Below are 72,089 nucleotides of genomic sequence, written 5' to 3'. Positions count from 1 at the left end.
CCTGCGCCAGAGGTCTTCTGAGGCGGCTACATGGGTTGCAACATCAAGTTTTTATTCCCAGGTGATGATGTAAGTGTTGAGGGAAGAGTGAAAATAATCTTATTCAATTTACATAATGTGTTGACTTTGGAACTGATACCATTCTGCTTGAAGGAACGCGGAACCTTTTCATTGGCAGCTCTCTCGCTCAACACATTTTAGTGATTAATGCACTCAAACCGACTTGAAACATCTGTCCTACTTTCTCATCTAACTGCCTTTTGGCACTGCAGTTGGCTAAGCCACGCAATTTGGGTTTCTGGTTCTTGGTTGGTCTTCAAACCACTCCAGGTAATGGCACTTTGGCTTTTGTGATGCTGCCACAAGCTCAAAAGAGCTATTGAAAATTCTGGCACCACATTACAACAGTATCTCTCTACTATTTAATCATACCCTTCTAGTGGCCTGGAGAGCTCACTGTAAGGGGAAACAAATTGCTTACTGATAGCATTGGGTAAAGTGATGCCAGGCTGTTTTGTTGCTGTCTGACTTGTGGCCCGGCAACCCTGTCCAACCCCTGGAGTAAAGTGACATCAGTGACCACAAAGCTCCCGTTTGCACATGAGCAGTGAGGGGGGATAAACAGAGGATCTGTTTGGAAAGGCTCTGTGGCGCTCACTCTCACCTCAAAAACCAGAGTGTTGACTGCTCTCATATTCCCAGTGCATCTTGCACTCTCAAGAAAAAGTATTCAGGAGTGGTGGAGGAAAGCCTGATATTGAGTATGAAAGAGAGAGTGGAAGAAAATGAGACAGTAGGGACTCCAGCTAGGAGGGGAGACGGGTCGAAAAAGGGGAGGGTGAGAGAGGGAACGGCAGAGTGAGGGAGAAAGAGAGGGGAATGGCCTTTGTTAATCCCTTTACATCTGGCTTCTATTAGGATGTGGGGGCCGCTAAAATAATGTTTTTCACCCTACAAGCCTTTCTGTGCTATAAATTACCCACCAGCCACTGTGCCTTCCTGACTGAAACTCTTTCAGTGAGCCAGTTTTCATTTCTCAGGCAGTCGAGTCAGCTCCTCCCCCTTTCTTTTTCTTGCTCTTGTCCTCTCTGCTTTCTCCATTTCAAAACTCCCTCGCTGGTGCAGTAAAATCAGGCCTTTCTTCCTGTCAGCCTTTCACACTTCCTGTCTGTACTCTGGTTTTTATAACTTGGTCAATCTGACTACATTTGGATGTATCCCTCTCCACCCGCACAAGTCATCATTGTGTCTTATACACTGGCAAATGTGACAAAGTAAGGCCGTGTTTAGACCCATAATGCTAAGTCAAAAAATGCAGCCTCCTGTCCATTTCAATGCTGCCAAAGAGTTCTGGGGGAAAAAAGCAAAAAAAGTATCCTGGCTTAGCCCTATCTGTGACCTCAGCACCTCAGTACTCCATGATTTGGTCACATAGCCTCTCTCAACCAAAACGTTTTCCAGTAACAATTGAAAACACATTCTTCTCACTCACATTCTCTTCTTCTTTACTGGATATATGTTAAACCCACTGCATTAACCCATGGCAGGTTGGAGCAGTGGATGTAGTGTCCAATTTAAAAAATACTTTTCACCTACGGTTTGTGTTGGGAACAAAATGTGAGTATGAGTTCATGATGGGGCTGATCTTAGCTCAACTTTTGCAGCAGAGGTGTCATTTGGTAAATCAAATGCACATACTATACAGAATATCTCATAGCTTGTACTGTGTAGTGTTTTTTTATTTCTGCCATCATAACTTCTCACAGTTGTAAAATTGCTTCGAGCAGATCCCAAACTGCTGACATCTGAAAAGCCTTCAAACAGGATCTCCTGGTTTCTATTGTATTATATTGTATTTTCATTCTGAACACGACCTAAAGGCCAGATCTGTGGCCCCCTTCAGTCTCTCAGTGGTGAGACAGTCAGCCAGGACTGATCTGTCAGAGGTTCATCACCACCAGGGGTTAAGCAGAGTTCAATGTGTAGAGGTGCATAAAAGTAGTGGCCTTGCATGTATAAAGCTGGAGACATGAGGTCTATAGGGTGGTGAGAGGGCTGGGACAGGGCCTCGTGGAGGAGGAGGGAGGAAGGCTGGTGGAAGGGGTGAAGGGCGGCAGGTCAGTGCCTCTTCACTAGTAACACCAATTAGATAAATAAGAGCTGACAGCCTAGAGGATGAAAGAGAGAGGATTGACTAATGCGCAAATTCAAGTGGTAACGATGAACTGGCCGAACCTGATTTTATAGCCATTAGGCACCTGTTTTTGGAGGGCAGCTGGTCCTGCCAGGAGGCCGAGGCTTCCCCAGGTGATCCCCGATGCCCGGTCACATCTGCTCTGAAACCAGAGCCATACAGGCTATAGTGCCCTCATTCTTTGATGACAGTCGGATCACTAGCAAGATGCTTTTAGAGATCAATTCAAGTACAGTGAACCAGAAATCCAGCACATTGCTGGTCACTTATACTCAGTCTCTTTACTTATGATGATTTAATCAGTGGACCTTCACCAAGTGAGATTCACCTGAGTGTGGAGGATTTCTAGTTTCTTCTCAGTTCATAGAGATCAAATCGATATTAGACCTGAAAGAGCCCGCAGCCTTCCCCTCTGCACCATGAGAGAACAACAATTACCACATCACCCTCTGAAACTGGCACTTCACATTTACTCTGTAAGCATATCCAATAGAAAAACTCTGTGATATTCAGGAGGAGAGAAATGGAGGTATTGTATATCTATTGAGCATGATTTATGTGCTATAATGTGTCAGTGTTTGGCAGAGTAACTCAACTTTTAATTGTCTGAAGTCATCGTGAGAAACAACAGGATCATATGAATCTGGAGAAGGGAATGTACGGACATATTTCACCACCGCGTAATTCTAGCCGGTCACGGCCTATCATCTGGATGGAGTGGATGTCATCCCTGTGCGGGTACCCATTGTGTCAACAGGCCCTTTGCCACATACTTCGATGTGCCCCCTGTCTCTTCTGTCTGTCTCTCCATTACTCCATCCCATAATTACCTTCTGCACTTCACTCAGTGAACCCAATCCTTCCTTTGCCTGTGTGCCAATTCCTCAGATGTTTGAGAGAGCCATGTCATTAGCCTGCTGAGATGGGCTGACCAGAGGATTGACTGTCTGGACCCTTCTTACAGAGTTCACTCCCACAGTCTGTGTCTGTTTTGATAAATAAAATGTAACGCTGGCCTCCAAAATAACTCTGCTCATCTTAAAGACTTAATATGCATGAGTTACATTTCTTTGGTGTGATAATCCCATATTGGAAAACTGCTGCTGCTATGTCTATCTGCTTGCATGACGCCTGTGGATCCTCAGGCTGTCAGAGTTTATCTCAGCTTAGAGCGAGAATGTGCAGATAAGAAATGAGTAACGTGACAGATAGTGATAATTTGAGCTCTGAGGCTGCAAATGAGAGCTGTCTCGCCAGGCGAGGCCCTCGAATTCCAGCATGGGAATATCCCAATTTATCCTGTGAAAGGTTAGGAAAGAAAGGACACAAAAAAATCTTTCAAAGACCAATGTAGATGTATGTCAGCCATACTCAGGATACTAAAACCCACATCATTTTTCTGTCATGATCCATGGGATTATTTGTGTGGAGGTGGGGTGTGTGGGGGGATCTGAACAGGAGAGGCTATTCCTCCACGCAGGGGTCTAAAATATCAAAGCCAGAAGGCTGTGGGGAGGATGGAGAGGGTGGATGCAGCAGGAGGGTTTCAGGATGGCGGGGGTTGGCTTTTGTTCCAACCCCTCCACCAGGATCCCCTGAAAAGATCACCGAGCAGGCCGATTCGTCACAGCTCCAAACTCTTCCCTCTGATTGGTGTCGGCGGGCAAGCAGATGTTGGCGCTGCAGCAGGGGGTTTGGATGATTCCAGCTCCTCGCTCTCACATTGCGGGACTGTCTCACAACACCAGCAGCTCTCATGCACAACCTGCTGAAGCAGGGGCCCAAAGTCACCACTCGCTTCGGTGACTCACAAAGACAGTTCGCACACTTAGCACTGTTCACTTCTGCCTCCTTTCATCAAAGATGAACAAAAATGCTTCGCCCTAAACTATGTTTGCTTCTGAAATGTATTATGGATGTTAACTGACCGTGTAGGAATCCACTTCAGTGTGCTATTGACAAACTAAGCATCTTGTCATGGGGTCACAGCTTTACTCCTCCTTGAGAATAGATTACAGAATGCACATGGAGCTACTGCTCTTGATGTGATCTGTGTTAATTTTTTGCAAAATCGACATTTATGTTATTTTAATAACTTCTATGCACCGTTTTATGTGTATCCATATACTGTTTGCAGCTGGAAGAACATAGTTTCAGAATTCACATGTTCCTCTTAATTGCAAAACATTTTTTGCTAATAGACATATTACTGCTTTAGACATTGAAGAGGTTAATTGGTCAGAACTTCTGATTTTATTTATATGAGATTTGTCTTTCTATAACGCTTCTGTAAGGTCATTTAAACAGAAAATAAAGAGTTAAAGCTACTAGTACTCAAATAAAAAATTAATGTGACGGATGTCCCATATAAGGTGCTGGTTGTGTGCAGGACAAGTCACTGTTGAAGAACTTAAGTCTCACCCTACATTTACATTATCTAAAGAAATTAGATGTAATGCCCGTTGTTCACATTAAAAATGCTTTAATGTACAAATTAAGAATAACAGAGTTCAAGATTAACTTCTTTCACCAAAAATGATGTTCACTATGTTAATAGTCTTTTCAGTCTTCATTTTCCTTTCATTTCATTTATTTCGGTTTGGTCATTTACAGATCATTCAATCAAATCATTCAAAACATAAACACTATAGATGACCAGGTGCAGGCAGAAGCTAAAGCTTATTGTGCCTGCCCTTAGCTTTAGATTCATAAATGCAACTCATTAATGACAACATCTGTTCGTAAAATTAACAGTAACACATTAGTGGACCATTGTCCACACCAGAAACAAGCCTATTTAATTAATTTTCATTCTAATAAATATTTTTCCAATGTTATTCTCTTGTAGATATTTTTAAACTGAAAAATAGACATGGCTTGTTTTAACTCATTACAGCAACTATTCCACAATTTAACTCCTTTATTTGATAAACAGTGTTCTCTTAATGTAGAATGTACTTGTGGTTTATTGTCTTGTTCACGTACTACTTGCTTTTTCACTAACAGAGCTAACTGACCAAGATAAAAAGATAAAACGAAAAGATCTCTTAAAGCTAATAAAGCCCCCACCCCAAGTGAACAAATTAGTGTGATTAGTGTAGGGATTAGTTGTCTGTGTGTCATTTGAGTGATCCTGTTTCCCGTCTCGGTAGCTCTGTAGCTCTTTATCCCTATCTTTAGCTCCTCTGCTACAGCAGATAAGAGTACAGAGCGTACATAGCAGTCTTGTTATGCAGAGTCTACCCAACCGAAGCCTCAGCTTGGAAAGGCAATGATTTTTGCAGTTTGGGCAGGAATTGTAATTGCTCTGCTTTGCATCAACAGACTGATGCTTGCTGAAGGGTCTGGGCCCCATACAAGCCCTTTCTGGCAGAGTTAAAGAGGCAGATATGCTATCTGGAAAAATCTGCAGGATCCGGAGCTGAAAACAGTTCCCATACTGTCTCTCCCCGGCTTGGCTAAAGCTGCAAAGTAAATGGCCGTTTGGACCGTCTTCTGGTTTTCCCTTTCTCTTCCTGACATGTGTTTTTATACACAACAACAAACACAAATAGATTAAAATGAAGAAAACAAGAAATGGAGACAAATAAGCAACAAACAGAGGAACTCATTTTGTGATATAGTGACCTGGAACAAGTCGAGAACAAACTTTAATCATCAATTGTAGGTTAAATGTCTAATGTCTAATACATTTCCACAAGACACTTTTCATTTCTAACTCCTAATTTCTAATAAAGGATACACAGATTTAGTTTCTGGTTTCATCTTGCTGGGATCTGCATTTATAGTTCTGGGAGGGGGTCATAAGTAAATGTGTACATGTGTATGTGCACGTTGTTCACACACAACACACATCAGAACATTTGCAAAGCCAACTGGGGCTGTTAAAATGAACATCTCAAGAGATTTATGGGTCAATTTACAGCGTTGCATTTTCTGAAACAGAAACAAAACAGATGTAAGGCTATCATGATGGCAATGGTTTTATTGAGAATAAGGCCCCTCAAGCTGAAAACCTTTCAGCCTGAGCCTGGACAACTGCCACCAAAAATGAAGAGCAGCAGCGCAGTTTGGCAGGACATTTCTCCTGACTACAGTAGGAGTGTCCATCAGAAATATACAGCAACGTCCCTTTGGCCCTTGGAGCTGGGGCCGATGTGTTTAAAGTTGATTTAAGATTCTTCCATTTGTTTCCAGTGTTATTTCTCAGTATGGCATATTTGCTGCTCTACTTACTTGGATGAAAATGTTGCATGTTTTTGATTTCCCTGCAGTTCTGAAATATGCAGAGACAAGCAGCTAATGCTGAGTGAGTTAAAGCAGGAGGTGCACACAGGAAGGAATTTCTGATTGATTGAAATAATGAACAGTTCAGTTTTTCACCGTTTAAGTCAAAGGGTCAAAGGGCAATGCTTCTCCAAGAACAGACAGGAGTTGTCTTATCTGCTAAAAATCTGCCTGCTGTGGCTCTGTTGCGTGTGCGAGTTTGCTCTCTTTGAAGCTTGGCGCTCCCGTAGGTATAGCATGGCGTGACTTGAGCCGAACAGGGTGAGGAGACCTATGAGGGGAGATGTTCTGGTTGTGGTTATCGGTGCGCTATGCTGGCATCCAGGCAGCCCAGCATGTTGGAAAGATAACAGGCCTTCAGGAGGGAGAGTGGGGGAGAGAGAGTCAGACCGTACACCTTTTAATACAAAGTGACCAGGCCTCTACCCAGGTTGTGGACAATTGAAGTCTGAGCCAGTAATGCACATCTGTGCCTTATTTTATTGCTGTTCAATTTTGCGTCGGTATGCGCAGAGGCCAACAAACAAAGCACAGTTCCACCTTGTTCCCATATCCCTGACTGAAACTTCCCTGCCTCCCCCCCTTCTGCCTTCCTCTTTCCCCCGTGTGGAGACCCATTTGGACACACATAGGCAGGCATTACAGAGAATGCAAAGGTACAGATCTTATATTGAAATAGCATTCCAGCGTATCCCCCACAGGGTAGATGACAGGGTTTTACTTAAAAGAAAAAAGGCATGCAGGGGGAGACTTCAAGTCTGAAGAGGATATTAGAAAAATACATTGAAAAAAGTCCCCTCCGGCAATTTTTTTTTCACTTTCAGGAACAATTTTGTACCTTTCCTTCAGAGGGAAAAGTGTGTTCAGTTGAGAGGGGGCAGGAGGAAGGGAGGGATGCTGTTTTTTGTGTAGGTCTGAAGTGCAAAGGACGTAATGAAAACCAACTGGCAGGCCGTCACTATCTATCTATTCTGGTGCAAGAGTGCATTGACATGGAGAGGAAAAACAGGCCCTCTCCTAATCCAGTCAGGCCTGTACTTCTCTTTTTCTTTCCTCCTTCCCCCTCTCTCCTTCTATTTCATTTTCAAGATATAAAACAGTTCTCAAACTGCATTGATATTTCCACAAAACAAGAGAACAACTTACAAGCAGTATTATGATGTGAGCTGATCTAAGAACCTCAACAACAGCATCAACTAAATGTTGCTTGTTTTATTTTAAACATCAAAAGCAGGACATTTTCTGCTTTTTATCAGAATTAACACAAATAACCCCCCAGAAAGATTTCAGATGTGTTGAATCTTATCTTTTGATCTTTTATTTTGCTGTGAAATATGAAACACTGATTATCAAAAATGGAGAAAGACATCCAAATCCGAAAAGGTTGTCCTACAGCGGGCGATAACACTCTGAAGAGAGCTCTTTCACACCCACGCTGCCTCCTAATCCACACCGTGCCACCCAAACCACCAAGCCCAATATTAGCTTTCCTGCAGCTGGCCAGTCCAGGCAACGAACATGAGTGTGTTTGTTTGATTGCGTGTTTAGTGTTCCCGAGCTATGAAAGGCATGTGGCTCTGTCTATGGACATTTGTACTCTGATGAAGATTTACTACTTTAGATAAGGGAATCAATTAATTATTCTTTTTCATTATTCATTGATTGTTTAATCAATCATTTAGCCTTTAAAATATCAAAAAGCAGTGAAAAATGTTCATCACAAACCAAAGCTGAAATCATCAAATTGTTTTGTCTGAACAGCCGTCCAAATCACAAATATATTCAATTTACAATTATATAAAACAGAAAAATGCAACAAACACTAGAGAAGCTGGAAGAAGAAAAGGCATTTTTTCTTAAAGAATACTTATACTATTAATCTATTATGAAAGATATTGCTGATATCTTTCTCTAAATTTGTCAATTAATGAACCAATCATCATCATCACTACTTTAGACTAGTAAAAATACAAACCTAGAAAACCAAGTGAATTGCATTAGCGTGGCTATGACTTCAGTTTTCATCGTGGCAGCGTTAGAGCTATTCACTGTATAACTCAGTCTAGACGTTTTATAGTGAACACCATCTTTGGTATGAATATGAATATAAGAGGATTTATTTGTCAGGCTGATGAATAGAGAGTCTGATAATCTCTTGTGCATTAGCAAATGTCTATCACAGTCTTCCAAACAAAGCCAAAATCCTATGAAAACAACTGAGCCAATGTGGTTCACTGTGACATTTAAAAGCATAAACACTGTACAAACTCTAATGAATCAGACATGATGATAAAATCTGCTTGAGTAAAGTGAGCTTGAGTGAAACTGATGAAAATGTGATTATAAATACATCAGACAAGGTCATTTTATGCAGTCAAAAGAGGCACTGTGGTGCCTATTGTTGCTGTGAAACATTTATGACCGCTGTTAACGTTTGTTAACACTCCATCTACCTTTTTTCTCATCATCAGTCATTGGTAAAGTCCGACAGGCTCCTCTCATTAACCACCCTAGGCTGACAGGTAGAGAGAGCCTTTCCTTCCTTCTACATTTATTATTACCTACTTTAATGAGCACTTAGGACCATCACCTCAACTCTGTGATTTATAGCATATTTAGCAGAGATCAGAGGCACGGGCCTGTTGCGCGCTTATGAAGCCGACAGCCTTTTCTGACACCCTAGGCTGGCCTGGGCACTAGGGAAGACACAGCTGGGCCCAACATGGCAAGAAGTGTGAACTCCCCGGGCTTAATGAGCTGATGGGAGAGGCGAATTACAGAGGGGGTCAGAGGTGATGGGACCGGGGCCTCAGAGCCTGGTATTAATATCCATGAGCCAGATTAAAACAGAAGAGATTAACTTCCATCAATGTGAAGACCCAGAGAATTCCTTAAATCCAAAATGCTCATTATGGGACAAGTTGACCTGTGTGTGTGTGTGTGTCTGCCTCTACAGCGCATGTAATACAGCAACATAAAAAAGAATGACCTATGCAGGATACTGATGTGCTTTGTATCAACTGGGATTGTTGTTGTTAATAAATCAATTCACCCCAAAATAAAAACTCAGTCACTAGCCTCTCACCTTTATGTCCAAACAGCATAAACATTTTCCAAAAAGCAAATGCATTTTTCTAAACAAACAAACATGCAGCATAATCAAGTCCAAAAGATTAGTATTTATCTCATTATCTCCTAAATTTTCAAACAGACCATACAGTAGCAAGCAAGTCTTTCATTAGAGTAAATATATGTGTGCAACCACAGCATAATCAGTAAGTAGTAGTAGTAATTCAGTGCAGTTGCGTATAAAATGTTTGTATTATGCAGCACAAGCCGTTTGGAGAGATTGAATAAACACATTTTTTTGTTTAATTTTAAACAACTTTAAATGGATCTCGTTTTTTTAGTTAGGAAGTTGGGAAGTGGGCAGAATTTGTTCAATGAGGGATGATTTGGGTGTTTGGGCCAATGAACCTTAGTGGAATTTCGACACACATGGGGTCAAAAAATTATTACTGGAGTTGATGGCCCCAGTGACACGTTTCTTAACTCTTCTCTATATACTCTTCATTTACCCAGGATCAAGATAGTCATCGAGATTGTGAATCTCACAGGTGAGACCTGAAAAGACAACAGCATCAAATATATAGTTACATAGAAAGAACCGAACAACATCACACAAAAATGTTAATGATAAAAAATAAAAAAACAAGAAAAAATAATGGAGCTATGATCATTTTCTTAAAAACAGGCCCACGGATAAGACTCCTCTGCTTAAAAGAAGTGACAGTTCCCAAAAACATTTTGCACATTTTAGTGGCATTTTAGATGTAGATCCTAAACATACATTTTTTTTTTTTTTTTGCTTTGTTCAGTGCAATATTAGGCACTTTGAAAAGAAAAGTATCTTTTAACCTCAGACCATTTTGACGTCCAGAGACTGGAGCCTATAAAGCACAGGAAGCTGCTTTAAAATCAGTAATGACCTGAACATTTTAGATAAGATTTATCAAAAATAATTGCCATAAAATGGGTGGAGGGGTAGGAGGCAGGTGGTCAAACCAGTGATGTCACAATGGGGAAAATAATTCTTTCAGGGTTGGTCAGGGTTGTGTTAGCCATGCTCCTCTTGTGACCTGACCCTGTGAGTAGATCTACCCATGAACACACTGGTGTCAGTATCAGATGTCCCTCAGTTAGTGCTCTGCTGATTCCTACTCCCCTTAACCTTAACCAGTCCAGTATTACAGAGGTGAACATGAGCTGCCTGGTTGTTCCCTGTTGTGCCATCAATCCAGCCTGAGAGCTAGAGATTTCACCTGGCCTGTCTCTCTTTCAACCAATTTGTCCCGGCTGCTCAGTTTTCCTTCATAGCTGACACTCAAAACAAAACAAAATATATCCTCTTGTCTTCTTTCTTGTGTTCTCTTATTCTGTCTATAAATCTTCACACACCTTCTCTTCACTGGATCACCTGATTGTTTTTTGTTTGCCACTCACATGTTTATGGGCTGCTTACTTTTGATCTGTCAGATTCAAAGGCCCATCCTATATTTTTTGACCTTACAGTAAACATAAACTGCTATATAGTAACAGACTTAAATAATTAGTTTGAAAAAATAATCTTGACATGATACTGTATAGCCTACAGTTTGTTTCATAATAACTGAGTTTAAAAGTCATTCAATTTTAGTGACAGCAGCTTCCAAAGCTGCAGTTTGTATGTTGGTAGTCATGACCCTTTGTTTAATTAAGTTCAACAGAATAATTCAAAGGAAAACAAATATGACATGTTCTCCAAGGTTGTTTCAGATGTGACCCATATAACTGCACTTCATATAACATTGTTGACCATCAGGGGGTTTAGAAACCGTTACAAGTAACGCAAATGAGTAAAAAAGTAGTTTTAACATTCCTTTTTACAACAGGAATTTTACTCTTTACTCGTGCACCTCTGTCATATTTTAATAAGCTGGACAAATGCAAACATTAAAAAAAAAAACAGTCGAATACCTTATGCCACTTGTTGCCGTGTTGGAAAGCAGCTCAACTCAACTCAACTCAATTTCACGAGACGGCCGAAATCCTTTCATTTTCCTTTAACGGTGTATTTAAAGCATATTTAGTCTATGCAGAACAAATGTGCTACACACCATAACATCTAAGCCAGATGACCACTGGATTAATTCTGATATATTAACAGATTCCTCTCATTGCACAGAGCATGGCTTTCTTTTGATGGAAATTTGTTTATTTCTGTTCTCTCATTGACATTGGTTGCTATTTGTTTTATAATTATGCTGGGTGGTGAATTCATTAAATAGAATGTTGCAGTGAAACGGATTTTGCCATTCACTCAGTAGTTGTTATTTATTCAGGAACAATCATTTTTGAGAAGCATATAGGTAGAGAGCAAATTGGATGGATAAAAAAGTCTGTTTGGCTTTAGCAACACACAGGTCTCCCTCTACAGTGGGCTTACCCTTCATACAACATTGAGCTTTTCCCATGTTATTGACACAATAATTCTTTGTTGTAAATAATATGCTTTTTGTACATATGAGCCATTGAAGCAGGGAAACCATAGGCAGCACCCTTCATCAAAGCAAGGTTCATTTCCATGTCAAGATTAAGGCAACCATACTATTCTAGGTAGCTAGCAAATAGGCATATGATATTTTAAAGTAATTTTATCAATTTCTTCATGTGGATTAAAAAAGGTTAAATAATTGTATTAAACAGGACTAGCTAGATAAGAAATAATCAACATGCAATGTGCATTCCCTAGAAATAACCATTTTGGACAGTCGCTATTTCTAATCTGATGCACAGTGGATGGAACACTTATTATTCCAATAACAGACTTGAGACTTGGCTTTAAATTTCAAAGCTGTTGACTGGCTAATCTGACAGTCTGCAGCATTAAAAAAAAACAAAATTTTTCAAGCGTGGACACACCAAATTTCGTTTCTCCATTTAACTGCACTCCATTTCATTTTGAGTATACAACTCTGCAGTGACCTCAGCTCATCAGGGCACAGATGCAGAATGAGGGAGGAAGTCCAGCAAACTCATGCTGGGCAAGGGCATTAACTGCTGAAGCACACAGGCTATGAAATATATGTCTCTTTAGAGAAAGCTTTTTATTCGCCTTTAACAGGGCTGTAAACTGCCTTTCAGTGGCCTGATGATAGGGAGACCACAGGCACAGTGACCAGCTACAAGAGTCCTAAAACTGACTTACACCTTTCAGTGTCTGTCCACAACGCTAGATGAAATGGGATACAGGAAGTAGATATGAATTCCACTTAAGGGTCAAGGGGACTTTTGTCCAGCAAGCCTAATTTGAAACAGGAGCCTTTTACAGACAGCTCTATCTGGCTCCCACTTGTACTGTCTTTCTAGATGTCCCCAGGGAGCTACGATTTATGGAGCAGAGAGGGGAGCACAGCCTGGGGGATACAGCAGATTGTTCACGGATCTAGCTTGTTTCTCTGGCATGAGGGGGAGAAAAAGGAGGAGACGGGCAGAGCTGGGTGAGATAGCATGACTTACAGAAGAAAAGCAAACAGAGATCATTAGGAAGATATCAGTGTCTAAACTTCTCATCTGCCCAAGATTTCCCCACAGCTCATCCTGTTTCGGGGGAAAGTCACTCCTCTGGGGTTTGATTGAACCTGACAAATCTCTTGTGTCTTGTCACTGATTAGATAGTGATCATCATCACGATGTGGTTGGAGAGACAAAACATGCATCCATACGGCAACATATAAAAACAAACCCTCGTACAATATATCAGAACACATACATAGACAAACATGCACACACGGTTTTTGTGTTTACTTTTGGTACATTTTCCTGAGGCTCCACAGTGATTATCTGGTGATTTTCTGCAGTGATTGTGCGCTGCACGGCCCCTGGTGGGGGCTGTGCGGCTCCACATCTGAAAAAGCGGAAAAGAGATAGATGGTATCTTCCTGGATGGTGTGTTTGACCAGTGCGACGCACTATCACACCCTGACATCCTGTCCTTGGCCTCAATTCTGTTTGTCAAACTCTAATCTCTGTATCCTCGCTCAAATCCCTGAAAACAAACAAGGAAGACGGTATGGTGAAATATTCTCTACAGGATTGTACGTTAACACTTGAGGCCTCTGCTGATTTTAAAGCGCTCTGTTCCTGGATTGTTTTAGCACCTGTGGGAATAACATTAACTTCCAAATGCCATTATGAGATAAGTTTAAACATCCAAACATTTTGGGCATGCTCTCTCCTCGAGTTTGACAAATGAGCTCTATAAAAGCTGCGTTCAGGAATGTATGCTGACAGCTTCATGGCCTTGTCCAAAACAGAGCTGGCATGATGGATGGTGTCTTTCTTGTCAATGACAGCTGGTACATGTTTGTGTATTTGCGCAATGACATCTATCTATATGTATGTGTGTGTGTGTGTGTGTGTGTGTGTAGATGAGGGATATTGCTAGAGATTCCTTTTCTGTGCCACACTGAACTTGTCTCTGACTTCATCTCAACAGATTTCTGATGCATTCCCAAGAGCTGAGCGCATATGTTTTGTAGTAAACCACTGTAAACAATTTGTTTTTATTATCTACATCCCGATGAAGACCAAATGAAGTTTAAGCTATATGTTTTTAAGCACCAATATGTCTGACTAAATCAATGCTTTCTCTTAAGAATGTTATTACAATAGTTTTCCATCTCCACCTTAAAGGGTGAGTTCACCTTTTTAATCTATATACAATATTCAAATGTCAATATGAACTTTACTATGTAAATGGTGGTGGTAATTGATCCCTGTCCGCATTGGCCACAATGAAATCTCTTCCTTAAGAGATTTCATTGTAAGTGAAATAAACGATGGGGGACAAAATCCACAGTCCATGTTTTGTGTAAAAATGTATTCCAATGTTCAGTTGAAGCTAATATGAGGTTAGAGTGTTTTTTGACATAGAATTTCTTCTTTGTGTTTCTGTGGACAGTGTTTGCTCGCTGAGAGGGACAATAACACAAAGATAATATTTTGTTTGAAGATACCCACTATTTTTCTTTGATTCCTGAGGTCCCATATTAAATTTTTGGTGAACTTCGGAATGCATTATTGCACAGAATGAGGACGTTGGGTTTTGTCCCACATTACTTTCATTAAAACTGTCTCAACAGGGAATCTCTTTGTGGCCGGCATGGACGGGAGAAACAAAAATCAGTATGTGAGTGTTGTTTTAAAAAGAGAACCTATCCTCCAAGGTTCTGTGGATTTATTGCATGTGAAAATGATTGAGCTCTGGCTTCTATTACTTTTAATTACTCTGTTTAAAAACTGGGAGAATAAAAACTTTCTTAAATTCTCACACCTGAAATGGATGTAAACACCCTCAAATTAAAGCTTTCCTAGTCCCCACTTTTATATTTCTCACTCATGTCCCACTTAGGTCATAAGAGTGCCCTGAATCCTTGCACTATAATGGCAATAAGAGGAGCACCACATGTACAGCTCGCATAACAAAACAATGAAGAGAGCTGATTGAAAAGTCAGTACAGAAGTTACTTGGCAGAGAAAAAACAACATGAATGCTGAATGTGGAATTTGAGCTTAGTTTGTGTGTGTGGAAGTTATATGACCAGACAGGGTGCGAGTGAAAGAGAGTGTGGTGACCTGTAACAGCTCCATGACTCCAGACTGGGGCTTTAAAATCCACACGCCCGGGTCCTTGATTGAACCCACAGCAGACCTCACTACAGTATAGACAAGGCAGCCCCAGTGGGAAACTGATTGTTTATTTAACTACTGTTTTATGGAATACCTAGTGACAGGAAGTCCTTAAAACAGCAGCAGTTACTATTTATATAGTCCCTTTTTGGAGTAAACACACTGACTTGCCCCTCCTCCCTCCAGCAGACACCCTGCCGTTGAGGAATGCGCCCATTCACAAGCTGGTGGCCATCTTGGAAGCTTGCCTCTCACTTCCTGTTTCCATGGATACACTCCAGTGCTACGGGAGATGATAAGCACTAACAGTCGCGGGTCCTAATCCTTTTCATCTAGCTCATTTTCTACATCACTTCATGCCATTCAGAATGAGCTGCAAAAGCCAGTTAGCCGCAACAAGCGTCACATCTTTACGCACATAATCCCTGGATTCACAGACAGAAGCAAATATACACAAAGAAAAGAAATACAGATACATTTGTTTTATTTTCTTTTTAGTCTAACAGCCGGAAAACATTCAGTCTAAAGCAACACTGATTTGCATGCAGACTACATTTGAGAGCTGAGGTTATGCATGAGTCTGGTATACACATGTTTGTGTGCAGCAATGGGGCAGCTGTATTCTGATCTGCTCCTCCGGCGCTGCACCATAAATCACAAGGTCACCATGAGCCTATGGGACCAGAGGAAACATCAGCGTTAAACAGGAATTATCTTTCACTTCAGTCTCTTCCTGCTCCACTACTCCCAAGATACCCACTACAACTGAATCCTGAATGCTTTATCACGGCAGCTTCACATCAGTGCTGATGCGGTTGTCGGGGATGACACCGGAACAGTTGTACAATTTGGGAATCCATTATAAACCGGAGCTTATATCATATGTCATATGGTGCGAGGAGTGCATAGTGGCAGAATAGTTTTCATAGCTTGCGGCAGGTGGGAGTACGCGAAAAATGTATGCATACATGCAAAGAAATTGTTACATATATTCAAATTCTCTAATTATGAGCCACAGATACGAAAATCACTAACTATGGTTTAAAAAAAAATCATACTTTTTGTGAAAATATATCAGTATTGTGTTTATCTTTGTATATCGATTGTTAATTGGATATTTCCGTGTATTTAATCTCATTTAGCTCTGGGTGCACTCAGCTGGAACTTGTGTATATGCTTACCTGACACATCTGAACATTTCTGAACTTTGGAGTTTTTTCATTTTTGTATCTGCCTTATAAGATTCATTAATTAAATATGTCAAAGGAATCTATGTTTGTTTTCTGTGTTTTGTAACTTATTAAAAGTCACTAGAACAACTAAAACCTTGTGTTAAACAAGTTTGTCTTTGCTCTCTCCTTGGTTTGTTTTGTTCCATCCCTGTAGGAAAATCAGTAGCTGTGTTTATGTGAATGAATATATATTGTTGAGCTGTGGACAACCTAGGCAAAACAGTGACAGTGTGAAACTGGAGTTTAGACAGTTTTATGACTTGTACAGTTCTCACAGAGGCACAATATCAGACTGGAGAAAGCTTTAAAGATGGTCAGAGGATGTACAGGGTCACTGCACTGTCAAGAGGGACACTCAGGATTCTTCTACATGGTAAAGCCCAGGGAGACGTGTGAATAAGTGAGATGTTACAGACTGATGAAATTCCCAGAGAGCCTACGATGGATAATGTGATCCCACTACAGTGATGCAGAAACCAGATGGAGAGGGGTGCCTTCAAAATATCTCTTTTTTTTTACCATGAACGCACACACAACCACAGGCACATACCCGAACATACAGAAAGACACAATGTACACACACACACACACACACACACACACATACACTCATTGCACACACCTGTCTAAGTAATGAGATATACAACCCTCCAAGGGGAAATCCATTTAGTCTATGTTGTAAAATATTGTGATTTTTCTCACTCTTGTATATATTCCTTCCCTTGCACAAAGTTTTCCATATAAAAAATCGCAAATAAATGTCCTTCTTTTAGCGCCTTACAAAACAAAGCACACTTTTCTGTAAGTGTCCTACTCCATGCCAAAGCACTCTGGGAAAAAAAAAAAGGTAACACATGCTTATTTATGGCATTTTACCCTCTGAATTTTACCCACAACATCTGCTTTCAAGTAAATTAAGGAAAGTTGGATGTCACATCTGAAGCCTAACAATCCACATACGCTGCCTGGCTCAAACAGAGGGATGGTACTACTGTAATCTGAAAGTGCCTTTAAATAGCAGTAAGAATCAGGTGTCCCTCAGGCCCCTGCTGACAGTCAACACTACCCAGGGCTGCTTTGCAGGTCATAAACACTCTGTTGACAGTGGTCAGAGGCTTATTATCCTCAGAGCAAAGGACAGCAAGCTGGGTGTACCAACTCCAAACAACCCCAGCCTGTGGATTTAGAACACAAAGCCCTTTTTAGCAGGTCTTCTGCCAATTCCCCTTGTTTAAGCACAATCAAGCGTCACATAAGGAAAGACAGTATTTTAATGTATAAAGTGTAAACTGCCGTTGTTCTACAGCCTCTGCATGATCATTAACAAGTAATATTGTGTTGGCTAAATGTATTGTAATCTATTGATAATTGATCAGGGCTGATATGACTAAGAAAACTGTAGGCCAGAGGTCACTGCTGCTTTGTGCACTTAGTGTTTTTGCTGCTTCTGCTCTCAGTGAGCAGCTCGTTGAAGCTGCTGTGGCTCAACACTGTGGAGCTGGCAGCTCCACACAGATAAGTGAGCATATACCCCAGGGGGCCAGAGACAGCCGAACCCTCAGTGGATGAGAAGTGTCTGTGCTGTCAGCTTTGGTTCCCAGCGTGGCCTCTCCTCATCGGTCGCCCCTCCCGCCCCCCACCCCGGCGCTTTGTGTGTGGACCCTGCACCCTGTGGACTCGCCACTCTCTGGCCTTTCACATGCGACTGTGTCCAATCACCCCACTCACCCCCCTCTGAACCCAGAGCCTCTGTCTCCATCTCCAACCAGTTCCTGACCCTGAGAGAGAGAGTGACAGTGAGTTAGAAGGAGCGAGAGAGAGAAATCACTGAGTTGAAAAAAATGAATTACTTGTATTAAAGAAGATCATAGCAAAAGTTACCTCTATTGTCAAATGAGACATACTTTATAAGCGTTTAGGACTTGTTACTGTTATTAATGGTTAATAAGCTATTTATTAGCCTATTGAGGCAGTGGTAGCAGCGTGTCTGGTCAATGTCCTCCTCCACTACCAGGCCTGCAGTTATACATTTTAATGAATCATTAATAAAGGGTTATTCCGCCACAATAATCCATCAAGTCTGCAGTTTTACCATTACTGTTAGACCAAGAAAGGGTCCAACCATTTTGTTACATTAAATATAACTATATTAGCCCATATTTTAATGTATTTTGGGCTGGACAACTGTCCATTCTTTCTGCATGATGAATTAAAGAGTCAGATTTAAGTGAAACAGATTTTTTATAATCTGAGAATATAAATGCTTAACATATAAATGGTTTATTATTATCTACAAGCAATAATAAAATATGTATTGCATTAGTGAAAACCCTTTGAAGAGAGTAGAAACAAAGTAAAAAGAAAATCAATACTTCACCATAACAACAATAACAAAAAAAGAAGAAAAAAAGACAGCAGGTCTGTCCAACTCCTGCGGGTGAAAACAGAGTTGAGACATCCGTCCTTCATCAGTCCCTTCCCCACCACCTCTGTGTTGTTTTTCCCTCTCTTCCTGTGTCAGACGTTTGCTGGTTTGTTGGCTTTGGCCCTGACCGCCTGAAGGCCCGCACCGGGTCGACCCAGCCTCGGGAGGATTGGATCACACCTTCCATAGGAGTCAGCTGTCAGATGGTGAGCTGCACCTGCTGTCTGAAGCAGGGTGGGCCTGCCGCCGCCGCCGCCGCCGCCACCACCACCGCCCAGCCAATGCTAGAGCACATAATTACTGCCTCAAAGATGATTACACTGTTTACTCATGCCCATACGCACAACAGATGACTGTTTCACACTCACAGCTCCCTTTCCCCCGCCTCTCTGTGAAGGCGTTTCACCTAGTGATGAGGAAGTCGCTGCAGCCAACCAACAGTCAGCCCATCCAACTAACAGGTTGGATGCCAGAAATGACCTTAGCTATTAGCTGTTCAAACATCCCCCTCCCACATAACTTTAATTCAATTCAATGGGCCCAGTGAGAGCTGGTTTAATCTACAAGGCACAGTGTACTCCACCAAAAAAAAGAATGCCTTTATGATTTTGAGGCATTGTTGGGTTTGAGGTTGTGCAGTAGATGTAACTATCACAGTTCTAAACAGAGAGTTAGATTTACTTACTGTTAATTAAGCTTTAATTATAAACAATATAAACTTATGTGGACACTTGACTGTTTTTATTCTGGTCTTGTTAATAAAAAAGTCAGTAAACAGACTGTGCAGTTAGAGAAATTAAATCATCCATGTCAAAAATGATTGAAGAAGTAAAGCTATGTAAACAGTTACATTCATACATGTAGTGGATGGTAAAATCTAAACTCAGTTTAATTCAAGTCAACCCATGTCAGTCTGACAGAAGTTTTCATGACACGAATACAGTTAATTTGCAGATCATTTATAAAACCTTGTTATTTTATCCCTCCTCCTTATTATGGCTGCTAAAACATTCAGCAAATGAATACTGTACTTGTAAAATATTTATTTATTGCATTGGCCAGATTCACAAAAAACAATACATCTATAGTGCTTTTGGTTAGTTTTCACTGATGTCATGTAGTTTAGAGAGGCACTGATTGACCGTCATTAAAGTGCTTATTGTCCTAGTATTAAACAAAGGGAAGAGTGTGTTCAGGTGGGTTTACCTTTATGTCCTGGTAACAATAAGACACAGAGTGTGCGCAGAGGAGGAAGAAGGAAGTCCCCCCCCCTAGTAGATTGTAAAACTTGTTAATACACAGTCTATATGGGTAACACCCCCTCCTCCCTCTCTCCCTCCCCTCTGCAGGAGCTGCATTGAGCTGTGGGGCAGGGACATTCTTGGTTTGACGACCAGCCTCGCTGCTGCCGTGATTTGCTGAGCAATTCGACACTAGCTTCAAAGATGCGTGTGTGGAGGAGGCAGCGGTAGACTGAGAGACGGAGACAGAGAAACTGGGGGAGAAGTTACAATAACGGGTTAGACAGACAGAAATAGTGTGTGAGCGCACAAAGACGGGACGTAACGCTTTTAATCTGACACGCGGACTCCAAACTTCCCCAAGGGAAAACTCTCCACTACCTCAACTCGAGTGTAGACCAGGGGGAGTTGTCGCACCTTGGCCCCGAAGCCTGCGCTGCTCTGAGGGTCTGAAAACTCTTCTTCCCCTTCACCTCCGGCTGTTTTCATGTTCCTCCAGTCGTCTCGCACTTTGAGCCCGTGTCTAATGGAGGGCCCCGTACGGATTTGCCTCCAGAAGAATGCGTTTTGCTGCTAACTCACCCGACGACTCGCAGCTTTTGCCCTCCTGCAAGAGAGGTAAGGACGGACTGAGGGGAGGCAAAGAGGGGAGTCCCGGGCCGGCTGGCTGGGAGCGAGTTGGGGGAGGCTTCGTTGTGCCCAACAGGCCAGCTGGGCTTCCCTGGAAATAGCAAAAGAAGAAGTAATGTTCAGAAGAAGCTGAGAGCTCCAAGGTGCCTCTTTAATCTGTTCCCCAAACATTACAGTGTTTTCTTAACTTTGTATTGTGGTGAAAGTGGAGCCCAGCGGCACGGCGTGGCCGTTGGCTACATTATGCTCGTCTGTGTGGCAGTCTGGGAAACTGGGGCGCCCGTGTGCAGAGGTTAATGTTATGAAAGTGTGCACACCCAGCAATAGAATTAGTATTGCTATCTTAAATCTTTATGCATTCTGACATAGCTAATCTCTGTTGTCTCTGAGGTGAATGAAACACAAAAAGGCATTCATATTTGGCAGCGACACCTAACATCTCAGTTGAAAACAGATGGCCTGTGGCTTCTATTACTGCTTTGAAAGATGAAAGAACATTTGAGAAATGGCAAATATGCCCCTCCATTGACACATTAGTTTCACAGTCATTAATGGTGAAAATGGGCTGGGGATAAGTGAAACTTTGTTCTAAAGTTATACTTTTAGTTTGGATCTGCTTTAGGAGACAACTCTGCCACATTTACCAATGTGCAGAAACATGGTGGCTTAGACTAATATTTGAAGTTGTGTTTTTTTCTCTCTCTCCAAATACAGAGAGCCTTTATTGTTTTAGATGAATCCCCTGAGGGTGTCATAAATGTTGGTTTGGTAAATGCATGTTAGTATTGCTCTAAAATTTGGCAAGTGCACAGATTGCTGTGCAAAGCACACAAAAGCAACTGTACCTGCCTGCTTCAATAAAGGTGTCATTGTTTACTGATTGGGAATGTGCTTCTTACTGATTTTTGATAAGGGATAATTTATGAGTTTAGTTACACAAATGAATAAAACATTAAAGGCAAAGGGGAATCTTTAAAAACACTGGAAAGTGAAACGATACAGATGTGTGAACGTAGTCTAGTGGTTTGACTTCCTTTCAGCATCTCACTGTTCTGTCAATGTGGAAAATATTTCTAAAACAAGAAAAAGAAATTTTGTCTTAAAAAAGCCCTCATTAGCTGAGTTTATTCTACTCGAGTCTCTCTGTGTTGTGATCTGCAACGCTACACTTCAGGAAGTTTGAGGATGACAACACAAAATGTTACAGTTTTTGAGTCCTTTTTGAATTTTAACATTTATCCACGTTGTTAACATTACATAACTTTACAACAGATAAGTGAAGTTAGTTTTGTATTGTGTTGTTTTTTGTAAAGTACTTTATAAATGCAGATATAAATGTAACCTGCACTATAAATGTTGAGGATTTTAAAAATACTGTCTATGATAATCCAAGCTAATTAAAACCCTAATCCAAAAGGTTTGCTCGAGTCTTTCAAAGCGCAAGTAAAAAGGATGACACAGTAAATGTTATAGTTATGATGTTCCTCACTTTTTCCCCCTCAAGTAATTTCCTCTGTCTGCTGTTCACCCCTATCACCAGATATGCTCAGGGACTTTTGTTACATAGGGGTAATTCTCAGAAACTGAACACTTAAAAGTTATCGAGAACAAAGTCTCAAATCCCTCTCGAATGCATGACATCCAGTCAGTGGGACACACATGGCTGCTCCCAGATAAAACACTTTCAAGTTCAAACAGTTGCTCGTGCATTGTCGCGTTGGTGGGGAACAAGAAGACACTTCCGAAGCTTTGCAAATCCTTTCAGTGCTCCCCAATATTGGGTGAGCTTTTGACATGGGCAAAGAGAGATTTGCTCTTTTGTGTTGAGGCTTGGACACTGACAGCGTTCATGTTAAAGGAGAAATCCTCCCTTAGGTTCTGATATTGAGTCTGCTCCAGGAGGTTTTTTTAGTAAGGTGTTTAGTAGTTTTTTCTGTGACCACTTACCTTCAACCTGCCTTGTTTTAACTTAATTCACTCCTTGATTTCCGACATTTCCTTGAATACCTTTTCTCCTTGCTCTAACAATTACTGCATTGGCTGCATTGCACTAAATTCAGTCTGTGGAGAAATTGGCTGTCCTTTTGTTGCTGAAAATATTTTGACTTGGCATCATGGTATTGAACAACAAAATAGACCCGGAAATCCAAGTTACAGTAACAATAGCTTGTAGATTCTGAGCTGAACATAAGTACCAGTGGAGTATTTTTAGTATAACGGACCATGTTGTTATTGTGGGGATTTTTCCCCACAGTAACAACATATTGGGAATATGATTGAATCAGACAAGAGCTGAGCCTCAGACTCATTTCATTTGAGAATCAGTGTGTTTTTGTGACTCGTAGGGAAATTAATAAACCATTAGTGGCCCTGCTTTTATCAGACAGACCCGAACAAAGTACAACTATGCCATTAACTGAGTTTGAATAATGTCAGAGCCATCAGGCTGCACGCTAATGATAAACACATGTTGCTGTAGGAGAACTATGTTAAGTGGGCAATTTGAATGTAAGCATGTGTAATGATACCAGCCCCTGCTCTCATAATGGCTCTCTTGATTTTTCTGATGCAGTATTAAAATCACACAACCACACTCCAACAATGACTAATGATTGTTGAACACAGTAGTAGCAGTTGAGGTAATGCTTGGTTTCCATAGTAACACTGAGGTTTTATTAAATATTAAACCAGGAAGTGAGGTTGTATATAGCTTGAGAAACTTTTTGTTAGTACTGATACTATTAGTCAGTTAGTTAATTGACAGACAATAAATCAACAAATATTTCTGATGAGTGAGTAATCCTTCAAGTCATTAATAAAACCTGCCTAATGCCTAAAACTTCAAAAATGTGAGGATTTTCCACTGTTTTCTCAGAATGAACAAAAATAAATGAATCATAAAAATAGTCGACAGATGGAAATAATTGTTAATTACAGCCCTGCTTTTAGGCTTTAAAGAATTTCAGTGATGGACAAATGAGTGAATGTCTATCGGAGGTGAGTGCGGTGGGAGAGGGTGTGTCTAAATGGGTGACTCAAGTATATTTTGGGCACCTCCCACATTCTCCTGTTTTGTAGGCCATACACATTTGAGGCTAGGCTGCAAACCTCAACCCTGGCCCTAAAGCAAATGGAAGCAAATTTAAAACCTAAATCACGGTGTGGTTTGGTTGTTTATTTGGTTTCACGTTGTGATCTGTTATTTTACAGCTCCAAAGAATCAACCTTCGGCTGAAAAAAATGTTTTGAGTCACAAAACAGGAGAAAAATCATTATTTTGAGTAACTGCCTTATTTTTCATCATCATCACAATATTTTGACAGCTAGAATTAAGTCTTGCTAATTTTCAAAATCCCTAATGGCTAAACCAGTTCAGTTTCTCAGTATACTAAAGTAGAATATAGTGGACTGTTGTAAGGTTGACGTTTGACCTTTCAAGCGACTATTCCCAAACTAAAACCTGGCTTGTTTTGAACTCCTGACATAGCCCTTCTTTTACTGTCATTGCTCAGGGATTGAGTCATACTGCAGCCTTTTCCCCCGTCAAGGAGAGACCCAGAGCTCAGGCCCCATTAGATGGACAGTGGAGAGTTTTGGGCAGGATGCCAAAGAGCCCCCATGTTCAAGGAGCCAGGGGGTGCTGATTGACAACACCCAGCAGCCATGAGCAGGGGGCTGATGGGATAGATGGGGCAGGTCAGAGAAAGAGTTTGAGTTCTTATGACTGCTGGGTTGGTGAGTGCACCCTGCAGCTGCAGTGCTAACAAAAAAAGACTTTACTTTCTACCCTCTGTTTCCCTCCCTAAATTTATTCTAGGAACAAGCTGTGAGTGGAATTGGATAAATTGAAGCCGTGTTGAAGTAGCCATGAAGGCAAACGCAGTAGCTGAAGGTGTCACTTGTGTTTATATGAAGCTGTCATTAGTAGCACTTATTATCTGCACTGAGCTCACACTCATTATTTTAACTACGCAACACATGTGTCTCTTAGTGGGACCCCTTCCCCATTTCTTCCATGTCCCCCTACTCTGACAGATGATCCAAACAGCCCAGCGGTGACTCGCTTTACTATGCAAGCATGTTACTCCAGCAGGTTACAGATAGGCTGCATGCTTCCTCCCGTACAACTCTTCAGAAATGTCAAAGGTGAGCTGACTGTAGCCCGATGTATACACCAGCTTTCAACAGATGGTCGTATTGAGTTTCTAAAAATTCAGAACCTTGAAGGACCTGAAACTGGATAATGACTTTCGAGAGATTTTAGAAATGAAATGAGAAACATCAGGGCCTAATTGTTAAGACAAACAAACAGTCTTTGGAGCAGCAGAAACAGATGTTCCAGCCAGCCACCGAAATGCAGCGGGATGAAACCGTACAGGCTGGAGATGGGCAGGGGTTGAGGAGGTCTGCTTCTTCTCTGAAGATGGTTTGTTTTCTGTTAATGTAATGGAAATTTAGGCCTCAACTAAATATATATGATAAGGTAATGTAAACCAGTACCACACACAGAGCTTTGAGAAAAAACACACTGTCCAGACGGGTACAGGTAGAAAATACAGACTAAGCAGATTGTGTGACACAGAAGGTCACACTTTGATAGGGAATGAGATTTTTACTGTTTTTTTAGGAAAGAAAATTTAACTGTAGGCTTGGATCAGGTCTTAAACGTGTTGGTATACTTGATGAATGGACTAAAAGACTACTTTGTTGGTCCTGAGCGGTTTGAAGTACACTGCAAGTTGTTTTTAGCCTTACAGTTTGAAGTTTGTACTTGCTTTTTATTATAATGCACGTAATCATTCGAGGGATTGCTTTTTGGCTTGTGTAGCTATAATATATGCGCCTTTTAACATGATGCAGAACACTGCATGTGTGAGGAAGAACAAAAAGTTCCTCAGGATGGTTTTGACGTGGCATTTCACACAATACTCGCCTCTTGCCAAAAACAACAATTTTCCTCATAATTGTCAAGTAAATACACGATGAGACCCATTGTTCCACAGCCATGTCTTCTGTAGTTTTCTTAATGATTCCTCAGCCCTGGGGAAGATTTCAGGGAGTGAACTTTTGAACCAGACCCTTGCTGACAGCTCTCACAGCAAGTATTTCAGAACATGCGAGGGGATTTTTTCCTGTGTCTTCCTGTTTGCAAGATTCATTTCTTTTTCCCTTCCTGAAACTGACCCCACTAAATATGCCTGACTTAGTCCGTCGTCTCAGTGCGGGCCCCAAGAGTTAGAGTCTTCTCTTCTTGAAACTGTGAGCAACCACAGCTTTCTATTTCAAATGTTGAACCAATAAGTCACATCTGACATGGGTTTTCTGCGAACCAGAATGTGTGCACTGTTGAAAAGCCAGCGCAAGGATCAGCAAGACTATATTAAGGCAAAACTAGTGGCTGGCACTCCCCTCTGGCTGACAAACAGGCTACTTGTTTGAAGGGCTGTTTTTCTCCCAGATCAGAGTGTGAGGCAGTGTGGGTACTGCTGCTGCCTGCTTCTGGGCCTGTGGTTGGGGGTGCCATTTTGGGCCTTCCCTGCTCCAAGATCTAACCCCCTATAGGGAGCACTGGAACCCCTTATTTATAAAAGATATTCAAAAGTGAGTGTAGGAATTTAAGTCAGAAGGATAAAACATATGGTTGGTTCAGCCTTCTGCATTGTTCTGGAAATGGTTTGAGATTGTAACAGATACTGTGAGGTTTTACTAACTTAAATCAAGTAAAATAAATCATTGTCATCTCTTTGTGGTGCTCTCACACAGTAGCAAACACACACAAACCTACAAAAAGAATGCACTGAGTTAGCATGTGCCATGGTTTCTGTATTATTGCTATGTTTTGCTGTTGTCAGGAGGTTGTATTTCTCTTGGCGCCATCAGAGCACTATGTCATCTGCCAAAAGCTCTTCTCACCTCCAGCACTGCAGCAATGAGCAGCCTGGACCCTAAATATGTTGGAGAGGTTTTTACAATTTGACCAAGAGCCAGAAGTGGAAACTCAGATGATCTGTGTGTTGATATATCACCACCAAATTTGTTTTGTGATCACTCGATTGCCGCACAACAAGCGTAGAGTGTTACAAGGCAAGATGGATAAACATTTAGACAAACTAAATAAAGCGTTTACACACTCTGTTTGAGACTGTATATTTATCTTTGGTCTTCAAACTTGTACGTACAAGGAGGCTGGTGTGTTTGTTTGGGTTTTTACAAGAGATTTGTGGAATTGGTGAAGACTGAATTTTTTTCTGACGGCTGGCTGTGGAGTTCAGGGTTTTGCAGACGCTTTCTGTCCCCCCATGAATACAATAAAACAGCCATCGCTCCATTATATTTAGTTAATTTTTCATTCTGAGAAATGAAAACACTCTGTGTGGACTTTCTTTCTCACGCCTCTCAATTGACAAACAAAGAAGGGGCAAGTACCTGAAAGCAACCACAGCAAGTTGAGTTTTATTTGTGCTTGGTGTTAAATACTGACTCAGCAATCATCTATTTGGACACCATTTTTATTTTGTTGCACATGCTCAAATTACATTATTCCATATAGGTTATAGTTTGAAAGTACTTTTGGTCGGCAGCCAGGGACCGGTCAGGAAGAGACTGAACAGAAACTGTTGTCTGTGTCTTTGCTGCTTGTTGCCAGAGAGACACAGCCTGTGATGGAATCCAGGAGAGTTGGGGAGGGATGAGAGACTGCACCGAGGGGAGAAAGGGTGGGGACAGCTGGATCAGATCACAGTATGCCCATAGTTCACAGCCCACGCAACACCGTGTTAAAAACACAGATAGTGTCTCAACTCCCCCAGAGAAGGTGGACATTTTCAAGGCATTTGGCAAACTTGATCATTTTTTCTTCCGCTGCATCAACGTGTTTTCCCATCATCTCTCTAATCAAGGCTGATATTGAGGAATGTGAATGTGGAATCTGTGGCCTCATCCTCTGTGCCACGGCTGCACAATCCCAGCTCCCCTCTCGCCTGGCGTAATGAATCAGAGTCTTGGCACATGTTGGAGATCAGTGTTATAACACACCCTGCGGGCAAAACGGCCTTCTTGTGCATTCCTCCTTTCCATCAGAATTACCTTCTCGTCTGAGCAGACGTTCCCCTGTGGGCTGAAAGGCCTGTGAAATCAGCCGGAAGGGCCCAGAGAGCTCCGACAATGGGAAAGGGTTGTTAGTTACATGCGCTTTGCTAAAGGTCTTGAGGTGGCCTTGTATGGTGGCAATACCCGGGGATCTGTTTCCAGTGTCCGAGGCCGCTATTGAGTTTCGCCCCTGTGGTTAATCCTGCTGTTCAGGACCTTGGGAAACAACCGTACCTCCTCACCCTCCTGTCCCTCCCCCTCACAGATTCCCAGGAAAAACAAGACATTGCAGAACAATCTCCAATTAAGATGGGTCTTACATACTGTACCATTCAGTCCCCACTTTCTCTCCCTCTCTGTCTCAGTCTTTTTGCCTCCCTCCCTTTCTCTCCCCTCTCTGCTTGTGTTCTCGGCCAACAAGCCTGGGGGTAGAATTAGCGCTGTCTCCCAGGTCCCTGCCCTGGCACTTTGGGAGGGTCGGGCTTTGGTGAACGGAGATGTTGGGGGAAGGGGGGAGTGGATGTGTGTGTCCTTGGTAAACAGGGCTTTGTGGGATGTGACTGTCTGATCCCCAGGGGCCTCTCCTTTCATTCCTCCTCTTGTCTGATCCCACACCATGGCAGTGTTGTCAGTGCTGTGGCATCGCTGGGTTATGGGACTCCTGCAGGCGCACGCACAGTGTCTGTCCTTGAAGATGTATCTCATTTGCTTTCTGTAGTCACACTCGCTGCACTCACTTTAATGATTTATTGAGGAGACTTGCATTCACTTTCAGGTGTCAGGTTCAGAAAGGGCAGTCATTTTGTATTATTGATTGATTTTTTTTTTCTCCTTACTTCTCATTGTAAAACAGAAAACACCTCTTCTTTCCCCCTAATTCCCATATTTGATTCCAAATCATGTCTCTCTTTCACTCTCTTTCTTTAGCTCACTCCCCTTCTCTAAGTCTGTCCCACTTTTAATAACGTCTCAGTCTTTAATCAGACAGAGTTAGGCCATACCAGAGGCCCAGTGTTTCCACTCATTAGTTTCCTCTGTGGCCCTGGGCTGCCTCAGTGGGCTCACCCAGACCAATAGATGAAGCCCATAATGGTCCCCTAGAGTCTCTTCTCTCTGTAGGTTCTTCCCAAGTTTCTGGGCTGAGCTGAATGTAGTTAGACTGAATCATCAGTCAGTTTTGGCAGACATGGATGTGCGCTCAGCCATTATCTGTACGTCTCTATCTCTGAGCCAAATAAAGAGGGAGGAGAAATTAGTTGGGGCTTGGCAACTATACACCTCCCAGTGAATGTTTCACCTCTTTATACCCCCATCTCCTTTTACTCCTCTCCCAGAGAGCTTTTCTTTCTATTTTCTCTTCTATACTTTTCCCCCATTGCCTCTCATCTTCTTGTTTTGAATTTATCTGCCATCTCCTGTGTGTGTGTGTGTGTGTGTGTGTGTCCGTCGCTCTCTCTCTGTGTGGAGCTGAGGAATGTGTGTGCTACAGATCCTCTGTCCATGAGATGTGGGGCGAGTGCAGACAGGTTTGGGGTATAGCATGTGAATCAGCTTCAGTGCACAGGTCAAATTAGACCATCATACCGGAAAAGTCTCTTACTTACTCTTTCTGTTACACCGCACTGCTCCCTTTCTCTGAGCTTCATTCAGTTCCTTGCATTGCTTACAATTCTCTCTTTTTTGAAGGTAAACCTTTCTGATTTGCTGGATTTGTACAACTCTGGTATTGATTGCTAAGCAGTCATGAATGGCCCCTGTTATAAAATCGGCATTGGAACTGCCTCATGTTTTCTGTTGGCTTTTATTTGGCTGTGCTGTTTTGTGAAGTGGAGAAACTAGGGCCCTGCCGCAGTCAACAGCACCAGTTGTGACCTGTTCTTCCTCTTCCCTCCAGGTCTTTGATGCTCCACTGCGTTGCTTTTGTCCCTGTTTACCCAATATGACAGGGATATGGGCCAGCCCCACATGTGGGCAGATGGGGCTTTAAGTAGTTCTTGCAGAAAGGAGGCCAAAAAGAAGTGCAGGTGCAACCCCCCCCAGAACTCAAGCCCCTTTCCCTTCCCTGAGGGCAACCTGTCAATGTGTTTATTTTCTTCTGTGTCATCACCAGGGATCCCTCTTGTCCTACAAGGGGATATATGGTGCTATTCCTGTGTATGAGTTTTGTATTACTCCCAAGATGGATAAATAAAGGTGCTGTCTCTCAACAGTATATCTCAACTCTGGAAGGGAAGAGAGTTACAAAGACCGAATGAGGGACACAAGCTGTCTAAGAAGACTGTTTTTTCTCGCTTTCACACACTTAAGCCAAGTGTCAGTCAGACATTTCCCAAGCATACATGGGTTAACCCCCACACCCAAAAAATAGGAACTTTTCCACTTGAACTCACTGACACTACCCTCATTTATTTTCATAAACTGTCCGTGTCTCTATATCAGATTTCTTCTGAGCAGGACGTCTCTTCAATTTATAGCTGGTTGATCCCGCTCTAGAATGGCCATGCATCTACAACATAAGTGCAAAACCAGGGGGTAACATAAAATCAGATTTGGGATAGGAGGAGGGAATCTGGAACACAGTATTTTTTTCCTTTAAGTAGTATAGACTGGGGTTTTATGAAGGAGAGCAGAGGAGTGAGGGAGTGGGCTGGCTGCAGATCAACATTAGACCAGAGGAGACAGCTCTCAGGCCGATCGGACTTCACTTGACAGGGACTTCCTCTTTGTCAAAGGGCCACTCCAGCTTTTGTCTGTTGGTCTGCTCAGGAGGAAGCAGGACTTGCCCTTCCATGCAGCCAGTGCTGCCAGCATCATGACGGCTCACCGTGATGAGGGATACAAGATATGCTCACAGTGTCTGTCTCCATTGAGGCGGCTTCATGGTGGCGGATGTCAGAGGAAAGCCAAACAGATAAGAAGCAGGAATGATGCCCCTGTGTTTCCTTGTTGCGCCAGATCGATGGGCCAGATAGGCAGCTGTATGTGTTTACACAAGAGCACCCAGTCGGAGCTGTAATGTCCAACTGCTACACCCACTGGGAGGAAGTAACTAGTTAAAATAAGAGAGAGTAAGAAAGGTATACAGAGAGAGAGACTTACAGAATCAGCTCTGGTTTCCCATCATACCGTGTGCCAATGTGTCTGTGCTTCGCTGTGCATTTTTATAGCGCTGTTGTTATTATTGTAATTATATATCATTATTCTGGCAGAGAGAGAAAGATAGTTTCCAGTGGTGACATGGGAGCAGTGTGCAGGGCCTGTTGCAACTCGTGAGATGGAGAAATGCTAGCCTGCAAGATGTGGGTTTGATCTGCCTGAATAAGCATGCACACGCTTAAACTGGAGCCTGAGATGCAGAGCATACACCACATACATAATGTAGCATGTTCAGTCATAAAGTCAAAATTACAGATTGTTGTTAATTGCTGTAGCAATTCAGTCAGAATCAAGCTGACACAATTGAGCAGCAACATGACAGTTATTTTGTGTAGAATGGTTAGGTGTGTGTGTGTTTGTGTGTATGAGTAAAAGAGAGAGAGGTGACCTCTGGGGGCTGGCCCAGGGCCACCAGACACCCGCTGGTTCACCCTCTCTCTCTGCTCTTACCTGACCTTCGACCTCAGGGTGAGAAGGGGGCGTGAGCCAGGAGCTGGGAGAGTTTATTATTTCCTGCTTCTTCTCTCCTCCTCTCATTATGCCCTTTGAGGCTACATCCATCAGTACATGCAAGCATTTTAGCACAGTTTCAGAAATAATATCTGTCCATACTAAAACGCCTGAAAACGCATATCGCATGACCATTCACTGCCAGTGTAAATAGGAGGAAGATTGTCTACTCTGGTATTGGTTGCTTAGTTGCAGGAAATACTACAAATGAAGAACAGCAACAGAAAATGCCCTAGTGTGGGGACGCTAGGCATAAACATTGGATAGAATGAAGGTTATATATTTTGTAACCAGAGACAGAGAGATGGCAAGTTGAAGAGAGTGAGAATGAGTACATGAACAAAGCATCAGTGACTTATTGGTTAGATTATAAAGGAACAAACATCCCTGTAACATCATTCACAACTAGTACGGAAACAATTAGACATTAGTTTTAATAGTTTTTGATTTATTAATGGTTCAGGTCACATATCAAGCTAAAATGGGTTCATCTAAGAAACTGTGATTGGCAATTTTCACCATTTCTTTAAGGGAAAGTAATCAGTAGGTTAATTAATAATGAATATAAACCTTCATCCTACACAAAACTGTTAGTGTTACTGTCCCTGGGACCAACTTGTCATTTACGAGCCATGCTGTAGCCTTGAGAGGAGGCTAAATGAATTGAGTGTCGAGCAGATGAAACAATGTTTAGGTTAGAGAATGAGGGTTAGAAACCTGTTCAGCTTCACTGAACCCACCCAGACATCATCTTTTTAATTTGACCTCTTCAGCCCCGGTCGGCCCTTCTACTAACGTCTGCAAGCCACCAAAGCGCTAGTGTGAATATCACAGCTGGACGGCCATTGTCCCTTCGGCCTCAGGCTCAAACCCTGGTTACCAACCAGGAACCTGGGATCAAAGCTTGCCCGGATTACTCTTAGAAAAAGGAGGAGGTGGTGCCGGAGTCGGAGGGGGTCGGGTTGAAAAGGATAGAGGAATGCTCCTAATTACGTGCCCTCCAGTGTGTCTGGGCCTGCACTTCAGGCTACAGTAAACCTATGAGGAAGCAACACAGTGTGACAAGAAAGTGATATTAAGAGTGAGGCAACAGTCTCCCAACAGCCACTCCATTAGTGGGAGATCTCAGCTGCCCAGTGGGGGAGAGAGGCAGGGGGGCAAAGAGGCTGGACATTCCAGCCTCCGTGGAGACACTGAAGTGGGTGAGAAGAGAGGTCAGAGGAGAGGGTGGGAGGTGGAGATCAAGGAGTGTGTAAAGAGGATGTGTCGTGAAGATTAGAAGGATTGCCATACAGGATTCATCTGGAACCTAATAGATTTTTTCCCCGCTCAGATCCACCTCTGAAATCCTCCTCCAGCTTGTTTTGTCATTTACTTCTGTCACTTCTTTTGTTCATGCGGATTCTGTCATGTTTCCATGCAGAGCTCTGGTTTGACGTGTTTCTCCACTCTTCTGTATGTTGCAGGTTCGATCAACAGACAATTGTGTGGGTGCTGGGCAACACGGCTGCTGGCAGGGGTCAAAGTGCACCATGGACAGTGGCCTAAGGGTCCTCCTGTCCACTGTGCTGTGTCTCAGCCAGTCCCTGCTTATCAGCTGCTCATGTAAGTTGTTGTCCGACTCTCAGCTAAACACGGATGGATGTGGTGAAAACCCACTAACCATTATTTTTATATTAAGAGTGGAGAAAATGATCTTAGCAGCTTTCATGGGTACATTCATCAGTTTCTAGCAGCACCATGGCAGCTGTTTTTAGCAAAAACCTACAGCACGCTACCTGCCCAGAAGCAAACAGCAGACAGAATAGCTGGTTAAGAAAGTGGTAATAATAGTAGCTAAAGAGACAAATATTTTTCTTGGAAGACAACAATGACTCCAATTAAAGCTAATGTGGCGCTTTGCCAAAAATAAATTATTGCAAATAGTAATAATTTGTGACATTTAAACTCTTTTTAGTTCTAAACATCTGGTGTTGGGCAGGTCTATCCTGTCTTAAATTAGAATCCTAAATAAGCACATAGTATGATAACCATCACAGCAGTGAAAACAGGGGTTGGTGCCTCCTAAACGTCAAACCACCTATAACAAAATTTGTGATTCAAAATTCTGAACCTGTTTTTATCTGCTCCTGTCTCCTCACCAGCTCAATATCCCTCTTTCCGCTCTGAGCCTGCCTCCTTGGTTCAGAGTCGAGGCTCAGTTGCTCGGCTGCACTGCTTAGTAAGTCCCCCTTCAGCTGTGGTTTCCTGGCGCTTCGGAGACCGACCACTGGACCAGGACACCCTGCCTGGTGTGGAGTTCAAAGAGGGCTCCCTCACCATCTCCTCCCTTAAGCCCAGCCATGTTGGCGTCTATCAGTGTGTGGCACACTTAGACCACGGGCCGGCTATCGCTAGCCGCTACGCACGTGTGGCCATAGCAGGTACGGATACAGAGAATTACCCTTCAGTGCATACTTCCACTAACTTCAAAGCAGAGGGGCAAAGAAAGAGAGGAAGCTGCCTTGAGAAAAGGAAGGCCATTTTGTGAGTGTTGAACACTTTAAAAGAATGCCTGTCCTCGGCTGCCTGCTGCTGAGTGCGGAGGGGAAGGAAGCAGTAGGACTTTTTATTCGGGCACCCTTCCAGATGCCTCTTGACCAACATCCTTAATGAGAGTTGGGCTTTCCTGTGTGGTGTGTTATGTTCCTGCTGGGATGCTGCTTGGACACTACTCTAAGGGGTTGACCCTGATCTGGAACTGTTATCAGGCATGAATAGAATCACTCACTGCAAAAATAAACAAACCCAGTGATCCAACACAAACAGCTCAACTCAAGTAGCGCCATTTGCCTTTGTTCTTGACCTTTCTGATACTCAGCACATATTAAATGTCCAATATTCTGCACATAAAGTGAGTTTAACTGAAGGAGTCTTCTTTTTCTCTGTCACTGCAGAAATAACAGACTATGAAGGTGGCCGGCGGCGGTCATTATCAGCACAGGAAGGCAGCACTGTTCTTATCGAGTGTCCTCTACCGCGCAGCATCCCTCCAGCGCTTCCTAGACTAAGAGTACGAGGGGAGTGGATAGAAGTGTCAACAGGTTTGTTTGAAATCAGCAAATAAATCTTTCCTTTTTGGATTCTGAAAATAAACTGTGAGACATTACGATACTACATCAGTTTCTTAATTTTTCCCCACAGTGTCTGGCAAAAACATACATTTACATTTTGTTAATTTATCTATAAAGGTTTTTTTTTATTTGAATTTCCAGAAATTTTACTACTTCACAACATCTATTCTGTTGTACCTCTACAATCTCCACTATCTTGATACTGAAGAAGTTGTCTGTGCTATTACTGGAACTGCTGTTTCTTCTCTTTTCAGATGACTATTTAGTGCTTCCGTCTGGAAACGTCCAGATTATCTCTGTTTCATCCCAGCACCAGGGCATGTATAAATGTGGTGCGTTAAACCCCGTTACTGGGGAAACCGTCATGCAGCCTCATGGTACTAAGCTATCAGTGAAACGTAAGTCTAATTACATTTCATTTAAGATTCAGAATGTTTGTATATCTTAACTGTAATTTTTATTTTTATTTTATTGTCTACTGATATGGTTCATTTGTTTGTTTAGATTCAGACTCCTCCCGCCCAGTGAGAATAGTTTACCCCACCACCCCAGTGACTGTTGTGGTGCAGCAGTCACAGCTGCTGACGTTGGAGTGTATCGTGTCTGGTAGTCCTGCACCAGCAGCCAAATGGTTTAAGAATGGTAAAGAGCTCAAACAAGGGGCTTCTCACCAACGACAGCACAACAATCTAGCCTTTGTTTCGGCGACGAGGAGTGATGAAGGGAGTTATACCTGTGCTGCTGAGACTGAGCAGGGGACTGTGATCAGCGCTAACTATACTGTGAATGTTCTTGGTAAGAAAAGGTCAAGAAGGGATGTTGGGGGTTTGGGGACTGTTTGCAGCAGTCCTTGTGGAGATGTTAATCTTTCTGCCTCTCCTCCACAGAGCCTGTGTCTATCACAGAGGGCATGACCAACCAGCTCGTCTCTCTTGGCTCCTCCACTCGTTTTACCTGCGTAACGAAAGGAAACCCTTCACCAAACATCACCTGGCTGTTCAACGCTGAGCCCATCACCTCATCACCACGCTTTCAGATCTATAGATCCTCACTTGTTATTACAGATGTGACACCACAGGATGAGGGCTTGTTTCAGTGTCTGCTGGACAACGGGATTGGCTCGGCACAGTCATGTGGAATGCTTACAACGCAATCGGGTATATATCAGCTATCTCAAACTAATTTGTTACTTGGCTTTAATATGGAGCTTTCTCAACTCCGCTTGTATTAGTAATAAATACATACTTTTAACCCAGAGAGTGCTTACAAAAGGCAGACAACAAATAATGAAATTTCCAAGACATCTTTTTTTGTTTCTTTTGGGGTTAGTGGTTATTTTTATTGTTGAGTGATTTGCCAAAAATGTGTTTTTTATCAGTCTATAAAATGTCAGAAAATAGTGAATGTGTGTGACTGTTCACTGAGCCAAATGTCACATCAAATAACCTGTTTTATCTGACCAACAGTCAAAACCCCAAAGATATTCAAATGACAATGGTTTAAATCAAGGGTGTCTTCACATTTGAGCTGCTAGATCCAGAACCGTTTGCTTGATAAATGAAAACAGATGATTAGAATTGCTGTTGATTAATTTTCAGTTAATCAAGTGATTCAACCTTACTGTTCCCAAACTTCCCCTTTAATTTCCCTTTCATAACACTCAAAACAAGCTAAAACTGTATCCAGTGCTACACTGCCACTGTACTAACCTAACAACACCCTCGTGTTGTTAGGTTAAGACACTGGAGGGTTAGCAGAGCTCAAGAGTTTACAGATACAAAAGGGAGCAGTTTGAGAAATGCACATAATTGTAAATTGTTACAGCAATTTTTGCTCGTGTTCGAAAGGGTTAAGGCATCTTACCAGGCAGGATTTCTGTGGGCCTGCACATACAGTATCTGCAGGGAGTCCTTGCTCTTTGAGTGTGAATGTGTGTGTTTTTTGAGGGCTGGTAGGAGAGGCTAAGCCAAGGCCGCCCTCCTCCTGAGCCTTGAACTGAGTTTGAGCGTGAGAGTGAGCTTTGTGCACGCCGTCGGGGATAAGCCCCCGGACGCTGGAATGTAAGGAGTAGCCGTGAAGGGTTATGACGAGGACCAGACCACCCAGCTGTCAACATCATACACAACTGCCTTTTATTTATTAACACATCACAGCCCTCCCCTTCCTCCACCTCTCTCCCCCAAGCCTCCCCTCTTCTCCCTCCCCAGCCGCTATACGCCAGGGACCCATTCCTCAGCTCGCCTCTATATCTGCAGAATGATTAATACAGCTATATGCTGTACATAGGGAGTACAAACCAGGCTGGATCAGCCGAGTTCACTATCAGTCGAGTTCCTTGCCAAACATTTGCTCCCCTTCCACAGAACACAGGAAGAAAAATTTGATTTAATATCTTTGCTGCAGACCACATTTCTACACAAAAACATAATGGGGAGTTGATAAGCAGAATATACCCAGCAAAGGTAAACACTGAGATCAGTTATATTTTAGGTACCAAGCACAGGAGCTTATCAAATGCCCTTTGCATTCAAAGTAAAATGTGTCATTGATGTGTATTGTAATTCATCACACAGAGCAATCTGTTTGCTTTTTAGTTTCCATCACTATGACAACCCATGCTTTTATCCGTTAAGTGGGATGTACCACCGGGGGGATGTGGTGTCCTTATTCTGTCATGTGATTGGCTGTTTCCTCCCTGCTATTCCCATCCACACCCACAGTGCTCCCCGGCTCCTAAATGACAATGCCAGCAGCCCCGCTGTGGCCACAACAAAATGTGCTGAAATGATTATTTGATCACCTGATTAACAGAAAATTATGATAATCCATTTTTATGTTATTTAATTTAAAAAAATACATCATCTTGACATCTAAACCTTCTCTGCTGGTAATCCTTCATGAATTACTGTCACATTTAGTCCCAGGTGTGTCCTTTTTCTGGGACGGACTTGGCAGCGAATCTCTGTCCAGGTGTAGTAGCACTTACTCAAGTTATATCACTCTTCTCCATCAGATTGGTGAAGACACCGTGGCCTTAATTGCCTCCTTCTGCATCAGTGTGTTGGGAGGCAGGGAGGGAGGGAACGAGCAGGAGAGTGTGTAGGACTGGATGTAGTGCTGGGTTCTGATTCTCTCCGGTATTTTAATGGTTGGCGTGTGGAATGTGTGGCAGCTGGCTGCAGTCCCAGGATCAGGTCTAATGTTACCAGCTCTAGGCCTGTTTGTTTTACAAAGTGAACTGGTGCCGCCCACAAAACAGCCTGAAAGTGGACCCAGGACTTTAACCTCCTTATTCACTTGTTTAGGTTTTAATATTCAATTATGGCGTTCTTTGACCTCAGTGGTGTGGCTCAGAGTCGAGCGGTTCCTGCTCTTTCAGGCTGTGCTCAGTGTCCTCCAAATGTCTGTGAAAAATTCCACCTAGCCTCTGCCAAACTGGTGTCAGCCATAATAAGACTCACAGATTGCATGATTTGTCCAGGTGGACCGCTCTGGCTTTGGCGATTTAATGAAAAAAACAAACAAGACAGGGTTATGTAGCATGGTAGAGATCCAGAGTTTTTGTTATTTTACGTAGATTAAAAGACTTGTTCCAAGTGTAAAACTTTCCAGCCCTGGTTGGACTCTCTGGACACGTAGGTCTCCTCTGTTCGTCACTGAGTATCATTGTTGCCATTGCTTCAGTTTTTATTACATTGTGCTTCTTCCAGTGACAGGTGGAAACCACTTGTAAGTACATTGGCAAATAAAAATACATCAATGCATTCTGTTATCTTATACTAATAACAGTATGTTAATTAGACACTTTTTATCTTGCAGAAGGTAGTTTAGTTTAGTTTTAAGTCTTATTTCAGAAATCAAATCTGTCTGTCAATCTTCATGAAGATGTTTAAATCTGGAGAAGGCAGCGGTCGTCTTATTGCATGTGTTCAGTCGCACAGACTTCACTAGGTAAAAAACTTGGTAGCCTATTTACTTAGTTACAAGTCGCGGTAGATATTTTACGCACGGACCAGGTAAAGCACCAGTGAACAGACAGGGTGCAGATGTTGGTTTCAGCAACGGGTGGAAAAATACGCAAAAAAAAACGAGGTCGGTGTCTTTTAGGCGACTTTATAAAACATAACCTACTGCTGATGGAGAAAGTGGAGCGAGGGGGAGAGAGGCGGGGCAAGTGTGTTTACCTGAGGTAGGCACGATGCAGGCTCAGCATCGTGATGTCTGTCAACCATGGCGTCATCTATTTGCCCAACCCTAGTTTCATCAAGACAAAAGACATTTGTATAAAAAAATATATTTAAATTTTCGTCAAAACGAGACAAATAATTCAATTTTAAACTACAATCTTTATCAGAAGCTATAAAAAAGGAAGAAGGGTGAAATCTGAAAACTGTTCCCATGTAAGGAGGAATAACGTTAAACAAGGAATTTTGTTTTCATCCCAGCTTTGTTATAAGTCAAATTGAACTGTGATCTGATTGTTACAAACGCAGTTATACTTTAATAACCTTTGATTCCTCTCTCTGACAGGTCTACAGCCAGGCTCCACTGCCGGTGTGCTACTGGAGGCGACGCCATCGCTCTACCCAATGCAGAGCGACGAGGGCCATGAGCGTTTCCTGACCGAAGATGAAGGCGACACAATCAACCTGCCGGCTGACAGGAGTGCTGACCGTCCTATTCCAGAGGCGCCGATCATCATCAGCCCGCCTCAGACTCATAAGCCTGATGTGTATGACCTGGAGTGGAGGGCAGGACGTGATGCAGGGAGTCCAATCAACGCCTATTTTGTCAAATACCGTAAGGTGGGGGAAAAATTATTGTCTTGCCATTGGCTTTTCCCTTTCCTTTACTGTGTCATATATCTTTTTTGTGTGTGCATACAATAGGTTTGCAAAGCAAAAAAGTCCCCCTCAAAGGAAGTTACCATCTGTTTCAGCTATGGAGTGATGCATCTCTAAAGTGAGCTAAAATAGAGCTGTCAACACACAGGGTTAAAAGAGGTGCTGCAGCAATGTGCAGTATGACAAAAATATTATGTTTTTAAAAAATAAAACATGTTAACCTATTCTGGTACAGCCCCAGAATAAAATTATGAACCTGAAAATGAGCACAATATGACCACTTTAAAGACAGATTTTAGTTTTACCACAAACACATGACCTTTCCTTAGGAGTGTGACAATGGGTGAATGTAATGTGTACATTAAATAAAGAAGGTAGAGCCAGGACCTCAAATGACTGAAAGGTTGGTCATTTTCCTGTGTTTGCTTCAGTAATAAGCTCACTCTGACTATAAAACTGCAGCGATACTAGTTAAGACTTTGTTGGCAGCAGGTTTTACTGGAGCTGGAAATTGTGACATAAATCTCACAGGGATTGTTTCTGAGGCCGTTCCCTGTCGTTAGTCAGGCTCGGAAAGAGACTGAACTACAGAGGATTCTAGACAGACGATGATTTTGTTTTTCTCTCTGTCATTTTTAGTCATGTGTTTGTGTTTGTCTGTGTGTGTGGCCGTCTGTGTGTGTCAGGTTGATGAAATGGGAACGGTGGTTGGGAGTTGGCATACAGTTCGTGTCCCTGGCAGTGAGAAGACCCTGCGGCTGTCAGAGCTGGAGTCCTCCAGTCTCTATGAGGTGCTGATGGTGGCTCGAAATTCAGCTGGCGAGGGCCAGGCAGCCATGCTCACCTTCCGCACCGGCAAGGGTCAGTCGAAGCTTCTGCAGCTGTTATTACCAGTTTATATTCAATTCCTGTGTATTAGGCTGTTCAGTGTTTCTTTTCGTATGCCTGGGTATAACTGACCACTGGAAGACACCACTTTACACCCTTTTCCGATACATTTTCAGCAGCCTGAAACGTCAACGGTATTTTGAGGTTTGGATGTCAGCCCCTTTTGCGTTAAAGAGCATCTGGCTGTTTACAGAAATTCAGGGAGAAATTTACTGGAGAAGAGGCAGGAACATGCACCTCTTTCTCTATCGATAGCAGTCTCATGAGAGCAGGGGTGCTGTAGCTTTTTTTTAAACCTTCAGAGCAAACCTATGTAATCACATTATGCTTCTGATTTATAAAAGGGAAAGCATAGTAAAGTTTTCAACCAAGCTGACTTTTGGCTCAAGCACCTAGAGAATGAAATTAGTTTTTGTGTGGACTGAGGAGGATTAATAACTGAAGTAGAAGCAGATGATACAGGCTGAGGATAAGTGATGACACCAAAACAAAAAAATGATGACACTTCCTTACTGAATAATTACTAGATGATTGAACATTAATTATATACTGCCACATTCTGTATCTGAGGGTGGATTATTCCTTTTAAATGACTACTTCGACCACATTGGCCACTTATAACCCCACGTACAATCATAATGATCAGGATCATAATCATAGTGAATAAACATATTTTGGTGTGTTTTTGAGACAAATCAAAAAAGAACAACCGCAAATGTTCCAAAAACAAACAATAATGCTATACCAAAATGTTGACAAAATGTTCCCTGGTCAGAAATATGTAAAATACTGCCAAAACCCACACATATGATTGTATCCCAAGGGTGGTTCTTTTACAAAGAAATGCCAACCAGTCTTTTATGTCCACATGCAGCTCCAACTCACCAGAACAAAACCACCTCCTTAAAAAATATTTGACTTATCCTCAACAAGGTCTGTGATTTTTGTTGTTGTCCTAATTGTAAAAATTATTTTAACTGTTCAGTTATATTTTCTGTAAAATGAATCCTCCTGCATGATGCTTGTTTCAAAACCTTGTCCACACTGACAGAAATACAATTCTGGTGGTGGTTTTTTGTCTACCATAAAAAAAAAGTCAGAATCAGCCTTTAAGAGAGCCATGAAATGTATATAAATAAAAACCTCAAATACCCAGAAGCCATAACAAGGACATGACCTCAGTATCTTTAGTGATAGCTACGGCACTGTTTAGAAATATATAAACTACAAAAATGTGTTTCTTTATCTTTACTTAAAAAGTGCTAAATAGGAGACACACTCCAAGTAACAACACAGCTAAGTGTAACTGCAGAGTTATCAAGTGGAAACCTGAAACCCACCCTGATAAAACCAGAACAGCTCCGGAAATCAGGAGGAAAACTTAGATTACAGAGCCAACATCCGGAGTTGTTCCATGTGCTTTTGGTGGAACTGATAGCCCTGAAGACCTGTTGGGCCTTGTTTTTCTTATTCCCAGATTTTCTTTTTCCTCTCTCAGAGAAGAGCACCACCTCCAACAAGAATCCGTCCAAGCCTCCCGTCATCTCTGTGCCCCCCAAAGCTCCAGAGGACAAAACCCCCAACACACACTTTGGTGTCGTCATACACGACAGAGGTAGGTGTAGACACAATCGACTGCCTGCAAAAGTCCTGTTTTGCTGCTGTAGCAGTGTGCAAAGAATGATTGTGGGGTGTTTTTCTGAGGAAGTTATGGGAATTTCTGTCGGATAATTATTGTAGAGTTCATGACCGGACTGTGTTGAATAGATTTCAGAGCGTAATGTTTAGATGTGGTGTTTCCATCTGTCTTGGAGTACAAACAGTGAAACGATAGTTGACACCCTGTAATGACTCTTTGGGTGAAAGATGCTGTAAGCAGAAAGCTGTGAGATTGCACACGGCTTTAGTGTTAGGTCTGAGTGTGTGTATATGTGTGTGTGCATGTTTTACTCGCATTACAAGCAGGCCTGCGTTGCTCAAACTCACTGGTCTTTTCAATAACCCTCTTTTCTCTCTCTCTCACTGTCTCCTGCCCTCTCTAACTTTGTGGCTAAGAGCCCAGGCAGTAAGTACACATTACTCCACGGCATGCCGCTTCACTGTGATGTGTGTTCTTTTCTATTTTTTTTTTTCTCTGTGAACTTGTTCCATCTTTATATGAGTTGGGATGCAGTGATGACGGTTGCCAGTTCTCTCTGTGTGTTTTTAATTGGATTCACAGAAGTTTGCGACTCATAGGTTATTCCTTATTTGTTTCTGTCCCAGTTCCCGAGGCCCCTGATCGCCCCACAATCTCCATGGCGACTGAAAGTTCAGTGTATGTCACCTGGATCCCGAGAGCCAATGGCGGTTCTCCAATCACAGCTTTCCGTGTCGAGTACAGACGCGGCCGAAGCGCAGAGTGGGTTGTGGCTGCGGATAATATCTCGCCTCTCAAGCTATCTGTGGAAGTTCGCAATCTGGAGCCTGGTGAGCTTTCACATAGTACACTTTATACACAGTAAACGTTTCTCTACAGTCCACTGAAGCACGACGTGATTCCTCTGCCCAGATAAGGGTTTCTTGATCCTCCCCCTACTAAGAAAAATTGGGAAAAACACATGTTTTATGACTAGTTTCCTTATCTTTCTGATCTTTATTTTATTTAATTTTATTTTTGCTAGATTTTGATGTTATGATGATGTATGTTAATGTTACCTGTTTCACTGCCGCACACAAGAGTGACTTATCCAGGCAGCTGATATTTGACTATTTAAGATTATTTAGTAGTGTTTAAAGCATGAAATCATTCTTTTGGGATGCAATGATAATGTATTTTTTGCAGCTCGGTTATTACTGTATTACAATATTTGTATGTAAGTAGATAACCTACTGAATAAACCTCTAATAGAATATAATGAGACAGTAATAAAGAGGTATCAACATCATTTCATTTAATAAAGACAATATTTCTGCTCAGCACCGCTGTACTGTAACATTGCCCCTATCATTGTATTTCTTTCTCAGGTTCCACCTGCAAGTTTCGCGTTGTAGCCATAAACATGTACGGCGAGAGTCCTCACAGCATTCCCTCGAAGCTGTACCAGGTGCCACAAGCCAGCCTGCAGATCGCAGACCGTCCTGTGGTTGGACCTCACATCTCATCCACAGACGCCATCAGTGACACACAGATCATGCTGCGCTGGACTGTGAGTACACCACTGACATACAACATCCATAAGACAGGTGGAGAAATACGTTTTTAGATCTCTTCCTTAATTGAATTTAAGCCTCATGTCCCCAAGTTTTGAATGCCAAGTATACATCTCTGGAGAAGAAGTATAAACTAGCATAAAGTACCTCAAAATGGTAGTATTAAGGACAGTACTTAAATAAACATACGTTTACTGTTGGCCACAACATAAGACCAGCCGGTCACAGAATAACTTGAGCGATGTGTCTTTTCCAGCTGGCTCATCTGCGTTTGAGCTGCTTGTGGTTCTTGAGACTCAGTCCTAGCTTTAATTGAGCAGCTGTGCTGATTAGAGCTACAGAGATTAAGAGGCCCTGTCCGTCTACGTTTTGATTCTGCATTGTTCAAAGCTCCTCCTCCTTGGGCTACAGATGGACATTGATTGTTCTCCACATTTACTTAACCTCAGACAGTCCCATAATTTCCTGAACTTCAGACAGACAGTGCAATCACAATCTTGCTTGCAATCCTGTACATCTGCTGATAACAATCCTTGCCATTAGTTGCTGGAAAATTTCCCTTTCCTTTGTATAATAATTGCCCACCAGATTGCTGTAGTCTAACGTAGTCTTTTTTCCATCCCCATCCAGTATAGTCCCTCGAGTAACAACAACACTCCAATCCAAGGCTTCTACATATACTACCGTCCCACAGACAGTGACAATGACAGCGACTACAAAAGGGATGTAGTCGAAGGTAAGTGGAAATGCTGGTTTTAATGTTTGTGTGTCTGTGTTTCCACTGCAGACTGGGTGTAGCTGGTGTAGATTGTTTGTTGACAGCCCCGTCCCGGATGTGAAACTCATGCTCTGCAGATGAAGTGGGAGTTGCGAGGGTAATGGATACCCGGTGTCAAGAGTGGGGTGTAGTGAAGAGGGGCATTTCTGCTGTTTGATTTATAGGGAGTGCTGTTCCTGGGCAGTAGGGCTTTCTGAAATCTGTTTTTAATAAATGGTTGCCAGAAATATGAGCCCAGTCAGAGGAGAGGGGCTCAGGTTGCTCAGTGGAGCCTGGTACAGGAAGGGAAGGAGGGACGTCCTTTCACTCCGCCCAACTCTTTAACATCGAAAACATCTAATTTTCCATAAACTCCACAATGTCATGGATTTGAAGGTCAAAAGATGATGAATAAATCTCTATTGGGCATAATTCAGTCAAAAAGTGTTTTTAGATATCTAGGTTACATATAACTGTTTCCATAGCAATTCAATGACTGTATTTCAATGTATAGTTATGACCTGCTTCCACTTCATATTTAAATAATAGAAATACTTTTGAAAATACAGTAATATGTACCTAGACAACGTGTCAAAGCTACTTTTAAGTTTCACTTTAACAGCCCAGCATCATAAAAGACACTATGGCAGACACAAGACATAGACCTTTTTACCAGGACTGAAGCATACTAAAGCACATGACTTGACAATTGTTTAAATGAAGTCTGGTAGTTTTTTTTTTTACCTGCATATCACGAAATATGTGCTTATTTTATCTTTTGAAAATGTTAGTGCCAACATAATCGTTTTTTGGATACCAGTCTTTGAGGAATATAAACATGACTCCCATTTTTGATTTATGTATAAATTAAACGTCTTAACAAAATTAGCCATGTAAGATCTTCCCTAAATAAGACAAAACTAATAATCTGACAAACCATTCGATGCCAACTTTCAGTAACTCAGCAATTTGACTCTCGTTGCTAGGGTCACATTTTGATTGGCACTTACTAAATACTGTGGTTCCTCATATAATCTTTGTGTCTTGTTTCAAATATGCAGTTCAAAATATGTAATAGATCACAGGCTGGTGTTTATTTGTGTATTAATCTTCTGCTTCTGTATTGAACACAGAGTAGATTTAGCTTTAGCAGCAACTTTCTTTTATTGCCCCCTCAAAACTGTTCAAATCTACCTTGTAGGACATGTGCACTTTGTTAAACAAAACATAGCAAGAATAGCAACTTATTTCAGCCTTGTTTGTTGGAAATGTAGCATTTCCATGTGAAAGATTGTGGTCTCATCTGTGATTACAGAGCACGTAGTAGTGTGTGATAGTGTTTGGTAGTGAGCCTGTGGCGTGTGTGTGTGTATGTGTGTGAGTGAATACTGGAGGCAGGCCAGGACAAACATGAAGCTGCCATATATGGAGCTTGTCCAGAGTAAAGCAACTGTCTGGGCCCTCGTGGGACTGACGGAGTAAGAGAGAAGGGTGGGGGTGTTGAAGCAAAGAGAAAGAGGGGGGTGAATGAGAGCGAGAGCATGAAAGAACATGACCTCCATGTAAGTGTGAGACATGAAGAGAAGAAGGAGAAGGAGGGAATACAAATAGTGATTTTACACAGGATTTGGAGCGATGCGAGTCAACACCAGCTCATACAGGAAGTGATTTCTCACCTTTGTCCGCCTTTTTTCCTCCTCCCTCTCTCCACCCTCCTCAGGTGTAAAACACTGGCACATGATTGGACATCTCCAGCCTGAGACCTCCTATGATATTAAGATGCAGTGCTTTAATGATGGGGGAGAGAGTGAATACAGCAACGTCATGATTTGTGAGACCAGAGGTAAGAAAACACACAACTGTGCCACACAAGAAGTGACTCATGCATCAACCAAACCTCCACTTTATCAGAAGTCCAGGCATGTTTCTGCGAAGGCTGTAACTTTAATGACTGGTATGATCGTCATAATTACACAACATAAATGTACTGAGTTTTATGAGACCAACAACAATGGTTTGCATTTTATAGTTTGGTACTGTGTTATTTTTCTTTGTTGCTGGCGGGTAAAAAGCTGTTCCTCATGCCCCCTCCTTCTTCTCTGCTGCAGCACGTCAGTCCCCGGGGTCACCCAGTCAGTACCCCATCACCCCACCTGGCCCCCTTCCACAGGAGCCACCCAGCCCACCTGGAGGACTGCTGTACCTCATTGTCGGCTGTGTTTTGGGAGTGATGGTGCTTATTCTGCTGGCTTTTATCGCCATGTGTCTGTGGAGGAATCGCCAGCAGAACAACATGCACAGTGAGTTTGGAAACAAAGTAAATCCAGAGCTAGCATAAAAAAGTATAGTTGTTGCCTACACTGTGAGATTTTGGATAATGTGTTTAAAAACGTATCATATGGCATCTATTGTGTTCACTCCGAGTTTTTCTGTAGTTAATTTTAAATGAGCTTGCAGCACATATACAAAGAGTTAACTGCATTTTAGTTTCTCATATTTAAAGACAGTTGGCCCCAAGACAGCTTGTGCAACATATTCCAAGTGTTCATAGTTCAAATATATATAGATCCCACAGCGCTTGCAAAAATGTTTGCCATTGTGGACTCTTAACCAGACCTTTTGGATCTGTAAATATTTGGGGTTTTGTAGATTAAAGATGTTGGCCAAGGCTAATATTGAGTCACAGGTTCTTACTTTCTCTGTGATAATTCACTGGACTTCACCAACATCAGGGCGAATTGAACAATAGAGTTGATATTTTTTAATGCAGATGGCCATATGTTAACAGAGGTTCAGCGCTGAAACAAAGTTAAAAAAATTTTGAGAACTTGTTTTGGCAAATACAAAGTTTTGTACAAATCCTGTCTCTTATTGTACAAAAAAATCCCAGTGAATGGGGGTTTAATGTTGTGTTAACACAAGCTGCTGTACAAGAACATTGCCATGGTAAAAGAAAAGTTGCAAAATTATGAAGAAATAAACACTAAAATATATCTGATAAAGATCAATTAAAAAAGACTAAGAAGAATCTGAAAGCTTCGGTGCCACATTTCACTGCTTCATACACTTAATAATTAATACATGTTTGTGAAGAATTGTTCCTTTTACTGGACTAGATCAGACTTTTAAACTGGTCTCTACCTCTGTCCTAATCTGTCTGTCCCTCCATAACCTCCTCACTCTCTCTGTCTCTCTGCTGTAGAGTATGACCCTCCCGGCTACCTGTACCAGCCAGCAGAGATGAATGGCCACGTTCATGACTACACTACATTGCCTGGCTCCAACCGCATTAATGGGGGCGTCCACGGGGGCTACGGGCACAGTGGCCCTATGTTACCCCAAGGGTGTCATCACCTCCACCACAAACTACCCAATGGCTTGGCACTGCTCAATGGTTCCAGCAGCCTGTTCTCACCTGGCCACCCACACGGCCACGATGGCACACTGCCCCACAGCACTCGGGACTGCGAGCACTCGCACTCGCACCCTCACCACCACCATAACGTGAGTGCTGCACATAGTACTCCAAACATAGAGACTGGACACCTTATTAATATCCATGATATACAAGTATCAAATGAAGTGTGGCATTTTACATCAGCAGGTGCAAATACAGTTTGGTTTGGCTAAATGCAGTGTCTGTATTCTATTTGTATTGTCAGGGTGGAGGCATGTACACAGCTCTTCCCCAAACAGACTCGTCAGATTGTATGAGCTGTCAAAACCTCTGCAACAATAACAGGTAAGGGAAGAAGTCTTTTTAATCTAATTTTGCTTTGTGTATCTTTTACTATATTTTGCTTTCACAGAAATCTGGGAATTAATTGGTATAGGAAATTTGTAGGAAAATCCTGGCAAGAATTGGATCTGTCAAAGTAGAATTTGTGAGACAACCCATAGACATTCTATAGTTTAAAGATTTGTACTTTTTTAAGGGCTTATTTAAATGTATTCTGGTGCATAATCCACAACTTCAATTTCTATTACCGGAAATATTTCTGAGCTGTGTATGTCACAAGCACACCTCATTCACTCTAAACTGCAGTGATTAGTGTCAGCAACAGAAAGCACAGCAACTTCTAGGTGTGTGGGAACATAAAATCCGGGTGAAACTCCTAAAGCAATCTGCATTGTTTGTTGAAAATTGGAAAAATCTGAAAAAGAGGAGCCTTATGGACATCACAAAGAAATGCACATTGCTCATATTTCATAAGGTGCAAAAGCTTTGCACACACACACACACATACATTTCCCCTGCTGCTAGTCCTGTTTATGTACTTAAGGGTCCCCAGCATCACAGTTTACCCTGTGTGCACCCAGGCAGCAGACCTAATGAGCCCTGTGTTTATTTACCTCTGGCTGCTGGGAAAAGAGGGGGCGTGGTCACAATCCAATTCTAGCGCAAGTAGAGAGAAGCATGGTGAAGTTCGCTGCGTGAAACTGTCTGCATTTGGGAACTTCACCCGAGAGCAAAACCACAATGTGTCACAGTTATTTAGAGGCATTGAGAGTTAACTGTTAAAAAACTCATTTTGCAGCTGTGCCAGAGTGTTTCAGTTGTGTTAGAGCTCTCATTGTTTTGCACATTGTTAGGAGTATTAGCACAAAGGTTTTTTGTGTCTGGCGGAGAGGAAGAACCAGAGCTGTATGTGAATCACCGCTGAGAGTTGTCAGTGGGTGAGCACTCAGTAACACACTGGCACCTTATAAACGAATGTGTCCCACTTTTCTTTCCATCTCCCTCTGTCTCTGAGCAGATGTTACAACAAGACCAATGGCACTTACTCCAGTGGCACTTTGCCTCTAATGCATCGTGTGGCGCCGTGCCAGCAGGACGGGTTGGAGATGATGCCTCTGGGCCAGGTTTCGTCGCAGTGCCACGGCCCCAACAACCAGATGCTCTCTGGTGACCAGGGGGCCGATGCAGGGTACCAGCCAGATGAGCACAAGGAGTCCTCGCCCTCACAGCATTCCTGCTGTCTGGTCGAGAACAATGAAAACTGTCAAGCAGACAACACTGGTGAGACACATTTTTATACAAAATGGCCACAAAATCTTTCCAAGTACTGGGTCTTTTTCCTCCTCCACCACTTTTTTTCTTGCTCTTCTGTCCTTTTGGTGTTTTCTCACTTCTTTGTTATTCAGCACCAGTGGATGTAGAAAAAGCATTAGATTCTACCTGCATCCTACCACATAACATGAATCAATTGATAAAAGTGAGTTTTAATTGCTAGAGATGCCTGCAACTTGTCATGTTCTTTTCAGCCCTGGTTATGCATTTGAATTTCCTATTTATTTCAGAAAATCTATAATTTCAGGTAATGTTTGGATAATCTTCTAATCAAAACACCAATTAGTTGAATTAGGTTATAGAATAAGACTATAAATAAATACATCAATTTTAGGCAGGCATGACCTTATCCCCTTCAGCATTGCATACAATCAACTGTGATACTATTTAGTATGATTTACTTTCTAATGTTTGTATGGTAGTCGTGCCTCTTAATGGTGGCTTGTGGCCGGTGAAGTATTTCATGATAAATGTAGTGTATGAATAATGCAGAATAACAAAATTAAAAACAGACTGACTAATGGATTCTGCACAAACCTATATAAATACACTAGTTATCAACCACAAGCTCATTGTAATTTTAAGCTCAGACAGTTATATGAATAGTTTGATATTTTAGGAAATACGCTTACTTGCTTTCTTGCCAAGAGTCAGATAAAGATTGATACCACTCATATCTGTTCAGTAAGTATAAGCTTCTCTGTGCTAAGCTATGCTAACCGCCTCCTGGCTATAGCTTGATATTTACCATACAGAGTGGTATCAATCTTTTCATCTAACTCTTGGCAAGAAGGTGATTAAGCATATATCTCAAGATGTCAAACTATGGCTTTAAGACATTAAAGTTAAAGACAAATTTCTGGGGATTAAATGAAAACATTTACTTCCACTCATTCATGGTTCATCGAACTCACAAAACGAACTCATACAGTTCTTGCTCCTAATGCCTTAATAGTAAGTTTTTATATCATTACCAATCCTGATGTTGTATGCAGACAAACTATGCAGCATAGCCACAAATTACACTGTGGGCCTCTCCAGAATCTGTTCTTGTCTTCTTTAATATGCAGTATAAACAAAACACTCTTCTTTCTCTGTCTCTGTGCAGCTGAGGGGGAGCTGGAGTGCGTGGACATGGAGGGGCCTGTGGTGTGCTGGGAGAGTCTTGGCCTGCCAGACTTTGACTGTGACGAAAAGCCTGGGTGGATCTCCAGCAGCAGCCTGGCAGGAGAGCTGATCCAGCCCAGCCCACAGGAGGTCTGAATGCAGCCCACACACAAATGCATTCTCCTGCAGTGTGGAGGGTTTAGAGCCTGGACAAGAGACAGTGGTGGAAATATCACTACACACCAGGAAGGAAGAGGTTAAGCAATGCTATAGTCAGAGACACTGCATGTTACGGTGGCAAGGACACAAAACCTTCGATGGACTGAACTGAGATGAATGACTTGGGAAAAGAGAGAGACTACAAGAGACTGAGAGCAAAGCCAGATGGAGAGAAAGACAAAGAGCAAAGGAAACATTGCTCAAAGACAGAAACTATATCCCACTGGAGGAAAGACTCTCATAAAAGATCAAAAACTCTTTAGATGACTTATTTATTTTTTGTAGTAGTAAAATATTATTTCATATGAATGTATCTGTTTTAAAGGAAGTTTGTCTTTTATATTATTTATGCCTTTTGGATGAGAAATACTGTTTATTTTTTGTTGTATTGTCTGTGTTCCACTCATGAGTGGAGATTAGCAACTGTCCGTGTAAAGTTTTGTAATAATATAAAGAGAAGATATGGAAGAGTAAACAACAACCTATGTTCAGTGTCTTTCCTTCCCTCCTTCATGTGCAGCGCCCAGATAATGATTGCCATAGTGAATTTCCCGGCCTCAGTCCAAACCCATTGATATTTCTGGCAGGCCTTTGATGTAGTTCGGTGATGGGCTGTTCCACTGCTGTGACCCCTGAACGGGGTGAACACTCCCTTCACTGTTCAGATTAAGACTGTTGCTCTTTGCTTCAGTGAATACTTGATAGCTCATCACTTTACGCCAAATGCACTGTTTTTTTGAGAGCACTGTTGACCTACTGGCCCCAATCTGTTAGAGAAGTGGAGTAGTTAAATTAAAACGCAGTTGTTAAGTGTGAGCAGCCCTCTTACACTAATCTTTGTATATTAAAATTGCTCTGCTGCTACTAACAGAATACTTTCCGCTCCGTTCTAATTTTGAGTTCACACAGATGAAGTTTATCTGACCAGGTGAAATTCTGATGTCAGGTGCTAATGGCCACAGGAAGGTCTAAATCTAAAAATACAAACTGTGTCTTTGATTAACAGCAAATGCTCTTTCTAGAGAAAAGTTGATCCTCTGTCCTCAGTGGTGGTATTCATGGTATAAAGGGTCAGATCAGTCAAATCATAAAAAACATGTTTCACTTAACCCTGGTAAAGCAGATTGTTTTTTTCATTGTACCGAAGAAGTAGTCTCAGTTAACGAACATCGACAGCTGTGGATTATCAAGAGTAAAAAGAACAGTATTCATCGAACGACACAAGGGTATACTTTAATATATGAAACAAAACCTATGTGTATGGCTGATAACCACTAGGGGCTAAGTGACAAAATATATATTATTTTGACCCTTTTAAGTAATCACAAATTGGGAAGGTTGGTAAAAGTGGGCATCTGAACCATTTGAATGACATTACATTTCGTGATTTCTGGGAACAGAGGGTGAGCACGGGCAATTGGAGCCAGTGGTGCCAGTTGGAGACGCTACCACGCAAAGTTGTCTGGTGTATATTGCTGTGAAGAACAACACGGATAGTGGTATATTAGAAATCCTAATCATAGTAATAGAAGGGGGTGAGTTAAAATCAGTAATTATGTCGTCAAATGCCGCTATGTGCTGCTCCTGATGTGTGAAAATTCTGCATAGCTCGTTCATAAAACAGTTCTTCTCAGGTTTCAGCCTGCATTTGCCAAACCCATTTTCTAAAGGCTTAAATCCTCCATTGGTTTTAAAATAATCTCCATGGTGTGCTGGCTGATTGGAGTTGATAGGATTGCAGTGGACATATGACAGGGCTGGCTGTGCTTCACTGATGATGACTGTGGTGCAGGCTTTCCATGCCTGGTGCCTGTCTGCCTGTGTTTTGTACCGGAGTCGGCTGCCAGTCCTCAGGCCCTGGTTCGCTTGGCATCTCTCCTCCCCAGTATACGGGATATTCCTGGCACCCGGATTTACCTGCCTGCTGCTGAGGCGTGGCACGGCCTCTTCCGGCTGTTATTTTTAGTCTCAATGGTGGCTGGCGGCATTCGTTCAGTTGACTTGACTTAGTTCTTTCCCAGGAATAGCCTGCCTGAGTTTCTCTGCCTTCAATTGTTTTAGATGTGCACTTATTTGATTTTGTTTTAGTATGTGAGTCCAAAACAAAAAGTGACTCACAGCCCAGAATGATGGGAAGAACTGGCCATTCTCTGCAGTCTCATCAAGTTTCCTTTCATCTTTTATTTTATTTCTAAGCAGTAGCTCATTCGAGTGTCCACTATGATTCTTTTGCTGCCATTAGGAAGAAAAAGGAACAAACAATGGATAGGAAATGAAGCTGGAAACAAAAGAGAAATGGTCCGGGGAGGGAGAGGGGATGCTGACAGATGCAGGCTGTGCTGATGAGTAAAAGATAAGGGCAGGGTTGTCTCTAAATGAGCTGCTTCTCCATCTCCCACGTCTATCAGTCGCCACTCTCCCTCAGCCCTGCCCTGCACCCTCTACCCACGCAGCTACACCCCTTCATTAAGGAGCCCATGGGAACAAGAAAGCTCATTGTCCGTCGTGGAATTTCTGCCCCTTGCTGCAGAGCAGACCTGTTAACGCCAGTCCCTCTCCCCTCCGCCCACCATTCTTCCTCTCTCTCCCCTCTCCAGCACACCCTGAATGAATGCAATTCTTATGAATCGGGCAGTGTGTTGTTAACTTGCTTGATTCAGCCCCAGGCGGTTTTATCCTTGAGATGTCACAAACCACAAGTGAAGCATGTTGTGGTTGGATGAACTCCAACAACATTCCAGTGGGTCCCTGCAAATGATGAGCTCATATGACTAATAATCTATATGTTCCTTCAAGTATATCCACTGTTAATTTATCACGCTCAAGTCTTGATGCATAAAGATGCCACACAGCCAACATTCAGTTGGGTTTTTATGCTGATTTAACAACAAAATTTGTAGACTGCACCTGTTAGATATAATCAGGGAAAAAAACAGAAACACTTATCTTTATCCCAGCTGCATTAATTTAACAACCTGCGTTTCTCCCTGTTAACAGGACCTGTGGATAGGAACTAACTTTCAGAATGAAATTAATGGTATTCACTGAGAGCCACACTTGCTGAAAAATAAATTAGTAGTCATTTTTATTCACCAACAACTCTAGGATATCTGTGCACAGATATGAGTAATGTAATGTTAATTTTATACGGATTAATAATTTAAGAGAACATTTGTTTTGTGTGCAAGGATTTATGTCAAGGTATCTGTCAGTTCAAAGCAGCTAAAATGTTCACCAGAAATTATTCAGAAATTAGTTTGTGGCCTCGAGCGATGTGCTTTAAAAATGTTGAGATGTGTCAGTCTGCTCAGCAGTTGCCACAGTTTCTCACAGTTGAAAGTGACAACACACAGTAGTTAAATAACAAATACAGGCTAATGCACTTAAAGAAAGAAAAACAACACAGTAGGGTGGCTATTAGAATTAAGCAGAAACAGTAATGAACAATATATTTCAAGAAAAACAAACAAAAAATAGTCTGGTCTAATGAACCCGCTATCCAGATGGTTTTAATAAGAAACACAATACAAGACTGGTTAAGTATTTGAAATGGAAACCACAACCTCAGGTCTACACGGTGTCATAAGTTTATATGGCTACAAAGATTGCAGGAGACAATAGCAACGCCTTTCACTGATCAAAGTGTTTCAGTCTACAGTCCAGTCTGGTGCTGAAGTGTCCGTTCACCCAAATTACAATAAACATATTTTCTCACTTAACTCTTGTGATATTTAGTCAGGCAGTTTAGGGTTAGTTCTTTGTGATGCTTACAGTAATGAAAAGTGGACTTTTGAAAATGTACAGCAATGTGTCCATTTATAAAGTACCTTCCTGTTACTCTGGACAATCCACAGAACACAATGTCAATGTTTTTTTAGGGACTACTTCTTTGATAGAAATTGATTCTGATGGAATTATACACAGCGAGATTTGTGGATTATCCAGAGTAATCAGGACTTTGTTTTTAAGGACATACTGAGTGTGACTTTTTAAATCTTTACTCCATGCCAGCAGCGTCTGGTTAAACAATTGTAGTATCCAGGTGCAAATAGAGTTAACGCCTGGTGACATCACTCTGGTTTTCTCAGACTTGAGAAAATGGTATGAGACAGCAGGTTCAGTTGTACTTCGCAGCAGGGCCCTAAGCACAAGCAGGTAGGCCCTCTTTCTCTCTTGGTTCATGTCTCACGCATCTTTTGAAAAATGTTTACAAATAATAGAGCAAACAACTGTACACATGAATTTGTAGTGATTAGGGTAGTCACTAATTAGCTATTCATACCACATTAAGTAATAATAATCTGAAATATACACAACTGATATTAGGCTCATAGCCAGTTTATAGCATAACAACATACAATAAAACAGGTTGCTTGATGTTATTGTTGCTAAGCTCCTTTCAGTTGAAACTTCTACAAACGATTGCTTAGAAAAACTTTTAGTTGCCATTGTATGAGCTCACCTTGTCTCACATCCTCAGTAACGGTGGGAGATGATGAGAACATGCCGCTGCTCTACTTTCTGTATCTAACGGAGGGGGCCATGTGTTTTCTGATGTTAAGCTTTGCTAGATAATTTTGATAGATATGTCATATGACATTGTAGCTATGATGCTGGTTCATTTAATAATCATTTATGTTCTAGCCAGCAATGTAACTATGCATCAAGCTAGATTCCTTGCTGACTGCCTTCAATCTAAACGACTGCCGATATTAGTTTAATCCATTCTGTAACTGTGTTAGTTGTGATCACCTTTCTTTTGAAGGAAATTAGCAGTTGTTTTCCTTCCCTTTGATTTATTTCTCTTTCCTTTCTTTTCTTTTTTGGTCCCCCGATTTCCCTTTCTTGGGGAAAGACATGACTGTCACAAGGCACGATGATGCTGCAGCATGGCTCGATTAGCCCGTTTAGAGATGAATCCTATTGTGGGGCGAACTAAACCATTTTGCACCTTTTGTAAGGGGTCAGAGTGACCTCAGAGAGCCTCCACTGTTTTTTTATTTTTGGGGGCCATACAAAGTTCAGTCTCTAAAACGATTTATTCAGCCAATTTTAACTTAGTTATGAGTAAACATACTTTTTTGTGTTAAATTGATGAAGTTGCGCTTTAAATGTACATTTTCATTGGTGAAATTTTATTCATTAGATGGTGGTGGGGGCAAGAGACAGCCATCTCAAACCCTGAGCAAAGACCAAAACTGGCTGCATGGCTAGATACCACTGGAGAGTCGTTTGATAATGTGTTTTCAGGAATGTGGATGAACCAACTCTTTAAAGCAGATGGTTTGAAGATACACACAGTGGTCATAAATCCGAAAAGTAGACATTAATGCAGCACACTTTTGAAGTGATGTAACTAATGTGAAACAAAATACAGAGAGTTGTCATTAGTCGTTCTCTACATCCAGCCGGGTGAAGTAGAAAGTTATCCTGGTCCCCTCATCTGTATCATACAAAGCCTGGCAGGTGTACATCCCCTCTGCATCCATCTGAAGCTCCTCTATGACTAAAGCAGAGGTGTTGACATGTACCTGAATATGGCCCATGCTGCTGGACTGAGACTGGAGCTTTGGGCCCTGTCCGTAGTTATAAGCCACTGCTACGTTATTATCAGTTCCTGATTTGGTGAAGCCCCAGATAAAGATGGTGGGCATGGTGGAACCACAGTCCAAAGTGATTGAGCCTCCCACTGTTGCTGTAGCATGGGAGCGAATGTATTCCACCTCCTCAGGCTCAAGTATCTCCAGACCTGTAACACACGACAGCCAGAGTCAGTTACTATTACTATAAGGGGAGAAAAACACCTCTTGTGTTGTTTTCTACACATCAACAAAAACAGTCTCTACAAGCTCACTGTTGACAGATAGTTTAGTAGTAAATGTCTTCAGAAAACTTTTGCAAGACCTCACAGTTTGTTGGGAATGGACTGCGTCAGCTCTTGAGGATGAACAACATAATTAAACACACTCTTAGTTTATCTGCCTCCGGCCTATTTGATCCAATTTTATGTCCCTCCCTCTGGCTGCACTTAGCAATTTGACATAATAATGACAGCAGTTTGAGATGAAGTCTACTCGCCTCAACTTGTCTCCATCTCAACATCTTTGTTGTTAAAGTAAGCTAATGTACAATGAGCCTTTACCTTGTTGAGGAATAGCCAGCCAGCAGAGGAGCAAGCAGAAATAAAGAATCATCCTCGGACTCCTTTGTGGTGCCACAAATTTCAACTGGAAATCTCAAGTCAGGAGGCTATTTAAAGCCTATCACAGTAGTGAAAGCGCGTCTCCTCTCCAGTCCAAACTGCTGTACACACTGAGAGGACTGACAGGGAGAATTCTTTCAAACTACACTAGATTCACTTTAAATTATTTATCAATGCTTCCACCTCCACAGTGTCGCTCCATTTTGCCTGTCTCTCCAGCTCCACTCATGACTGGGCTAATGGCTAGACCTGGGAGTGAAAGGTGTAGGGTGTCAGGATGATGCCATCGCTTTATATATTATTGAATAAACTGGTAGAGATAGCCTTTTCAGAAATTCCATCAATGAAATGAAAACCAGGGGCTGGCAAGGTCGGAAAATAGTCTCAGAGGATCCCACGCAAACACATGCAAGTTATTATTTACCCCATGAGAGGCATGCAGCCTGAATAAAATCACCACTGATTCATGTCCTCTACTGATAACTGTTTTTCTCTTGTCTCAGAGGACAGCATTGTGTCATCTCAAAGCTAAGACAAGTGTGAATCAGGGAAACAGTGCACATAGACACTTAAAAATGCACAGGTTTTTCCATAATTCATGTATGGATATTAGTCCTAAAATCCTTAAATGCTTGGTCACGTAAGTATCTTTGTTGTAACAAAGAAAGGCTATATTTAGACTAGATTTAGGAGGAGACAAACAGTGGGGAGTCTCCCAGAGCCTCTGGCTGATGTTTGGGCCTGCAGCTGCAACAGAAGAGGCTGAAGCGGTACTGCCCTGCAAGCAGCCTATAAACCTGCTCTCACTGGAGGCAGCCCCAGACTGAGGAGAAGGCTCTAATTAGTAAGGACTTAGTGTTCAGCTCTTTTAGGGGAAGAGGAGGACTATATTTAGAAGACTGCTGGAAGACAGACAGATGTAATAAAAATGCAGTATAAAACAACATGGTTTCTGAGGGCAGAGTGGACTGGCAGATGAAATTCAAAGATGTGTCTGAAAAACACTGACAAGCTAGTAAACATATTGCACAATGATGTAAATGATGAAATTGCCAAAAAAGTATTTTTCAATTGAAAATACTGACGATTATAAACAAAAGATCACATTGTTTGCAAATGAGCAGCAACAAGAGAAGAAGACAGGAAATGGGAGGTGGTCAGGAGTGTGCTGTATTATGTGCAGGCAAACAAGACATTATACACACTCTTTGGACTTCCACACTGGTATAAACTACTTTTAACCTCCTAACAAAGAAAGACATCATGTTTATGTTTTATTTTGGAAAGCGCTATCAATTTGTTGCATAGCAGTTTTAAGTAATTTGCACTGGACTGGCATGTACCCAGCCTACAGTCTGCCAGAAATCCATTAGAAATGCTTTAAAATAATGTCTCATCTTTATAACTTTAAAACAGTGTGAACAGTGTTTACAATCAAAATTAAGGGAAGTAACTTCTTCTTCTTTGTTACGTCTTATGGCGGGTGGCAACCAGCGTTAAGGAGCATTACCGCCACCTACTATGTTGGAGTGTGGACCAGAGTTTCTATCCCTTGATAAATAAATAAATAAAATAAACAAACAAAACAAAACACACCAAAGCAAAAAAAAAAAAAACACATAAAAAAAAAAGAAAGATGAATGGGAAGTAACTTTATACCACAACCACCTGTTATCATGTGTTCGAGGTCATGTGATGACACCTGAGCAAGTTCCATTCGCTGAAGTGTGCTGTGGGATATGGTTGACCAAATTCTTTACTGGTGAAGCACATGCTTTCTAAGAACTCCTGTCCTGCACACAACACACACATCTTCTGGCTTCCTGTCTGATCTGCTGCCTGGCTGTTTGCAACATAAAAAAACTGGAAAGGACCAGGCGACTGGAAAATGTGAGTTGTTGAAAAACAAAATTTGAATCGTAGTTGGTGTGGAGGGAGTTGGCGACAAAGGGAAGGTTGAATCTTATCTGGACTCTTTTAGCCCTGTAAAAGCTTTCAGTTGCAGTGCCCCATTGAGGGGATCTGGCCAGGCCAAGCTTGAGCAACGTGTTTTTTTTGTTCTTGGCAGCAGATGAGAGAACAGAATCAGACCCAGATAGCTGGGACTATATAGGGATCTGGGTAACACATTACTGCCACCCCAACATGTGCCACCCGCCCAGACTGTGAGCGCTTGGCAACACTGCACTTTATGTGAGAGCAAAGCTGGCAAAACAGGTGGGTTCTGTAAGCGTGCCCTATGATTAGATCAGTCATTACCACTGGCATTGTTGAAAACAAAGCTAACCTCTCATTTCAGAGGACCACCTGCATTGGAATGTGTTACTTAAGCTTAACAGCAGATGATTCAATCTCTGGATGAGAAAAATAGTCTGTGTTGGCCTAAAGTGAGGATGTGTGTTTCTAATTATCCTCTAATGAGATTCTGACTTTTGTTTCTTTTGCTATTTTCACAGTGCTGTACAGCCACTGTGTGTTTTTCCTCAGGTTTGTTGACTTCCTCTTATTTGTACATAAGTGCAGCTGTCCTCTATGCCCCGCCATCCTTAGATTTGAGTCCCATTCATCTAATGCTTACTGCAACTGGGAGGTTTCCTCCTCCTCGCTGCTTTTTCTTCAGTCGACAGTTGTGTCAGGGACCACACATTGAGGAGGTGGAGCGATGCTGTTATACTATTCTGGTAGACAGGCTAACATATATTAGCTAGCCTACCTGCTTGATCATCATTTATCTACCAGGCAGGCAGAACGGAGGTAAGCGAGGCTGTGAGAGGCTCATAAAGCACAGGGGCCCAACCCCATGACCTCCATTTCCCTCCTGGCTCACTCATCTCACAGCCTCAGACCTCGCCATGCTGGCCTGCTCTGCAGAGGGCTCCCTGTTGGGCCTCTACCTGAATCACAGAGCAGAGCACAGCCACAGCTGACTGGCCTTGGGACAAGGGAAGCAGGAAGGGGCCTCTCTCCTCAACTGAGCCCCAGGAGCCCAGAGGCACAAAATATTGCTTTACAGCAAAACTATGGATAACCTTTGCAGTCCTGCAGACATGCACAAATAGTTTTCTTTATAATATAGGTTTAATGTTCTGCTAGAACCAAGTTTTCTTACAAGTGACAAAAAGGACAGTGGTGGTGAGATAATTCCATTTTGTACTTACTACGTTTTCAAATACATAGAAAATGTTGAATTAATATTATGTAATAATGATTACCTAATAATAATTTGCCTCAGAAACAAGTATCAAAAGTAGAGCAGACATCACACACCCATTACATTTTAAGCAATAGAAAGACATTTTGGGAAATACACTTAATCACTTTCTTGTTAAGAGTTTAATGAAAAGATTGATACCTCTTTCTAGCAGCTGGTTAGCTTAGCTTTGCCAAGACTGGAAACGAGGACACAGCAAGCCTGGCTCTGTCCAAAAGTAAAAACTTATTGCTTTAAGGCAAAAAAAAGATGGGTGTGTGAGTGCTTTATGTTTCGAATGAGGAAATGCATAATTCTTCTTTTAATTAGTCCCCAAAACTAGTGTGTTGAGATGGACAAACTTAAATGAAAAGCCAAAAATTTTACAGACTTCAAACAATCTTCAGTGCTAAAACCTAGTGGATAGACAAAGTGAACGAATGATGGACATTGCCATCCTAAGTAGAAGATTCAACTCTTAATAATCTCTAAATAAACTCTTCATTTATTACATGCCTTTGTGATAACCAAGACTTGTTCTGCTTTTAATGGATGGGCTGAAAGGGCTGTAGAACAATTACTAGCCAAACTGGAATGGATTTGATGATCACTTGCGCTGCATAAAACTTACATCATAGCAAGTCCTTTAGTTTAATATTTAGTGGTGACATCTTGTTTTTCCTCCAAACAAGAAGGAAAGTTTGTCATTGGGGTAAGATTATTTAACTTGTTCCCAATTAAAATCAACTTGTGTAAACAATTCACTTGAATCAAGTGTTGTTCTCTTGAGACTAGTGGAAAGATCTGCTTATGCTGCCATGTTTCAAGATGTTTACACTCACAGGGTCCTCTAACAAGAGAACCCACACTGGATCGAACAGGAGTTGTCTCACCCCACTGACAGAAGGTTTATTTTGGTTTCGGAAGGATACAATGTTAATACTTAGTGTAATGCTAAACAGAGTCTGGCTGTGGTCATTTTTTACAGCGTGCTGGTTCTGAGTGGAGCTTGCGACATGCTAGGTTGCGTACGTAAACCACAGGAGTGCAGAGGGCCTGGCACTCTCTCCTCTTGTTAAGCAGAAAGCATGTCCACGTCAGGGAACGTGTGTGAAGTCCAGGGCGAGCTGACCTGGAAAGAGCCTGATGGGGATTGGGGTTTAAGCACCATAAAGGACTTCTGCAAATAACACATGGAAAGGCTTTGGCGGCTAATGTAGCGTGGAGTATTTATGTACTGAGCGCAGATTTGACCACTGTCCATCAGGATTCGGGAAGCAGATATGCTACATACAGCCACAACCAAGACCAACTCAAGACCCTGCCCCCACCGCCCCTTTCTCCAGCCCTTCTCCCCACGGGACCCTCACACTGCTCCTGGTTCAGCTGTTTAGTGTACAGTAGCTGATATCCCACAATCCTCTCTGGGCAGGTGGTCTGTCACAGGCCTCTTTGTTTTCCAGAGTCTCACATGGCAGCTGAGGGCAAAGAACAAGAGGAAGATGCCATTATGCAGCCCTTTGGGCCTTCTTTGGCTGCATTGTTTCTAGTTTATTTCATTTAGTCTGAATATCATATCAGACTGGGAGAGTGAGTTTGACACAGTGCTTTACTCAATGAATGTTCATGTGGTTGTTTTACAAACTGTTTTAGCCTATAGGGCCGTATTGAAGGCAACAGTGACTGCAGCAAGTTCTACTTTGATGTTACTACAACAAAATGAATTGTTATATTGTAAAAAATATAACTGATTTAAACATGTTCCTGTTGATCTTTAAAACTGCTGAGCATGTAACCATCAAGTCGGTGAGAAGTTCTAAAAACTCAGAAACCAAATACCTGTGCATGTTCACAAGATTTTAAGAATCAGACGAATGCATGATTTAGATGATTAGGCCTACCTGTCAGTTGTGTTTTTTTCTTTTTTTGTCATAAATGTTTTCATATGTTAATGTTATGTGTTTGTGCCAAACCAGAACCTATATGAATACTGCCCACGAAGACTTATTTTGTGAAAAATGAAATGCCTACATGTAATCTCAATGACAAGAAATGCGCAGGTTGACACAAAAAGTACTCATTATTGCTAATTTATAGCAGTTTATGGTGAAGCACATTGACAGGGAACTGTCTTGAGACTGGTGGACATGTGAAGGACCATACTATTGTTGTTGTATGTTTTAAAGGAATAATTCAACATTTTGGGAAATATACATACACTTTCGATACCTCTCAAGTACGCGCAGCTGGTTAGCCTAGATTAGCATAAAGACTGGAAATGGGGAAACAACTAACCTGTGTCTATCCAAAGGTAAAACAAATACCTACTAGCACCTCTAAAGCACAGTAATTAGGCTAACATGTTATATCTTGTTTGTTTTAGTCTGTAGGATATAAAAGCCGAAGTGTAAAAAACAACATTGTTTTACGGGTTTATCTGCTGGAATGGTTCTTTTTGTCTTTCCAGACATTCATTGCCATACTTCATGAAAGTCTACACAGATTGAGAATAACACTATTGACACTTGAGACTTGAATCTTTCCCAACAATAACATTTTTGATGTCATCCAACTCTTGTCCCTAGAATGAAAAATGCTGTTAGGCCTACTGTGAGTCCCTTTTACAACAGCGTCTGCTAAATGAATGTGATGTAATCTATAAGGTTTTGTTTTGGGGGTTTTTAAGTGATAGTGATGATGTGTGTAATGCAGTGGTTTTCAGTCAGTCTGCCTTTACCCCAGCATTTACCCCAGCATTACCTTCCAACAGTGTGACAATATAAATTGACATATTGTTCACTATGATGGATTAAAACAAAGTGAATGAAAGCCTTTGCATATCGATTTTCACTCTGCTCTGAAATGAATGGAACTAATGGGAATACCTGGAAGTTGGTAAAAACACAGTTCAAAAACGTGGTTTGTAGTGATATTAAGTGTGTGGTGTGTAGTAAACTGGCTATACCATGCAGAAAGAACACAGGTGTTTAATTAGCTTTGGGCACAAGCAAACTTCATTTTTTTCCTTCAGTGTCAGGCGACATATTTCAGTGTCACTGTGACCCTTGTTTTCTTGTTCAAATTGTTTATACTGCAGCATTTGAGGAACACTTTGTATTATTATCCAATTTATCACCAGATGTACGGCAGTAAATTATCAGACTCCCTCACCAGAAGCCAAGGCTGTGGCATGTTGACAATTTAAATGTTGAGACATTTCCCTAAAACCAAAAATTAGCTTCAAAAATGCTTCAAACATGACAGTGAAATTACTATTTTGTTTCCACTGGTGTAATGGAGTTGTCAAACATGTTTTAACTCCTTCGTCGAGGAGAAAAATACATCCTGTGTGTAATTTAGGAGCGCACCACTAATTTGTGCAAGTGGGATTGTGAACATGCGTGTTGCTGGTTGGCACTCGTTGATTCAAGAGTGGCATCTGAAAATCGGAAATCTAAAAAGAGTTTTTTAGCCTGGGTCAGGATCTCACATCACAAGTTCATTCAAATAATGTGATGTTTATCATTTATAACAAAAAATAAGACTTCAAATGCAGCAAAAAAATAAAAATATTACTAACTTCTTCAATTCCCTCCAATGGAATTAGTGGGCTACCACTAATACCACTACCACGGTTCATTTCAATTTCTGGACCTAACAACATGTTTTCAGGCTTAATAAACATATCTCTATAAAATAGTGACTACATAGGACCAATGATCTCAGCTAACCTCAATTCAGTTCATAGCAGCCAATATCTAATCTCGCCAGCATTCTGGATATGAGGAGCTTGTGTTCCATTGATTTCATTTCAAACTGATACATAATGTAGAAAAACATTATTCTATTCTATTTAAGCAGTGTTGGAGTTTCAGATTGGCGTGTTTTTAACACTGGCCAACAGGGGTGCTCAACTTGTTAGTGACTCAGGTAGACAAATTACATGGAGGTGCCCATAATTGTGGTGCTGTGCTTTATAATTGTACTGTAGCTAACATTATAAACTATGAAATTATAAAAAAAGAGGCTGCATGGCTTATTGCAGTATTTTATCAATTTGCATGCTTTATATATGCTAGCTTAAATGTAGCTAACAGCTTATCATTTTAAATTACAGTAAGATGCTAAAAGTTTCTATTTTTAATAAATATTGTCTATTTGTGTTTCACTTTTGCTCAAGACCAATACACAATGAAACATGTCTTAAAGTATAGGCCTGCACAGGCCTGTGAATAATTTTATGTATGTGTCCATGTATGGGTGTTTATACATTTTAATGAAGAAAAAACTTTATTGTAAACCTTAATGATTTGGCCCGACAGTTCCTTTCTTGTAATCTCAATGTAACATGTGACAGATTTTTCCATGTAAGACAAAGGTAAAACCCTCCTTCAGCGAGAGACTAAGTCCTTTTGTCTTTCTGTTCCCTTCAGCTACTTTACAAGCTTCCAAATGGATACTTGCTCACGCTAAAGTGGTTTCTGCCATTTAAATGAAGGAGGGAGCTTTTTGGGCGGGAAAGGTGACTGTAAAGTGGGCAGTAATTTTAAAGTTGTTGTTTTTGTTCTCATTATTTGGACCCATAGAAAGAGACTTGCATCATCACAGTTGGAAAATAAAATTTCTTGTATATTCTTTTATTTTGTACACTGGAAGAATAGGTGTGTGCAGAACAATTTTCAGGAACAACAGCATCTTACTTTTTTGTTTAATGTGCCCTAAAGATGAAAAAAAGGAAATCTGAATAGATGTGGAGATTGCGTACTCAGGAAATCTGTCCTGTTCCACAAGCTCATACCTTTTCCATGACATTAGACCACTGAGTCTGTCATCACTGGCGTACAATGGTATGCTTCCATTCCCACATACAGTAGCTACATAAACAAACACCAACAAAGGTAAACAACAAACGATCTACAATACATGGCCTATGAATGAGTGACACAACTCTGTGACAAGCTGTATCACACTCATGTAGTTTTCTCCTCTTGCTGCATGGTTTTTGTAAGGTAAAGCCATTAAAGCATTACATTTTTTTTAAAAACAAACTTGAACCCTGGAGTGCCTTCCCCATCTGGAAGCAGTAGAGGGCTTGTCTAAAAGATAAAAACGATATGAATCGCTGCTGGCAACTCAAATGTCCAGTCTGGGATCAATTACACAGACAGGATTCAGCGAGAGAGGAGGGGAGCGCAGATTCTATATCATAGTCTGGTCCAGCATAGGCATGTAGTCCACAGACTCACAAACATACACACACACACATACACACACACACACACACACTAAACAAACTGCTCTGTGACCTGCAGCTTGTGAGCACAGTTCCCAGTGTCTGGTTATGGATTGGCTGAGACCGCATGCTGCCATTTCCCGCCCCACTCGTACACTGCATTTAACAAGCGACTGATGGCAGTTCCAGATGAGGCCACTCTCAGCCAGCTGCTCTGTCATGTGGGTTGGGTCAAGGATTTCTGCTAGGATCAATAAAATAAGCTGGTTGTCTCTTTTACGGCTCTGTATAGTTTTACTGAACAAAACAATCTCATACAAACATGTTGATTATTCAATTTTAAGCATTCATTTCCAGCTTTATATTCAATGTCCAAGTTTGTCTAACATTTCTGTGCCCATAATCCATATGGTTCAGCACCATGAAAACATCTGCCTAGCAGTCTCTGCGAAATGCATTGTGGGATGCTTAAGATGGAGGGGAGGAGGGTTGTAATGGAATGAATATGAATAACACAAAGTAAAAACAGACAGCACAACCAGGAGGGGAGAATGGGAGAAAGACAAAAGGATTTAATAGGATCCAGACTGTTATGAGCTCTCACTGTTTCAAAGGGAGATGCTGCCATATGTACGTTTACACTCACTGTGTTTGTTGGCGACCTGAGCAGGCAGGGCTGGGGCATTTAGAGCTTTGCAAAGGTCACAGCAACACCTCAAGTCCCCATAACCTTTTTAGGGTCAAGCTTAAATTCACAAATAGTGCAGGACCTCACCTCATGTGGCCCCATTAAACTGTATAGGCATGGCCTGCTCTGTGTCTCACATTACCCTTACAAATGTAAATACACACAGTTGCGACTGGTTGGACATCATTATATAGAGATATTTTGTTTTGTAGGGCTCTTACTTGTAGTTAAAATAAAACAAAATTTGTTAGTGTAATTATTCAACATAAAACAAAATTATACTTACAAAGCAACTATTCACGCCATTAAATAGAGATTAAATAGAGAAGTCTTCTGCGCACTAATCAAGACTAAACAATTGTGTGCAGTTGGATTGTGTTGCAGAGGCTTAGGAATTCTAAGCCAACATGGCACCCAAATGTTTATATAAAATCTGAGAAAATTCTGGATTTGCCAGCTTTTGAAAGACATCTGGAGACTCATGTGAATATTCTTCACTATTGCTTTTTCTTCTTTTGCTTTTCAGTGAGTCATAGGAGTGTTTGTGCTCGGCAAAGCTGTCACTAAAGGAAGGAACAATGAATGACCATGACTGTGATTAAAATTCATCAGAGTAGCTCTGCTGCCATCTACTGTCTGCTCTGGTTTTCCACAATGAAGAGTGTACACATTTTCTATTGTGTAGTGGAGCTTCATGTCATAGCTTGAGCAGGAGGAGATTACTCCGACCACCAGTGTGATAAAAGAAGAGCAGCAGTTTTCTGAAACTATTTAATTATTTTGAATTGACTGCAATGATAATGAAGAGTGTAAAGTAGTTTTTGTCCAAACTTGGAGTAAACCTGAAATTTTCTGCAGTTCAACCAGAAGACAAACCTCTCTGAGAACAATGTGGTCGATAGGGACTTCCACTGATTCAAAGAACATCTGAAAACCATCTAAATTGTGTTAACCATCCCATTCAATCCTATTCCCAATGAGGGAGTCAAAATTTGAACCTTTGTGTTATTGATGACCATTCTGGGATCAGTGTGATTATCACTGAAATCAACTACCCAAACATTACCTTCTCAAGGGAAGTTTAAAAACAAAGGACTGGACTTGATTGAGGATACATGAAGATGACTGAAGATGCTCAAGAAGCCTATTGGATGAGAGGAGAAACATGTCTTCAACAAAGTCCACCTGCCCTTGATTTTAACCTTCCTTGGATAACTATTACCTGGATGACTGAGAATATTCACATTTCTACCTAATTCTCCTACCAATCCAAGAAAACACGGTAGCCATCTACTGCAGAAAATTTGCCACATGGATGTTTAGGTGTGCCAACAACCTTGATCAAAACACAAACATGACTGTGGAGATTAGATTGACTTCACCAAGAACCCAGGCGCTCATCACCCCTTGTTAATAATACAGTTATAATAAGCTGTGCACACAGTCGAGTCGATTAAATACATTAAAACCCTCAGATCGGACAAGGACATTTCCTGTCTCAACACTGGCTGCTCCAACACGTCACAGCAAATTTGAGTCGAAATTCTTATCATTGAAAATCTGCTCAGCATCCATCACTGCTAAGTCTGTCTCCTCCTCTTCTGAGCAGTTTGTCATTTCTGTGTCTGCTGGCTGCTCTCCATCAAAGACCCGTGTGATTTTAAAGTAAGGGCAGGAGGAAAACATGATTGTTTTTGACTTTGCCCATCTGGGAAACCACCTGTTTGAGATACCGTTCCTGTGCATGAATGCCTGCACCAGCCACCACAGCAACCGCTTTAGTCCAATCACAATTACGCTCTCACCACACAAACACACACACCACTGTCAAACTGACTGAACAAACAAACAAATCTGCACATGGCTGCTAGTTATTAGATTATTCAAGCTATTTATCAATGTCAGCCACTGATGTATCATTGCCACTTTGTTTTGTGCTTCACTGCACTCTCAAGTTGATCCTTTTCTGTTTGCAGTATTTAGGTATTTAGGATTAAGATTGATCTATTATGGTCAAGTCCTGTATTTGATATGCACCTACTGTGTAATTTCTTTTCTTTGTTACATGTAATTTCTTGTATACATAAATTAACTAATAATAAATGCACAGCCCTATTATTGGTGACGATCAGCATGAAAATACAATATACAATATTGTACCTTGTGCAGAAACACATGTACTGCATAAAGAATAGTTTAATTTATGTGAATTTAATGAGAAAACAATGTGAAGATAAATTATTCTTTTGTACAAGAGCACACACACGCTATTGTCTGTTGAGGACATGGTGTTCTCAGATGTACTCGGTGGTAGAGATTGTAGGTGACGGACTTCCTACATCTCTACACACAATGGCAGGGGTAGTGTTTGTCACCAAGGAAACCATCCGTTTCTTGGCAACATTTCTATCATCTCTAGCCGACTCTAAAATCAAATCTAATGATGGGATTCCAGTAGTCGAGTGAAAGAAGAATGTCTGAGAGCAAAGTGCTGGCAAAAGCTTTGGCAGTGTTAAAAAAACACATAGATGAGTGGGAAAATAATAATGAGGAACAGAAAACTTTAGCTTTTTTGGTCCCTACACAATGGGTCCACACATACTTCTTGCAGCTGCTGACAGGTGGCTTTCTAAAGATGAAAACCAGACATTTAGGCACGAATCCCGTCCTCCACCAAATGTTTTTGAACAATAAGCACGAGAGGGCTAACATGCATCTCCATCACTAAATGTCAGCCTGTTAAAATAAAATAACATTCCCGGCATGCAGTTGTTAGCCATGCCATGAGTTGTTTATTCACATTAGTAATTCACCCTCTCAGACTAACCTCTGCACCTCCCAAACTGTTAAATTTTTAATCAGTCATTTGTAAGTAACTGCTCAGCCTGAAGAGATGAGCGATGACCCTCTGAACTACCACAGTCTCCATCTACTATCTATAGATACCTGGAGTCAATACATTAAGCCTCTCCATTTAGATAGCCATATTTTTGTCATCATCATTACTATTATAAATTTATTTTAGTTTAAAATCTCTTTATTTGCATATGATGCTACGGAAGGTCCTCTCTTAAATACATCTTGCTTATTTCTTCCCTGTAGCACCATCACATTCCCTAAGGGTAAACCAATTTACATTCTTGTTTTGCTCCTCAGATCCATGCCAGTTTCCATGACAACATAGTTTCACTTTCTCATCCTCTCTGTCTCACTCTCTCTATCTCCCTCCTCTCCCTCTCCTGTTCGTTCATCTCATTCCCCACTGCTTCTTTCTTATGTTCTCTTGACCTTCCTCCAATGTTTCATTTTCTTTCTCTACAAATACCGGGGTCCAAATTCCTCCTCTCCTCTCATTTCCTCACCTAATTGAGCTCATTCCTCTGCTTGCCATATACCAGCAGAGAATAATGGAGTCAGATAAAACATATCCCGGGGGGTGGCAGTGAGATAGAATTCACAGCATCTTTTTGCATTTTCATCATAAAATACAAATGCAGCATACTCTGTCTTCGGGCTGTTTTATTAATTCTTATATATCCCTGGGCTGGTCTATTTGGCAGGAGTGATGCCTAGAGCCTAAAATTATTGAATCACAACAATTTGCAGCAGAGTATTTGTCCCTTTGATTAAAACAACACTCTTTGTTTGGCAATTAGTGTGTCTACACAATTGCATACACAAGTCAAATTGGGAAAAGAACAATGAGAAAAACAATAATTAGATGCAATAATCATATGAGTATACATTTAATTTAGTTATTTAAACAGGAAGAAAAAAAAGCTTTCATCCTAAAACATGTCTGATCTCCATTCTAATTTGGCATATAACAACAGCGCAATGTAGAGTGCAGATCTCTACTCAATGGCATAATTAAAATCTCAAGCTATTTAATTACTCAGTGATTAAAAAAGTCTGATGCCAACAGGTGTGATGGCACTTCCTCGGCTGATTAATGCGAGTCCTTTCTGTCTCGTCTGGAAGGAGAAGGTCATGAAGAAGGTGGTCGGTCTCCAGTACGACATTGACCAGTCTGCCTGCTCTCACTCCACGTCTGCAGGTCAGGGAGTTGCAGCAGGCCACCTATGTGGTTTATGATTATTTTCACTGCTCCATTCTGACCCATTGCCACTGCAGATGTGTTTTATTTATCTCCTTCTCATTAGAAATAATTGCATCTGCCTCCTCGTAGATTTAGCCTTTTACTGTATGGTTCCTTCTCTAATATTCAACTGGTAAGTAAGGTGTCTTATTCATACTTTCAGCAAAAAAAGAGAACAAAATCCCTGTAATGTGGGTGGTCTAGAAACTACACCCTAGAGGTTAGAGAAGCAGCTGTTGCAGGTGCAAATCCTTGTATCTGGACAATGAAAGAATATAAGATGTGCTCTCCTCCTAAGCAATGTCTCTCATGTTCCCATGATTATGGCAATTACTGTAGTAGCCAGTACCTGGAAGGTATAACTGTCTTATGCTGCTCCTAGATATAGCCTACTGTACGTTTTAACTGTAGGCCTATAATTGTGAAACCAGGAATTGCTGCAGTAAACACATGTAGCCTACTGTGTCAGCCTTTCATATTTAACACATTGTATGAAACATTACTTGATCTCCCATCTCAATTTAAAAACACAATCTGTATTTTTGCAAGAAATGCTTTAATCCCAAGTTCACTTGAGGGTATGTTGCCAAGCCTACTTCTGCTACCCATACCACCAGAGGGAGTATTCAACTGAAAAAAGAGCAAACAGTGCAACAACTGGATCTTCACTCTGAGTAACTTTATAATGGTTCCCCCAAACCTGAAGTGTCTGAGCTCAGTTTACAGTGTTTCTGATTTATTTCTACTTCAAAATCACACTGTCCTCTACCGCAGGGTGGTCTCCATTAGAAATGTGATCTGAGATGGAAAAGGTGATTTGCTGGATCAGATAGGCCTAATCAGATGGAAAAAAATGACGCACTATCCGCTGTTTGATTGATTGATTCTCCCACGTTTCGGGAAATGGAACCCACAGTGCGTTTTTAGGTCTGCAAGAAAAAAATAATAATTTCAGGGTGTTGACATCACCATCATCAGAAATTAAACAACTATGATTATTTTGAAGAGAATGAAAAAAAAACATCCGACTCTCAACCAGCACAAAAGTCCAGCATGACATATCAGTACAGTGACATACGGATGCCCGTGTGGCCACACTAATTATTGTCAGCGGCTGGGAGTGATATGGACTCGCTGAGAAATGCAACGTCCTGCCCTTCTACATCTTGAATAGTGGGAGTCATGAACCGCTGCAAGGTGACGCGTCTTCTGATTTCAACCGAAACTTCAACCTAGACACGCCGTGTTATTTATCACCCTCTAAACCTCCGTCAAACTGCACCAGCTCCTTTCTTATCAAACATCGGGATCATCTTGCGCAGTGGTACGGCGAACGGAGCAAGCGGTGGCGGCGGCAGCGGCCACTCCGGGGAATGTCGACTGGCCGTCAGTCCTGACATCGGCCTCTTCTGATCTCAAACACCAGGTACAGTACACAGCATTTCAAAACACTGTCACTGCCTAAGCATGCTAGCTGTTCCGATATTTCGGAGCCGTCTTCCTTATGCGTGGACTCGCGTAACTTTCTCTTCTTTTTACGAAGTCTCCGGGCTCGCTAGCAAGCCAATAACAAAGTTCAAATCCCGTTAGCTAGCATAGGTTCGCTTGCAGATGTGTGCTACGGCAACGACAGTTTACAAGCAAGTAGCCTAGCGAAGACATGAATTAGCATGCTAAGTTAGCCCGCGGACCTGGCTGGCGCAGCAAGTCTCCACTCATGAGCGCTGGGGTTCACACCAGGGGCATGTGTCCTTAAATCCTCCTAACAAGAATGCGGTGCTTGCTCAACTTTGTGTTTTCGCGTTCTCAGTCTGCCGATAAGCACACCTCAGTCCAGATGTTTTAAATTACTAATATTAGCTTGTCAGTAAGCTAATCTGACAGACGCAGCCAAAGCAGCATTTGATTGGTTTTGTGCTAAGCGGCTAAACTGTGTTCAGTAGGTGACAGACTGCGTAACGATACCTGTCACTTCAAAACAGACTCAGTGTA

The 72,089-nt window shown here is 41.7% G+C and overlaps 2 protein-coding genes and 1 long non-coding RNA gene across 5 annotated transcripts in view; 2 read left to right on the top strand and 1 right to left on the bottom strand.

Annotated features, from left to right (window-relative positions):
• Positions 1 to 19,739: 19,739 nt before the first annotated feature.
• LOC123985805 lies at positions 19,740 to 20,986 on the bottom strand. Its single transcript, XR_006828752.1, has 3 exons — positions 20,928 to 20,986; positions 20,491 to 20,830; positions 19,740 to 20,363 (listed from the first exon to the last, which is right to left on the bottom strand). It is a non-coding gene; the product is annotated as an uncharacterized LOC123985805 (long non-coding RNA).
• cdon (cell adhesion associated, oncogene regulated) lies at positions 20,242 to 51,166 on the top strand. Of its 2 annotated transcripts, none has more exons than XM_046073699.1 (19): positions 20,242 to 20,727; positions 32,961 to 33,099; positions 33,639 to 33,917; positions 34,431 to 34,577; positions 34,862 to 35,005; positions 35,112 to 35,402; positions 35,495 to 35,764; positions 39,138 to 39,412; positions 40,138 to 40,312; positions 41,838 to 41,954; positions 42,605 to 42,808; positions 43,346 to 43,527; positions 44,162 to 44,267; positions 46,009 to 46,131; positions 46,397 to 46,588; positions 47,491 to 47,792; positions 47,951 to 48,030; positions 49,046 to 49,308; positions 50,468 to 51,166. In XM_046073699.1, the coding sequence occupies exons 2-19, from the start codon at positions 33,027 to 33,029 to the stop codon at positions 50,620 to 50,622; spliced, it is 3,378 nt and encodes a 1,125-aa protein (XP_045929655.1). In that variant the 5' UTR covers positions 20,242 to 20,727; positions 32,961 to 33,026; the 3' UTR covers positions 50,623 to 51,166. The 2 variants fall into 2 exon arrangements, with proteins under 2 accessions (XP_045929655.1, XP_045929654.1); XM_046073698.1 differs by having other exon boundaries at positions 20,242 to 20,882.
• A 20,016-nt stretch (positions 51,167 to 71,182) lies between these two features.
• bcl9l (bcl9 like) overlaps positions 71,183 to 72,089 on the top strand; it is a 26,224-nt gene continuing 25,317 nt past the window's right edge. For both annotated transcript variants that reach the window (XM_046074447.1, XM_046074446.1), the window contains exon 1: positions 71,183 to 71,523. The gene's annotated coding sequence lies outside the window, so the exon portion shown is untranslated. The remainder of the gene's footprint in view (positions 71,524 to 72,089) is intronic.

The sequence above is a fragment of the Micropterus dolomieu genome, linkage group LG17 (assembly GCF_021292245.1).
Source record: "Micropterus dolomieu isolate WLL.071019.BEF.003 ecotype Adirondacks linkage group LG17, ASM2129224v1, whole genome shotgun sequence".
NCBI classification, from domain to species: Eukaryota; Metazoa; Chordata; class Actinopteri; order Centrarchiformes; family Centrarchidae; genus Micropterus; species Micropterus dolomieu.
Note: the sequence above shows the minus strand (reverse complement) of the source record. Positions and strands in the feature narration are given on the sequence as shown.

What these genes read in the sequence shown, in the direction of transcription:
- cdon (XM_046073699.1), top strand. Translation starts at nt 33,027, where the DNA reads ATGGACAGTGGCCTAAGGGTCCTCCTGTCCACTGTGCTGTGTCTCAGC. An exon ending in TACTAAGCTATCAGTGAAAC is followed by an intron (nt 35,006 to 35,111) that starts GTAAGTCTAATT and finishes TTGTTTGTTTAG; the next exon opens with ATTCAGACTCCTCCCGCCCA. An exon ending in AATGCTTACAACGCAATCGG is followed by an intron (nt 35,765 to 39,137) that starts GTATATATCAGC and finishes TCTCTCTGACAG; the next exon opens with GTCTACAGCCAGGCTCCACT.